Source organism: Nicotiana tomentosiformis, chromosome 8 (assembly GCF_000390325.3).
Source record: "Nicotiana tomentosiformis chromosome 8, ASM39032v3, whole genome shotgun sequence".
Lineage (NCBI taxonomy): Eukaryota > Viridiplantae > Streptophyta > Magnoliopsida > Solanales > Solanaceae > Nicotiana > Nicotiana tomentosiformis.
This window is the reverse complement of record NC_090819.1, coordinates 12,363,671-12,415,617: the sequence shown is the minus strand read 5'-3', so window position 1 is coordinate 12,415,617 and position 51,947 is coordinate 12,363,671. Positions and strand designations below refer to the sequence as shown.

Below are 51,947 nucleotides of genomic sequence, written 5' to 3'. Positions count from 1 at the left end.
CCGCGGGGCTGGCCGTTCCACACTTCCAGCCTCCAGCGCCACTTTGATGCCCAACGCAGGCCCGAAGGCGTTGCGCCGTCCATACGAGTTCCCAAACTCGTGTGGATACCTTTGACACTCCTTTGAGTCATCTAGGCAGGCCCTTGGGGTTCGCCCCCAAGGCAGCTCGTTCTATACGGCTCGGTGGCATCACGTATGGGGAGGCAGGTCGGAGCTTTCATCACCTATACCCCCCTTATATATGCTTAAAATTAAAAAGCCCAAGTTGCCCGAGTAGACTGTTCTACGTCAGACCATCAGAAGGACCTTTTCTCACCAGTTCTTGGCCGAAATCACAACTCCAAATTATGAGTTGTGACACTTAGCTGACACTAAAGTCTTTTCTTTTAAAATTTATTTGATTTTTAGTATTTAAATGTGCATAATTTATTTTTACTTAAAGTCTACTAAATTATGTAAATTAATAATTAAATACTATATTCGCAAAATATTAGAGAGATTATTTTATTTACATGATGCAGTAAAATTGCTTATTTGACGAAGCAATCTTAAAGTTAGCGGCGGAAACAAGTGACGATTGGGGTTGTGATATGGTGGATAGTGGTGATCGTGATAGGTGTACAAGTTTAGTGGTGGTAGTGAATGGTGGTAGACAATAATAAATAGAGTAATAGTAAAAGTTCACCTTAACAAGAATCTTTAAGGAATCGTTTGGTCAATTGTATAGTATAACTAAATTCAAAAGCTGAACCAATTTTGGTGAAGCAGAAAAAAATGGTTTATTTTCAAAAGCACTTTTTTTGAAAAATACCTTTGAGAAAAATACACTTAGAAACAGTTTTTAAAATTTTAGTCAAACACTAATTGATGTTCATAAATGCTTCTCAAATTAATTAACCAAACACAAACTGTTTCTCACCAAAAGTACTTTTGAGAAAAACACATTTTTGAGAAAAAAACACTTCTCAAAATAAGCTGATTTTTGCAGCTTGGTCAAATGGGCTATAACTTTGCTCATAAATTCTTGGGAAAGGGGCCAAATATAACCCTCTACTTCCGAATATTGTCTACATTTAATCTTCATTATACTATCCGGGCAAATTTACCCCTACCATCAGTAAAATTTTAAAAATTACCCCTTGAACTATTAGGTAATTCAAAATCTCCCAATTTTCTTTTATTTAAATCACTTGTTATTTTTCTTGCTCCACTATTTTCAGAAATTACTATGATGTGAATGCTAAAGGTACTAGACTATACAAATTATCCATAAAAAATTTTAATTACCATTGCACTCACTTCTCTTCTTGTGATAATGCGTTTGGAATTGGTTTAAAACTTTATTTATTTTTCAACCATATACACACCGTAAAATTAAGTGGGTCTATATAATGTGTATTGTATGTAGCTACTTATCATGTATGTATATGTATATTTGAATATATTTTTATTATTTTTTGGTAAGTATAGAGTTTGATCGACTAACTTAAGAGTACACGGTGCGTAGGCATTTGATTAAAGCAAAGTTGAATTCGACAATGTAAATTCTCCGAGGAACTTCAACTCTATCTCTAATACTTACAAAGTCTCCATAACTTTGGTACAACGAATTCATTAATGTTGGGGAGTTGTAAATACTTTTGGAATTTAAACAAGCTATCTAATTTAGATCCTTCAATTTAATATACTTTATTTACTAACCATTGTATTATTTTAATATATTTTTTCTCTTATTTTTTTCAATGGAAAGAGCATATAAATGCCAACTATTTTGAAAATAGTGGATCAAGAAGAAGAATAAGTGACTTGATTAAAATATTTTGGGAGATTCTGGGTCACCTGACGGATTGAAAGGTAATTTTTAAAAGTTTGTTGATGGTAGATAAATTTGGTCGGATAGTATAACGGAAGGGATAAATTTGACCGAATAATATAACGGAGGTTAGATGTAAATAATATTCGAAAATAAAGGGGTAAAATTGGGATAAGGGTCAAATATACTCTTATACTATCAAAAATAGTCTACATTTACCTTGCGTTATACTATTGGTACAAAAATATCCCGACGCTATCCAATAGTTCAAATATACCCCTCATTTGTCAGGGCTATCCAAGGTAGAGTTCAATGCGATATTATGGCTATTAAAACAAATAAATCAAAGACAAGTCAGCAAAAGATCCAAAAAAAAAAAAGTCCAAATCTTCATCTTGACACGAAGCTTACTAAAAAGGACCACATTTTTATTTAGACAATCCCATTGAAATCATGGCAGAAGGATTTCTGTTTTAGCGTATGAGATTGAAGAGTTGGTTTTTTTTTTTTGGGTCTTTTGTTGACTTGTCTTTGATTTATTTGTTTTTAATAGCCACGTCATCGCATTAAACTCCATCTTGGACATCCTTAATAGAAGAGGGGTGCATTTGAACTATTGGTTAACGTCAGAGTATTTTTGTACTGATAGTATAACGGAGGGTAAATGTACACTATTTTGGACAGTACATCGACAGTACAATTTTAGACCTTTTCTTAATCGAAAAAATGTCTAAAATTGCCCCTTTACTATACTATATTGTTTACTTATGCCACCCGTTATATTATTTATCCATTTTTGCCCTTACTGTTAGTGAACTTATAATATTTGCCCCTATACCTAACGGATCTATATTGTGATAGCTGAATCACTCCATTTTTTTCATGACATCTACCAAATGCCACCTCACCATTTTTTCCATGTCATCTACCAAAGCTAAAACTCAAAAATATCAACAATTGTAACAAATAAAAACTAAAACCTAAGTATAAACAACTCTCGAAACCCGGTAGATATAAGTCACAAGCTCTAAAGAGAAATACTAAATATCATTATACATCAGAGTCTAATGAGGATAAGGAAATAACATAATAAAGATAGATGGGGGACTCCGAGATCTGCGGACGCTGGCAGATGTACTTTAAAGTCTCCATGTACAGACTAGCTCACTAATACCTGGTCTGGTAGGCAGTACCTGTATCTGCACAAAAAGATATGCAGAAGCGTAGTATGAGTACATCATAACGGTACCCAATAAGTGCCAAGCCTAACATCGGTAGAGTAGTGACGAGGTCAAGTCAGGGCCCTACTGAAAATAATAAGAAATAAGGCAGAAGATAAAGTAATATAATGAAATGACAGAGAAGTGAAGTAATGAGAATTTACGGAATGGTAATAACACGAAATCAAAGAAGATAAATACAACATGAAAGGAAAGCAAAAGTCTTACAAGTTAAGGAAAGACAACAACAATCAATGTAGCAAATAGAGAAAATCAACAGGGGCACTCCTGAGGTACTGCTTCGTAGTCTCAAAAGTAAATATCTCACAATCTTTCCTTATATCACCGCGTGAGCCTTTATATTTTATTTTGAAAATTATTTTTCCCTTAATAGCATTTCATGTTTTAGCTGACCTTATCACACCGCATGACTTCTAATAATTCCCCTACTAGCCACGCGTATCAAGTCCACCTTATCTCACCGGATGCGTTTCAACACCCAAATCTTATACCACCGCATGCGTTTTAACACCCATACCTTATACCACCGCATGCGTATCAATAATCACAAGGGCACGATAGAAACCTCGTGCAACAACCAAACAATCATCTCAACAATAATCACAGAAACCAAAACATAACAACTGAAACAACGATATTTCAAGGATAGCAATTTCAAGTAAAGAATCCCACAATTAAATAAGGAATATGAAATCAAGAAAGCAGATAATTCGACTAAGCATGTAGTACAAGTTGCAAATAAGAGATAAGACAAGTATACAGGTAAAATTAGGCTAAACGCGATGACTCTACATGCTAAAGTAACTCAGTTAAGGCATAAAAGGAACTACTTAGATAAAACCGGAATTTCAACATGTAGCAGTGTACGCACTCGTCACCTCGCGTACACGGCCCTCATATATTACAAATTGTCACAACAATACCAAATTCCATGGGAGAGTGATTTCTCCCACACAAAGTTAGACAAGTCACTTACCTCAAACCTCGCTCAATCAATCAATAAGAAAGCCTTTTCCTCGATTTTCCAACTCCGATCGACTCAAATCTGGCCAAAATAATTTCATACTATAAATATAACTATAGAAAACTAATTTAAATAATAAAATTATGACTTTAGCAAAGAATTGAAAAATCGCTCCAAAGAGTCGGCCCGGGTACATATCTCTTAACCCGACCAAAATCATAAAACTCAGATACCCATTCGATATCGAGTCCAACCATACAAGAATTACTCAAATTCGACCTCAAATCACCTTTCAAATCCCCAATTTTTAGCCTAAGAAGTTTTTCCAAATTTTCCCCCAAATTTCCAACTAAAACACTAATTAAATGATAAAAATAACGATAGATTCGTGGGAACTAATCAAAAACTAGTCAAGAATCCTTACCCAAATTCTTCCTCCGAAAATCCCTCAAAAATTTGCCTCAATCCGAGCTCTCTAAGTCCAAAATGGATAATAAAATCAAACCTTAAAAAATCACTTTTTTCTGCCCAGCGAATCCGCTTCTGCGGCCTTTTTGTCGCTTCTGCGAGGCCTGGGGCTGCTTATCAGGTGGATTGGGCAGTTATTTACTCTTAACGGTTTGGCTTATCGGTTATCAGCTTTTAAATGTATTAATCCACTAGCCACCCGATAAGATATCGGGCGGATTGGTATCGGTTTAGCTCTTATCGGGCGATTTATCGGATTGTTTGCTGACCGCTGTGACTCAAAATAAAATTCCTATGCTCAGCAGACTACATTCCAGTCTATAGAATATGGCACCTAAGAAGAGAGCTAAATAGAAGAAATATAGAGCTACATTCCAGCGTATTTCCCAGTAGAATCATCTCTGGGGATGAGCCTATTAACAACTTATAACTATCAGAAGAAATAGAAGAGAACACTGGGTATAACACATGACATCAAAATTATCTAATAGTAACTAACTGGAATAGTAAATTATAACTAAATGTCTAATAATAAATTAGTAATAGATAGAGTATTGGAAGTGGAAGAAGGGTTTTTGATTATTTAATATATATATATATATATATATATATATATATATATATATATATATATATATATAACGGGTTAACGGATTATCCGTTAAGAAAATTGAATAATCCGCCCCCAAACCGATAAGCCGTTAATAAAAAAAATTTAATCCGTTCCCCGTCCGTTAAACCGATACCAATAAGCCATTAAGCTTCGGTTTCGGTTCGGTTTTCGGTTTTCGGTTTCGGTTCGGTTTTGAACACCCCTAGCGACGCCGCATCTGCGGAAAACCATCGCATGTGTGGATCCCACTTAAGCTCAGAAGTTTTGCTTATGCGGACCATGGCTTGCACTTGCGAGCCCGCTTCTACGGAGAAGGAGACCGCACATGCGGTCGTGTCCAAAGCCACTCCTCCAATTTCCGCTAATGCGGAGGAAATGGCCGCGTCTGTGGAGGCGCACCTGCGCCCAGGTGTCCGCACATGCGAGCCCAGCTCCTGGGGGCTCCCTTTCGCTTCTGCGCTTCAACCTCCGCACCCGCGATTTCGCACCCGCGGTCGAACCCTCCATAGTTGCGATGACACCAATAGGCATGGGACTTCAACAATGAAGCTAAGTCCAAAATTCGTCCGAATTCGATCCGAATCACATCCGGGGCCTCTGGGACCCCGTCCGAAAATATCAACAAGTCCTAAAATATCATACGAACTTAATCGAGCCTTCAAATCACATAAAACAATGCTAAAACCACGAACTGCACATCGATTCAAGCCTAATGAACCTTTGAACTTCTAACTTCCACATCCGATGCCGAAACATATCAAATCAAGTCCGATTGACCTCAAAATTTACACGCAAGTCATAATTGATATTACGGACCTACTTCAATTTCCGGAATCGGAATCCGACTCCGATATCAAAAAGTCCACTCCCGGTCAAACCTTCCAAAATCTTTCTACTTTTCAACTTTCGCCAATAAAACTCCGAAATGACATACAGACCTCCAAATCAACACACGGATAAGCCCCTAAGACCAAAATCATCATACGAAACTATTGGAACCAACGAAACTCCGTTCCGGAGTCGTCTTCACACAAGTCCAACTACGGTCAACTCCTACAATTTTAACTTTTAATTTAGGGACTATGTGTCCCATTCCACTACGAAACTCTCCCGAATCCGACACCAAGCATCCTGACAAGTAAAGTAACCACAAAATGAGACAGTGAGTGAAATAAATAGGGGGTCGGGGCTAATACTCTTAAAACGACCGGCCTGATCGTTATTGTCACGACCCAAAATCCCGCCACAGGCGTCGTAATGGCACCTAGTCTCTAAGACTAGGTAAGCCGATTTCAATTACATTTTGAAGCCATTTTTTTTTTGAATTAAATAGGTAATCAAAACTGACATCGGAAACAAGTATGAATACATCTACCACCCAAGACTGGTAGTATTGAGTCACGAACTCTAACTGAATACATGAAATGATCACGAGGACCTAATATACAATACTGTTTGATTACAAATTAACAGTACAATGAAATAAAAAGACTTCAAGGGACCGCGACGACTAAGGAGCTCTACCTTGAATCCTTACGATCCCGCTTTAACTCTGCTCAAGTGTGATATCTCCAATACCCGGCTCTGCACAAAAATATACAGAAGTGTAGTATGAGTACACCACGGTCGGTACCTAGTAAGTATCAAGACTAACCTCAATGGAGTAGAGACGAGGTACAATCAAGACATTCACTAGTCTAATAACCTGTGCAATATAGTATACAAAATAATAGAAAACAAAGATCATCAAGGCAACATCAAACAACTAATGATATGCACAGTAAGACAATAAGATCACCATTTAATATCGCTCAACAATTAATAAATATAATTATACCCAGTTAAATCAAGTTCTTCAATTAAATATCTTTCACATATAATTCTTACGAATAAAACTCCTTTTCAAATATAATTTTCTCAAATAATTATTTTTCAAATATAATTATTTCAATAAATCTTTTCAAATATAATTTTCTCAAATAAATATCTTTCAAATACAATACTTTCTAAGAAAAAATTCTTCCAAATAAATATTTTGAATATAATTCTTTCAATTAAAAAGTCACTATGTGACACCTCATTTCATAATCATGAAAATACGGGTCTCAGTCCATTTTTATATTTTCACGGCACCTCGTGCCCATAATTAAATCATCATATTTTCCATGCGCCTCGTGCCCTCATTTCATATCACAACTGCACGGACAATTCACGTGCCAATTATCATTATCATTTTATCACAGCACCTCGTGCCCACATTTCATATCACAACTGCACGGACAATTCACGTATCTTCATTATTTACTCACGGCACCTCGTGCCCATATTTTATTTTATAATCCGTCTGGCAATGGCCACAGGCTCTCAATTCCAATATAAATCAGATTGTTATCAATTTACCAACAACAAGACAAATTGCACAAGGTATAAAAATAAACACAAGAAAATCATAACATCACATGAAATATATCAACATCACAACCCCACATCATCACATATCGCCCTTGACAATCGCCACCATTATCGCTCCTATTGCCACCCTTATCACTCCTATAGCCACCCTTATCGCTCCGCCCATACAATATCAATAGCCACCCTTATCGCTCCTATTGCCACCATTATCGCTCCTATAACTACCTTTATCGCTCCGCCCAGATAATATTCCAACAAACACAATAACAGTGAAATGCCACCCTTATACCCACATAATATCAACGGTGAAATGCCACCCTTATCTCCCCAAAATAATAACTCACACAACACAATAATTTACACGGGAAATTAACACGAAAATATAATAAAATCAATTCATATCACAATTTGCCCAATGGCCACAACCAAATTTCAAAGATATAACAAAATTAATTAATTTCACAACAAATAGCCCAAGGCTCCACACAATGTATATAACATCCCAAAACAATCAATAGAGATAGAAATTATTCAACATAAAGCAAAACCTTCATTAATGCAAATTGAGATAATTATATTAACACTTATTCTTAAGCTCGCTTAAATTAATTATTTGCAAAAGAAAATTCATATTGGAATTAGTTTTCAAGAAATATTAAACCAACAATACTCACGAAATTTCATAAATATTTCAAGTAACAATCACATCAAATTATCATATAAAAATAAATTCAACAATAAGGATTTAGGCATGGCAAACAGATGATTTAATAATTTTTTATAATTTCCCAATTTACTATACAATAATGCCTAAGACTTTAATTCAATGAATTTTGCACGTATAAGCCCGAGTACGTACTCGTCATCTCGCGTACACGACTTTTCACATTTCACAAATGGCACATAAGACTCAATGCATAAGGGGTAATTCGCCCACTCGAGGTTAAGCAAGACACTTACCTTTTTGAAGTTAGGCCGATATTCCTAAATAGCCTTCTTGCTTTAATTGACCTTCGGACATCTCAAGTTTATCCAAATTAATTGTATAACTTCATTAAAATTCATCGAAAATAATTCCAGATAATAATACGCCGACTTAAAAATTTATTCTAAAAAGTCAACAAAAGTCAACGCGGAGTCCGTCCTTCAGAACCCGACATAATTTTTATGAAATCCGAACACCCATTCCGTTACGAGTTCAACCATACCAATTTTATCGAATTCCAATAACAACTCGACTTCCAAATCTTAAATTTTCGTTTTTGGAAGATTTTACAAAAATCTTGATTTTCCTCCATTAAATCCGAATTAAATGATGGATTCAAAGACATAATCATGGAAATTAATAAAAACTAGATAAGAATCACTTACCTCAAATACCAACGCAAGAATCTCTCCAAAAATCGCCTTCTACCGAGCTCCCAATTAGATTTTGAGTTATGAACTCAAACCCCCATTTTTGGGACCTTTAATTTTGCCTAGATAGGCCTTCTGCACGTTCGCGACATATGTCTCGCGTTCGCGAAGGCCAAAAACTCGCTGCCTCAAATTCTTCTCCGTGTTCGCGTTACCAGCGTCGCATTAGCGAAGGCCTGCCATGCATATCATCGCGTTCGCGTTCGCGATGCACTCAAGTCCTACTGCTTCGCGTTCACGATTGAAGCTTCGCGTTCACGATTGAAGCTTCGCGTTCGCGAAGGCTGATGACTCCAGGCCCAGTTCCCTCCTTCCTTCTATGCGTTCGCGACTGGGCCCTCACGTTCATGTAGGTTCTTCAGGCATACCTTCGCGTTCGCGAAGGCCAAATCCCAGCAGCCTCAAAACTCCTATTCGCGTTCGCGTGACTCTCTTCGCGTTCGCGAATAAGGAAGTCAAATACCAGATACAACAGTTCCGAAAATAACCCGAAATGATCCGAAACAACCTCGAAATACACTCGAGGCCCCCGAGACCTCAACCAAATACACCAACAAGTCCTAAAACATCATACGAACTTTGCACACAAGTCAAAACTTTGAACGACGAATCACATCAAACAACATCAAAACGATGAATCGTACCCCAAATCAAAATCTATGAACTTTGAACTTCCAAATTCTATAACTTGTGCCGAAACACATCAAAACAATCCGAAATGACTTCAAATTTTGCACACAAGTCATAATTGACATTATGGACCTACTCCAACTTCCGAAATTGGATTCTGACCCCGATATCAAAAAGTCCACTTCCGGTCCAATTTTTCAAAAATTCAACTTTCGCCATTTCAAGCTTAAATTGGCTATAGACCTCAGATTCACAGTCCAGACACGCTCCTAAGTCCAAAATCACCCAAAGGAGCTAACAGAACCGACGAAACTCCATTCCGGAGTCGTCTTCACACAATTCCGACTACGGTCAAAATTCTAAGACTTAAGCTTCCGTCTTAGGGACTAAGTGTCCCAAATCACTCCGAATTATCCATAAATCAACCTAGACCACACACGCGGGTCATAATACATATTGCGAGGCTGTTCGAGACCTTAAGTCACCGAATGAGGCGTAAATTCTTAAAACGACAAGTCAGGTCGTTACAGTTACACCCCCCACCCTAAATAGAAATATTATTAATAGTACTTTCTTTTCATGTTATAGATATAGTATGTTTTTTCATTTCAACAAATAAGTATTTTCTTTTCACGATATAATTTTTTTTTTTTTTAACAAAAAAAATACTTTTTTTTATGATGTAGAAGAAAAAAAATTCTTTCATTTCAACAAAATGATGTAGTAAAAATATCTTCTTTCATTTCAACAAAATACAAAATGATGTAGTAAAAAGTATTTTTTTATTGCAACAAAAAGAGTATTTTCTTTTTATAATGTAAAAAAAGTATTTTCTTTCATTTCAACAAAATGAGTACTTTATTTTTGTGTTGTAGAATAGTACTTTCTTTTTCAACAAAAAAAAATATTTTTTTTAGTTATGGAGCACAAATTTCAACGTTATTTTTGCATAAAAAAAGTAAAGCAACACATTAGTTACTTTGGGTTTGTGTGAATTTTTAGAAAAATATATTAAATTCTTGAAAAAATAGAGTCATAAAAATATTGGGTATTTGCGGGAGCACAAAAAATATAGGGACTTGGGAGAATGGTATTTGAGGAGAGTAGCATAAAAAATTATTTTTCTAAAAAATATTTTCTATTCTCTAACAATAACAACAACAACAACCCAGTATAATTCCACTAGTGGAGTCTGGGGAGGATAGTGTGTACACAAACCTTACTCCTACCCTTGGGTAGAGGCTGTTTCCGATAGACCCTCGGCTCGCTCCCTCCAAGAACTCCCCACCTTGCTCTTGGGGTAACTCGAACTCACAACCTCTTGGTTGGAAATGGAGAGTGCTCGCCACTAGAGCAACCCACTCTATTTTCTATTTTCTATTCTCTAACCAAAACAAAAAAATATTTTTCGAAAAAAGGTTTTCACTCATCAATGAAAATAAGTGATAAAACAATTCATTTTACATTAAAATATTTTATAGGAAAATATTTTAGATGCAAAACATTTTCCATAGTACCAAACACAGCCAAAAGAAGCCCATCTTTTTTCAACTACCAAGTGAGAACCAACTACCAACGCCTTGGAATGGTGAAGCGGAAAGGAGATAATTTCAGTTACTTGCCACTAGATCAACCCACTCTATTTTCTATTTTCTATTCTCTAACCAAAATAAAAAAATATTTTTCGAAAAAAAGTTTTCACTCATCAATGAAAATAAGTGATAAAACAACTCATTTTATATTAAAATATTTTATAGGAAAATATTTTAGATGCAAAACATTTTTCATAGTACCAACACAGCCAAAAGAAGCCCATCTTTTTTCAACTACCGAGTGAGAACCAACTACCAACGCCTTGGAACGGTGAAGCGGAAAGGAGATAATTTCAGTTACTTGCCACTAGATCAACCCACTCTATTTTTTATTTTCTATTCTCTAACCAAATAAAAAAATATTTTTCGAAAATGATTTTCACTCATCAATGAAAATAAGTGATAAAACAGCTCATTTTACATTAAAATATTTTATAGGAAAACATTTTAGATGCAAAACATTTTCCATAGTACCAAACACAGCCAAAAGAAGGCCATCTCTTTTCAACTACCGAGTGAGAACCAACTACCAACGCCTTGGAACGGTGAAGTCCTTTCCGCCGAGAAAATCGAATCCAACTTTTCCGGCACCGGAAATACATTCAAACGCCGGAAAATGAATTCCCGTTTCACAACACTCTTTTTCCGATCACTCAAATCCGGTCACCGGCATAGCCACCACCACTACTTTCTCTTACCTCAATTCTTCTCTTCCTCCGCCCCAACGCCTACCTCTACTTCTCCACCTCTAACCCTAGAAGGCTTACGCCATCGGTTAGCCGCCGAGTCACCGACGCTAGGCGACTTTATAAGGCTGCAATCGGAAAACGAGTATTCCGTTGAGGTAGGTACGAAGAAGAAGCCGCTGCCGAAGCCGAAATGGATGAAAGAAGCCATCCCTGGTGGAGAGAAGTACACGCAGATTAAGAAGAAATTGAGGGAATTGAAACTGCACACTGTTTGTGAAGAAGCGAAATGCCCTAATTTGGGAGAGTGTTGGTCAGGTGGTGAAACTGGTACTGCTACCGCCACTATTATGATTCTCGGTGATACTTGCACCCGAGGTTGCAGGTGATGCTTATTACTATACTTTTATACTTTCTCCATTCCAATTTTTGTGATATAGTTTAACTCAACACGGAGTGTAAGAATAAAGGAATAGTTTTGAATCTTGTGGTTTAAACATGCCATAACATTTTTGTGGCTACATGTCTTTTCAAACTAGTGATGTTTAGAGCAGACTAATAAGGAAATAGCGTCACATAAACTGGTACGGGGGAGTATATGAATGCATTGGATAGGAATGCCCTTTTCCCTTGCCCATTGGGACTTAGGAGTTGGATTGAACCGAAATGTGCTTGATTAGATCCAAATGGGTATAGCAAACTTATTTAGTTAACCCCGACTAGTTTAGGATTACAACATGGTGGAGTGTTGATTGATAAATTTGATTAATTTTAGCATTAAAAATCTTTTACTTACTTGTTCTTTTGTGTAAGGAGAGAATAGCCTGTTATATAGTTGGTCAAATTTGGCAAACGTAGAGCCATATAAACATCATATACACATAATTTTTACACCATCTTGGTGTTTATTATTTAAAAGGAAAGATTTGATTGATTTTCTTTTGGGAGTTGGTGTGGGGGGGGGGGGGGGGTAGCACGAAGACTTCTGAATTTTTTTTTTGATGAAGTAAGAGATATTATAAAAAGCATCAAGAAGATGCAAAAGAGCACTGTCCAGGTGCTAATACAAAAGTTGATATGTTAGCTCTGTACAGATGGTCCTATGCTAGTGTTAGGGAGCTAACAAAATCCAAAAATAATTCGGGGGAGCTAATAGAGGAGAGGTTACTCCAGCTATATAACAAAACTATACAATTAGCCTTCAAGGAGTAATTTGGAGTTGCTAAACCCTCAAAACATCTTCTGTTCCTTTTTGTCCAAATAGCTCAAAATATACGTCCAGGAATCATTTTCTAGATCTTGCTGATGGACTTACCAACTTTCCATAAACTCCAGCTACTATAAGCATCTTTAATACTCTCTGGCATCATCCAGTTGAGTCCTAAAACTGAAAAGAATTCCAGATGTCTGTAGCAACTGGACAATGCAAAAATAGATGTCTGTTTGTTTCAAAATCTTGCTGGGATATATATCATCTATTAACTATGGGGAATACTCCTTTTGCAAAGATTATCTTGAGTGAGGCACGCTTCCTTCAATGTAGTCCAGCTATGACATATAACTTTGGTTTGTTTTCCAGATGAGCTTCCAAGGCCAATTGTCCACCATTTCATTTTGGCTAATATTGTGTAGGTATCCTGCTTTCACTGTGTATATTCCTTTAGTACTTGCTCCCCATGTGAGTATATTTGGACATGTGAGAGGAGTCGGTGAAGGTGTTAGTGGTTGTTGGTAATGATAAGGTGTTTACGCTCTTTTGTGAAACTTTTCTTGCTTTTGGTGCTTTCTGCAACTTATATTAAGGAATTTATCGTAGAGTTTATAACTAGTTAGGTCTTAGGCAAATAGATCGGGGTCCTCTGAACTTGATGACTTTATTCAGTGCACACCTAAACTTTATGTTTGGCCTAATTACCACCTAAACAAAGGAAAGGAAGAATTAGAATAAAAGCTTAAATTGTTTGATTCAAGTATAGATCACGTAAAAATTTATTCATAACAAAAAATCACATGTGCTAAAGTTTTAAAAATTCATAACAAGAAATCTCATGTACTAAAGTTTTAGTTTTAATGATTTTAATATCCAAAGAACTTTACTTTTGGTCCCTCAACTAACAATATTTCACAAAGTTAAGAAAAATGAACTTGAAGCTAAAATAAAGAGTAAAGGTATCAAAATAATTTCTAATACATTCACGTGATTAACTTGTAATTCAATTAATGGGTTAGTAGCACTTTTAGTCCCTCGGTTATTGATAAAGTTTAGTTTTTGTCCTTGTGATATTTGATTAAACATATATAACCTTCAATTAATTTACTGTGGTGGGCATGTAAAGAGGACAAATATAGATGCCCTGGTTAGGATGTGCGAGAGTTTGATTATAGTGGGTCTGAGGAAGGGTACATGCAGGTAAGCCAAAAAAGCACTAGGGAGAGTTGATTAGGCAGAACATGCCATTGCTTTAGCTTACTGAGGACATGACCCTTGATAAGAAAGTATGAAGGTCGAGTATTAGGGTTGAAGGTTGACAAGTAGTCGAGAGTTTTTCTGGTCTTTCCGGTAGTACTAGTATTATTCTTGTATTTTTTTTCTTGGATCTTTATTAATTACACATTATGCCTTTTGCTTTTGTTTTCCTATTACCTTGTTGTTGCTATTGTTTGTTACTTCTTTTTTACTATTTCTTGAGCCGAGTATTCATCAAAAACAATTTTAGTTACAGTTGTAAAAATATTTAAAATATAACATACTTCCTCAATAAAGGGATCTGACATATATATTTCAATTAGTTGAAGGTTAAATGTACTTAGTTGATTATCCCAAGAACCAAAATAAAAATTTACCCATAACTAAGGGACGAAATGTGCTATTATTCCCATTTAATTCACGAAAATATGTTACTGTATGGATCAAAAGCTCAAAACTGTACTCCATCCAATCAACAATAAGCGATCAATTTACTTTTTTTATTTTGGTCCAAAATAAGTATCCATTTATATAATCAAGAAAAAATTCAATTTATTTTTTCAAAATTACCCTTATATACGTATCCCTAAAAAGTTTTTTACTCCTCACATTAAATTACGCTGCAACATATAATTAAATGGTAGTTTAGTTACACAAACTATTTTTGTCTAAAATTTAATATTTCTTTAATAAATGTGCCCAAAAGAAATTGATCACGAGCATTAATTACATGTTATATATGCTTGTTTGTCAAACGTTGAGAAAATCAAAGTTAGAAGATGACAAAAGTTAAGGGACAAGCAAAAATTTATCTCTTAATTAAAATATTAACAAATGAGCATCCCAATCAATAACTTTATTTTGAAGTAAGTGAGCGAGTTTAAGGTTATTGTGACAGGCGCAACGAGTGTGGATTATTACTACTCCCTTTCTTTCAAATTATATGATGGTAATTTTTATATACAAATAATATTTTTTATATTTAGAGGTGATTCAATTTTATTTTTTTTATTTTATCCGTGATGAGATAATTTTATAAATATATGATACTCATAACTTATTTTTGCCATAAATTTTGATATTTTAAAACTCCTTACCTTCTCAAAGTAAAACACATTAAATATAAAAAAGTATATAATTTTAACCATTCTAAAATATATATATATATTATAGTAGCTAACAAATGTCTTTAATTTCAGTCGACTGATTAATTTCTTATTTTGCGCTAAAATATGTGACAGAGGGAGTAAGATTGTTCTCTCATATTTCCTTGTCATCTCTGAAACCTGCAAAAAAATCAGAAATTGACTCGACTCTCCTGCTGCTGCTTTTCTGATTCTCTTCGTCACCTTTGCTATTATTTTTTCGTTTGCCCATTTTTTAAAAAATGTATATTTTTAAAAATAATTGTAATTTATAAGTATAATTGAGTTATTTTTATGTTAAAAAACTAATTTTATAATTCAAGTGCAGTAAACTAAAAGTTGAACAATCACCCATAAAATTACCTTAATTTTTCATTATCTCTCCTTCCAATTTGTTTGACATTTTTTAACTAACAGATCCTTAATTCTGACATATTAAATTAAATATAAAAAATAATCGTACAATCGGCTTCAATTTTAACAAACCATAACAATTCCTATAAGAAATTAAGAATATCTCATTAAACGTAAAATGTAAATATAAGTATTATGATGTAGATCATTATCATTAAAATAGATTAAGAAAAGCTATATCAAACAAATTAAGATCGGCGAAGGGCCAAATATACCCTTGTATTTTTGAAAATGGTCTAAAAATACCCCTCATTATCCTATTGGGCTATATATATATCCTTCCTGTCATACTTTGGAATAAATATACCCTTATTTTGGATGGAGTGCCACGTGTCAGCACAAGATAAAAGCGACCAATTTCTTTTTTTTACCCGATCCGTTTTAAAAAATTCACCACCCGACCCGTTTTAAAATTCAGTTTTTTTAAAGCATATATTTTGCAAAAACTAAAAAAAAATTGTAAAAACGGAAAAAAAATTGTAAAAAATATATTTTTAAGTCTTTTCAGTTTTTTTAAAGTATTATTTTTGTAAAAACTAAAAATTTTGTTTTTTTTAAAAATGCTTTAAAAACTAAAAAATATATATTCTGTAAAAACTGAAAAAAAAGGGATTTCCAAAATATATATTTTTAAGTTTTTTTAAAATAATCTTTTTGTAAAAACTGAAAAAAATATTTTTTTAAAAAACTGAAAAAAAAAGACTCTCCTAAAGGAGTGCACTACATAAGCATTAGTTTTAAAAAAATAAAAATATTTTGCAAAATCTTTTTTTTTCTAGTTTTTACAAAAAAAATACTTTAAAAAACTGAAAAATATATATTTTGAAAATTCTTTTTTTTTTTCCAGTTTTTACAGAATATATATTTTTCAGTTTTTAAAGTATTTTTTTCATTTTTTTTTCAGTTTTTACAAAAAACATACTTTAAAAAAATTGAAAAGACTTAAAAATATATATTTTGCAAATTCCTTTTTTTTTCTTCAGTTTTTATAAAAAAAAAAATTCAGTTTTTACAAAATATATGCTTTAAAAAAATTGAATTTTAAAACGGGTCGGGTGTTGGTTTTTATAAAACGGATCGGGTAAAAAAAGAAATGAGTCATTTTCATGTGGTGCTGACACGTGACACTCAATCCAAAATAAGGGTATATTTGTTCTAAAGTATGACGGGAAGGGTATATATAGCCCAATAGTATAACGAGGGATATTTTTAGATTATTTTTGAAAATACAGGAATATATTTGGCTCTTTGCCGAATTAAGATTGATGTAATATGTGAAGTTAAGATAAATTTTTAATGACGAATATATAAAAGGAAATAATAGGAAAAAAGAATTAGAAAAGAGGGGGTGGTCTCCGATAAACCAGACTAATTAATATTCCAAGGTATAACCGCAATTTTCGTGCTCGTTGGTTCCCTGAGAGAAAGAAGGACCACTGAAACAACTGCAAAAGTTACGCTAATTTCTCTATTGTCTAATTGTCTTTGTCGGTTTTTAGCCGCAGTTAATCGAATCTCTAAGTCTTCTTATTTCATGGCTGAGATTCTCATACTGTGCCTGCCTTACACGGTTTATGTGATTTCTAACATTAGGATTAGGTGGGCAGAAATAATCTCTTATGATTGGAGACAACATGGGCTGTTCGAGACCTTAAGTCACCGAATGAGGCGTAAATTCTTAAAACGACAAGTCAGGTCGTTACAGTTACACCCCCCACCCTAAATAGAAATATTATTAATAGTACTTTCTTTTCATGTTATAGATATAGTATGTTTTTTCATTTCAACAAATAAGTATTTTCTTTTCACGATATAATTTTTTTTTTTTTTAACAAAAAAAATACTTTTTTTTATGATGTAGAAGAAAAAAAATTCTTTCATTTCAACAAAATGATGTAGTAAAAATATCTTCTTTCATTTCAACAAAATACAAAATGATGTAGTAAAAAGTATTTTTTTATTGCAACAAAAAGAGTATTTTCTTTTTATAATGTAAAAAAAGTATTTTCTTTCATTTCAACAAAATGAGTACTTTATTTTTGTGTTGTAGAATAGTACTTTCTTTTTCAACAAAAAAAAATATTTTTTTTAGTTATGGAGCACAAATTTCAACGTTATTTTTGCATAAAAAAAGTAAAGCAACACATTAGTTACTTTGGGTTTGTGTGAATTTTTAGAAAAATATATTAAATTCTTGAAAAAATAGAGTCATAAAAATATTGGGTATTTGCGGGAGCACAAAAAATATAGGGACTTGGGAGAATGGTATTTGAGGAGAGTAGCATAAAAAATTATTTTTCTAAAAAATATTTTCTATTCTCTAACAATAACAACAACAACAACCCAGTATAATTCCACTAGTGGAGTCTGGGGAGGATAGTGTGTACACAAACCTTACCCCTACCCTTGGGTAGAGGCTGTTTCCGATAGACCCTCGGCTCGCTCCCTCCAAGAACTCCCCACCTTGCTCTTGGGGTAACTCGAACTCACAACCTCTTGGTTGGAAATGGAGAGTGCTCGCCACTAGAGCAACCCACTCTATTTTCTATTTTCTATTCTCTAACCAAAACAAAAAAATATTTTTCGAAAAAAGGTTTTCACTCATCAATGAAAATAAGTGATAAAACAATTCATTTTACATTAAAATATTTTATAGGAAAATATTTTAGATGCAAAACATTTTCCATAGTACCAAACACAGCCAAAAGAAGCCCATCTTTTTTCAACTACCAAGTGAGAACCAACTACCAACGCCTTGGAATGGTGAAGCGGAAAGGAGATAATTTCAGTTACTTGCCACTAGATCAACCCACTCTATTTTCTATTTTCTATTCTCTAACCAAAATAAAAAAATATTTTTCGAAAAAAAGTTTTCACTCATCAATGAAAATAAGTGATAAAACAACTCATTTTATATTAAAATATTTTATAGGAAAATATTTTAGATGCAAAACATTTTCCATAGTACCAACACAGCCAAAAGAAGCCCATCTTTTTTCAACTACCGAGTGAGAACCAACTACCAACGCCTTGGAACGGTGAAGCGGAAAGGAGATAATTTCAGTTACTTGCCACTAGATCAACCCACTCTATTTTTTATTTTCTATTCTCTAACCAAATAAAAAAATATTTTTCGAAAATGATTTTCACTCATCAATGAAAATAAGTGATAAAACAGCTCATTTTACATTAAAATATTTTATAGGAAAACATTTTAGATGCAAAACATTTTCCATAGTACCAAACACAGCCAAAAGAAGGCCATCTCTTTTCAACTACCGAGTGAGAACCAACTACCAACGCCTTGGAACGGTGAAGTCCTTTCCGCCGAGAAAATCGAATCCAACTTTTCCGGCACCGGAAATACATTCAAACGCCGGAAAATGAATTCCCGTTTCACAACACTCTTTTTCCGATCACTCAAATCCGGTCACCGGCATAGCCACCACCACTACTTTCTCTTACCTCAATTCTTCTCTTCCTCCGCCCCAACGCCTACCTCTACTTCTCCACCTCTAACCCTAGAAGGCTTACGCCATCGGTTAGCCGCCGAGTCACCGACGCTAGGCGACTTTATAAGGCTGCAATCGGAAAACGAGTATTCCGTTGAGGTAGGTACGAAGAAGAAGCCGCTGCCGAAGCCGAAATGGATGAAAGAAGCCATCCCTGGTGGAGAGAAGTACACGCAGATTAAGAAGAAATTGAGGGAATTGAAACTGCACACTGTTTGTGAAGAAGCGAAATGCCCTAATTTGGGAGAGTGTTGGTCAGGTGGTGAAACTGGTACTGCTACCGCCACTATTATGATTCTCGGTGATACTTGCACCCGAGGTTGCAGGTGATGCTTATTACTATACTTTTATACTTTCTCCATTCCAATTTTTGTGATATAGTTTAACTCAACACGGAGTGTAAGAATAAAGGAATAGTTTTGAATCTTGTGGTTTAAACATGCCATAACATTTTTGTGGCTACATGTCTTTTCAAACTAGTGATGTTTAGAGCAGACTAATAAGGAAATAGCGTCACATAAACTGGTACGGGGGAGTATATGAATGCATTGGATAGGAATGCCCTTTTCCCTTGCCCATTGGGACTTAGGAGTTGGATTGAACCGAAATGTGCTTGATTAGATCCAAATGGGTATAGCAAACTTATTTAGTTAACCCCGACTAGTTTAGGATTACAACATGGTGGAGTGTTGATTGATAAATTTGATTAATTTTAGCATTAAAAATCTTTTACTTACTTGTTCTTTTGTGTAAGGAGAGAATAGCCTGTTATATAGTTGGTCAAATTTGGCAAACGTAGAGCCATATAAACATCATATACACATAATTTTTACACCATCTTGGTGTTTATTATTTAAAAGGAAAGATTTGATTGATTTTCTTTTGGGAGTTGGTGTGGGGGGGGGGGGGGTAGCACGAAGACTTCTGAATTTTTTTTTTGATGAAGTAAGAGATATTATAAAAAGCATCAAGAAGATGCAAAAGAGCACTGTCCAGGTGCTAATACAAAAGTTGATATGTTAGCTCTGTACAGATGGTCCTATGCTAGTGTTAGGGAGCTAACAAAATCCAAAAATAATTCGGGGGAGCTAATAGAGGAGAGGTTACTCCAGCTATATAACAAAACTATACAATTAGCCTTCAAGGAGTAATTTGGAGTTGCTAAACCCTCAAAACATCTTCTGTTCCTTTTTGTCCAAATAGCTCAAAATATACGTCCAGGAATCATTTTCTAGATCTTGCTGATGGACTTACCAACTTTCCATAAACTCCAGCTACTATAAGCATCTTTAATACTCTCTGGCATCATCCAGTTGAGTCCTAAAACTGAAAAGAATTCCAGATGTCTGTAGCAACTGGACAATGCAAAAATAGATGTCTGTTTGTTTCAAAATCTTGCTGGGATATATATCATCTATTAACTATGGGGAATACTCCTTTTGCAAAGATTATCTTGAGTGAGGCACGCTTCCTTCAATGTAGTCCAGCTATGACATATAACTTTGGTTTGTTTTCCAGATGAGCTTCCAAGGCCAATTGTCCACCATTTCATTTTGGCTAATATTGTGTAGGTATCCTGCTTTCACTGTGTATATTCCTTTAGTACTTGCTCCCCATGTGAGTATATTTGGACATGTGAGAGGAGTCGGTGAAGGTGTTAGTGGTTGTTGGTAATGATAAGGTGTTTACGCTCTTTTGTGAAACTTTTCTTGCTTTTGGTGCTTTCTGCAACTTATATTAAGGAATTTATCGTAGAGTTTATAACTAGTTAGGTCTTAGGCAAATAGATCGGGGTCCTCTGAACTTGATGACTTTATTCAGTGCACACCTAAACTTTATGTTTGGCCTAATTACCCCCTTGAACTTAGCAATTTGATAGCCTCGAAACCCACCCACCCCCAGGATGTTGATGTTATTGCAAAGTGCGTGAATACACTCTCTTTTAGGAAAAATATTAAGAAAGACGCATTGTATTTAGATCATCTTTTCCTTTCCTAGTCCACCAGTTCGTAGTTTATATAATCCGTTGAGGATTCGAGGAGGTTAGAGGAGACCTCTTTATGTAGCCTAGTTTGGATTTTGAGAGAAATAAGTTGCAATATATGAGAACGATCCTTTTAATGATCTCTGCTTCTTTAACAGATTCTGCAATGTGAAGACATCACGCACTCCACCCCCTCCGGACCCAAATGAACCTTCTAATGTAGCCGAGGCCATTGCTTCGTGGGGTCTGGATTATGTTGTTATTACTAGTGTTGACCGTGATGATCTACCAGATCAAGGAAGCGGTCATTTTGCTGAGACAGTGCAGAAGTTGAAAACCCTGAAGCCAAATATGCTCATAGAAGCACTTGGTATGAGTTCCATGCTTTTATGTTTTTTAAACTTGATTTTATGGAAGTGGAGTTTGTATGCTTGTCGTTTTTATTTTAATTTGATGGTTTTTAAGAAGTTTGTGACCAACCAAATAACTGCTTTTAGGTTGATAGAAAGACAACTGATCTGGTACCTGATGGATAAGGTCTGGGAAATCCCAATGATGCCCTTTTAAGCATCTGGATAGGCTGATTTGTCGTGGCTAAGAATCTATTGATAGAGGAGCTTAACAATAGGAACCATGACACTTCGTTGAAACCCACATGTTTGATATGTGTCTGAGATTTTTGACATCTCGTTTTGTCTTAGACATGTGAAATATGATCAAAACTAATACTTCATTTTGATGCATTCTCTTTGACTGCCAAGTTACACTTAGAGAAGTGTTTTGCCTTGTTTTAACTTTTTCAAATTCTGAAGGAGGTCTAAGGCTCCATTTCAGTGTCATAAAATGTTCTTCTGGGATAGTAAAATAAAGGAAGAAAATATTTAGACACGTGTTAGTTTAAATGAAAAATGAAAATATATGAACTAAGAAGCTGTGGGTGGTTACAACTTCTCTTCAAAGTCCTATAGCTTTTAAAGCATTTGATTTTCAGTAGTATTTTCTGGCAGGAAATTTCTTAAGTGTGTATTCTCCGGACCCCACCTGAGGGAATGTAGTGGGTTTGTTGTTGTTGTTGTTGTGTTCTCCAACTTTGCCATTGGCGGAACACATAAAAAATTTGGCAAAAAATACCTTTGTCTAGTTCTATTCCTTTTCCAGATCAATGTCAATTGGGTAATCTAACTACAAAATCAACTTGCCACCGGTCATGCATGAATTTGACATTTAAGTTCGGACTAGCAATTTTCGTCCAACTGCTCTTTTCCGTTTCCATTCTGGAAGTTTTTTTTTTTAAAAGAAAAAGGCAACAGTGAAAGTAACGTATTAGCCATCTGAACTTGTTACTTTGTCTACGTAATTAACATGATAGAAGTTATCGTTACATTTTCAAGCTTCTCAAAAATCTATTTCCAAGAATTTTCCTTTTCCTTCTGATAACCCAGATTCTATTTATTTTTTTGACCTTACCATGCTGGAAGTCGTGGTATTGATGTTGTTCTTATCCTGCAGTTCCAGACTTTCGAGGAGACCCTAGCTGTGTTGAGAAAGTTGCAAAATCTGGATTAGATGTTTTTGCTCACAACATTGAAACAGTTGAAGAGCTTCAGCGTGTAGTACGAGATCATCGTGCTAACTTCAAGCAATCTATGGATGTTCTGATGATGGCAAAGGACTGTGCCCCTGCTGGTACATTGACGAAGACGTCCGTAATGTTGGGTTGTGGGGAAACACCTGACCAAGTTGTTAAAACAATGGAGAAGGTGCGAGCAGCAGGGGTTGATGTAATGACATTTGGTCAGTACATGAGACCAACAAAGCGTCACATGCCTGTATCAGAATACGTAACTCCTGAGGCCTTTGAGAACTATCGTGTACTCGGCATGGAAATGGTTTGTTTATGACCTTTTTTATTTCGTACATAGGTCCTACATGCCTTGTTTTTTGGTAGGATTAATTATCTCCCTTGAGGTTTTGTCCTAATTACATAGGCCTACCTATGGTTTTTCAAATCAATTAAATTTCACCTTTTTCTAAAAAAGTTTGTGTGTAACAAAAAGTTAGTCTCATTTTATAATTGGTCAATTTGGCCTGATCGGAATAAACACTGTGAAAGCTTATTACTTGCACTTGGGACAATGACACAGCCAGTGAGGTTCTAACCAGTGTTTTAAAAGGCGTTTTCGGGGCGAGCCCTGGGGCGAGGCGCACCAAAAAACGCCCCGGGGTGATGGTGTAGGGCGAAAGTCTCAAGAGGTGTACGCCCAGCAATTCGGGGCGTACGCCCGGGCGTTCGGGGCGTACGCTCGGGCGTTTAAGGCGAGTTTTTTTAGTGAGGTAAGCCCCAGAGATTTTCTCAAATTAAAACAAAGTTTGTTGAATAAGTCGTTCATATAATACCCAAAATTTCAAAATTCAGCTTGGTAAGTACTCAAAAGTTTTAAAAAGGAACTGAAATGTATTAAATTTAAAAGTCAAGACCTTTTTTATTGATTGAAGCCCCAATTCATGGTTTTTTCCAATTCTTTATCTTGTCCGCTAGTCTGCTAATATCTCCCAAAAGCAATGAATATTCAATTTTATTTTTACAAATACAAAGAGAAACATTCTCTTTCGTATCAGCAAGTTCAAAGTTCAAATTGAAGGTTAGTCATCCATTTTGTTCCTCCATGTAGAAAACATTATTTTTTTCTACTCAAGTTACTTGAGCTTCTAAGTACCGTACAATAAATTGTTTTGACTAGTTTTTTGTGGGGATGAAGCGCGCGCGCGCGCACACACACACACATATATATATATATATATATATTTCACATATTTATAGTTTTCTTTATTTTTTATGCAATTTTACCTGTTTATAAAATATTTATTGTAATTATATTATTTTATAAAATATGAAAAATTAAATACCTATGGGGCTTATGCCCCCCGTGCCTCGGGACTTACGCCTCGCTGAGTCATATGTAAAACGCCTCGGCTTACGCCCACGCCTTTTAAAACACTGGTTCTAACCAAGGCGTGTCTTTTGAAAAATATTCCCAAAAAAACTCTGATAGCTTTTCTCTTTATTATCGTACCTATTTTCTGCAATACCGAATGGGACTAAATCTAGAACTGCTAGATTTTCTGGTAACATGATTGAACTTGAAGCTTAAGAGGAAGTGTTTGTTTGCTTTACTGGCATTATTTGTGTTTAGCTAATATATTTTCCTGAATTGCTGGCAGGGATTTCGATATGTGGCGTCTGGCCCCATGGTTAGGTCCTCATACAAGGCAGGTGAATTCTATATTAAATCCATGATAGAATCAGATCGTGCAGCATCTTCGGTGTAAGCTTCTGGTCTTCAAATCGTGTCTTTTCATACCACAGGGTTGAATGTCCACACAAGTTTTTTTGCGAATAAAAAGAAGGTTTGTCATTTAACTCTTATTCCTCTATGGCATCTTTCCATAAGAGAGTGGAGAGCAAGAGAAAGATATAGGTTTTGCAAGTCTGGTTAGCTTTAGCTTTTGCCCCATATATACCCTCATTTATGAAGTAAGTATAAGTTGTAGTTGTATATCTACCTTACTGTAAATCTGTTCCATCTGTCACTATTCTCAAGTTCTTTGTTGAAATCAATAGGGAAAAGAAAATCTATACAACGGCTTCATGCCGTCCTGTGGGCATTCACAGTGTTGGATACTCTAGACTTATAATTAAAATGAGCATCAGAGTCTAACAAGAATAAGCAAGCTACTACACAATCTCTATTTACACTGGGGTTGTACTTTTTCACTTTTGTAGATAAACGAGACTATCTGGCGGTGGGAAAGAGAGTTAAACTTAAATTTCAAACTTTGGAAAAAAAAATCATATACTATTGACAGGCCAACTTGCATGTCTGTGAGAAAGAAAATGAATTCGTGTCTATGAAGAGATTATTGAGATTGTAATCCCTATGGAGGTCTTTGGAAAAGGAAATTATTGTTGGGATGTGCAGCTTCTGTTCCCTCTTTTGGGATGAATTTTGGGCAGTGAGCTCACTATTTTTTTTCCAATAACAAAGAACTTATGTTTCTATAAAATTCTCCTGCATATCGATGGAGACCCAAGAGCAAGACGCACTCTCCGGACTCTCCCTCCGGTCCACTTTAAGTGATTTTTTAACCTTTTTTGTGGTAAAAAATATTTTAGTTCTTCATATATCAGGAAGGAATTAACTTCTAGGAGTAATTTATTATATTTTTAATGAGCAAATTAAGATTAATATGGTCAATTTTATTATTAATTAATGCTAAAAGATAAATTTTTTAATGTGTTAAAAGAACCAAAAAATAATGTCACTTTAATATAGAAAACATCATATCATAATTTAAAACATATGATAAATAGAGTAACAAATTTGACTTTGAAAGTTGTGAGAAAGAGAGTGGTGTCAACGTCTCAAAATGGAAAGTGTTACGAAAATTCGGATGGGTGAAGCTTCAGAGTCAATCCAATATACCAAAGGGACCTAAAATCAGAAACAGAAGATTAACTTCCCAACTAGTAGATGATTCCTATTCCAACGAAAAAGAGACGTAAAATAGATTCTTCCAAAATATCAAAAGCTACGAGCTGTAGCTGAGTCAAAAGTAGGGACAGAGGACGCAAAAAAAAGGAAAACAAAAACGATAATATTGTGTAGGAGGCACACTTATGCATATCAATGTACAGAAGTTAAACTCTTTAATATAAAAGGAACAAGAAAAGAAGAGGTGGAGTTGGAACATACCCTGGAGTAATGAAGAAAGCCAGTAGGCAAATCACATTACACTATGTAAATACAATGACAAGTTCCTCAAGGGGAAAAAAGGCCCTTAAGTTTTCATCTCACTATGAGTGGGACATTTCTACCAATATCTACTTTTACAGGTTCAGGATAATGATATCCATAGATTTCAGTTTCATATCTGTATTGTCAATTGAGAATATGGCCAATAGAAGTTAAGGCTGGACTTGAAGACGCGTCGTCGTCTTGATGACGGGGTTGAGAAATACACTCTGGAGGACAAGGTGGAGGTGCAGGATGTGCAATGAAGGTAGGAACTTCTTCTCCGGGCATCAGTACTGAGACTCCGTTCGCGTAAAAAGTCATCTGAAGCAATAACAAAGAAAATCAGAAAAGCAGCTCCGCGTAGTTGAGAAACATTTAAAACAAATGAACTTAACTTATATACGCCGACAATGTAAAGAATTTAATACTTTAAGTGTGGTTTACCCTTGTTGACGGCTACTTGCAATGTCTGGAAGTTAAAATGAAGGAATGAAACCAAAAGAGCATATATATTCATATGTTAAGTGTTTAGTTCTCTCCACCCTCTTTTTGCTGATAAAGTGGTTCAATCCACCATTAAGCATTTGTAAAACATGATTCTAGCAATCAATTAACTAAACATCTAAAGCATAGAATGTAGCTTTACGAATAATCTCGTGAATATTACTAGACAAGTGTTGCTTAGCTAAAAAGAAACAGTTAACAAGTATCTCATAATGTAGCCAGCTATAGAATTTTCAGATATTCCCACTCATACTCCATCTAGAATGTGAATTTTTAAACCAATTCAATAATCTGCTCCATTATTCTCCAAAAATAAAAAAAATAAAATAATAATAAGACAATGTTGAACCCCTTATGCCCTTTTAAAGGCATGGAAAAAGTCTGCATACACTCTACCCTCCCGTAACCCAGCATTAACGAAAGGAACGAAAGTAGCAATCAGTGACATACTATTCATCTCCCCATTTACTATTCTCCATTAAAATATTATTATTTTTATTATTTAATCTTTTTATATATACTTAATTATGTTTATATAATATATTTACCTAATTAATTTTTCATCTTAACTTTGACGTATAATTTTGAAAAATTAATTATCGTGCATCTATTTTTTTTTAACGTAAAGTTGGTAGTTAATTTTATTATGAGTTATAATTGTATGAAAAAGATATAACCATCACAAAAAATGAAAGGCACAAATATAAAATATTTAATGTTGCTAAAATTGAAATACATTTAAATTGAAAATATATTAAAATGAATTTTATTGTTATGTAATATGTATTTAATTAATCTTGTATCGCAATGATTTCACTTTTATTTGTATTATTAGTTAATCTATAATAATTGCTTACAAATTATATTATTTAAAATTTTATGGAATTGATGTAATGGAAATTACAAATTAATGAAAATAAAAGATGGAATTTGTTTAATGAAAATTAAAAAATAAAATTGAAATGAAAGATATTAATATAATATAGAAGAGAGAGAAGAATATAAAAAAGAATATTCTCTTTTGAGGGAAAAATTGGGGAATGATTGGAGTAAAGTTGTCCCAAAATGGGAGCAAAGGTCGGAGATGCCCCGAGATTTTAGGTTTAAATCTCAACGGAGGCAAAAATACTAGGTGAGTTATTTTCATCCGTCAAAGCATTGATGGAAGGTAGCAGGTATCTCGGAATATTAGTTGCGGAAAATTAGTTGAGGTGCGTCAAATTGGCCCAATTATTAAAAGAGAAAGAACAAAAAAAAAAGGTTATATCTCGAAAAATTAGTTGAGGTGCGTCAAATTGGCCCAATTATTAAAAGAGAAAGAACAAAAAAAAGGTCATATCTCGAAAAATTAGTTGAGGTGCGTCAAACGACCCAATTATTAAAAGAGAGAGAACAAAAAAAAGGTCATATGTCATTCTGGTCTCTAAAGTCAAAATTATGGTAGGATGTCATATAAGCTATAGCTTCATCTCTCCTTACCACATAATTATTTTTGGCTAGATACTGGGACAAGCTGACCAAAAAATTGTAAATCAGTCAATTAAAAAAAACATGTTTTGAATGGCTCCTTGTATAAAATAGCATATCCTGGGCATTAATGTCTTCTATTATGCATAAAACTGGGACATACAACATGGGTTTCAATCACAAAAGTCTTTTTAACTTGAATAGTACCATGCAAAACCACAATGGGGCCATGATAGCAACCTCTTGTCCAATATAATTTTGGACATTGTATTTTTTTTTGATAACTGAGAAATTCCCGAGGATAAATGGCGCTCGATTCAAAATTCGATGGATAATAGGCTCACCCTTTTATCGTTATTCACTTAAATACCAGACGTTTAACTGTGACAAAGTTTGAACTCGTGACGCACGCCTAACCACATTGCAGATGCTGCGTATTTTACCACTAGACCATTTACCTAGGGACAATTATATTTCATGATGCTGAAAAGAAGCATTTTACACAACAATTTTTTTGTAATTTAACCATATGCTATTCGAAATCTACCGAGGATTTAGGAGGCAAAGCACTTCCTACACAACAAATTGTTACTTACACAGAGAAAATCACCGAATTAAAAACTATCTTTAACCGGAATAATATTATCACTTTTTCTTTTTGGTCTGAGGCATAAATTTTTCAACGACATGATTATCACGAATCATCAACAGTCACTAAGGTCTACCAAATGATAATTATGAATAGAATCCCAGTCAAATAATCCAGCTATATACTATAATAGCCATAATTATGTGAAAAAACAATAATGGCATTAAGGAAAAAAGCAATTAACTGTCACAGAAAAGTTAGTTAGCCTACTCATTATGGTCCTTAAAACATACTAGAAACCTAGAATAACCACGTATATTTCCATTCGTAATACTTACTTTTAATTTCTATGTCCAAAAAAATATTAAATGTATAATAGAAAAGTATAGTCACACCTCTATGTAACAGTATCCCTAGTTTTTCTCGAAACCGATTTTTATATTATGTTACACTCCCTCCGTTTCAATTTTGATGATACACTTTACTTATTAGTTAGTTCAAAAAAGAATGATACATTTCTACGATTGGAAATAATTCAACTTTAAACTCTTTATTTTACTCATTTCACCCTTAATGAGAAGCTTTTATAACCACACAAATGACATGGTCTCACAAAGCTTTTACCCCATTAGACTTCTAAGATCACACGTTTCAAAAGTCTTTTTTTTTTCTTAACCTCCGTGTCGAGTTAAACTAACTCATCTAAATTGAAACCAAGGAAATAATATATCTCATCCATAATAGCACTTCAATATAATAACAAAAAAATATCGGAACAACCGAAATTGTTATAAAGATGTTTGATAGTAATTGACATGTTATGATCACATAGCACTGTTCCTTCTACTAAGCAAAGTACAAGCGCTGAAGCAACGATTAAAAGATACACAAATGACAAATTGCTCCATAAAGCACTATAAAAAAATATTTTTTTATATATATGAGTTGTTTTATACACTCACAAGTAAGCAATACACTTATGAGAGGTAACTATAAGTTAATATTTGTGATAAACGGTAATAATAACCTGGTAAAATATAGTTAACATATTATCACCATGTTAAACTGCACTGAAGGAGTAAAAAATATATTTACACATGCATGTGAATACATTATTATTATTTTTTTTTACAACGGTAGCATCCGATATTTGCTATCTCCTATCAGCATAGTTGTATAAATTATTTGACTTATATAAAATTACATTAAATTGGAATTTAACACTAATAATGTATTTTAATTTGTAACAACTAACAAGTAAAATGTAATATTTTCGAGGCTGTTAATCCTTATTTTTATAAAGGATTGCATATAGTACTTATATTTTAAATGATCTAATAATTTCACGATAACTATAAATAAAATCAAATAAAATTATTTGTTTAAATAAGTCAGATAACATATCGAGAAAATAACACTGTATAAACGCTCTCAAAATAATAGTCTGATTTTTTATTTTTTTTTGTATATATATACATTCTCTATGTTATATTTAAAAATTATATTTTTGATATAATTTCGATACGGGCTAAAAGTGAAAATATAATACAATTTTGGAAGAGAGAAAGAGAGAACATACCTCGGGAGATGGGTAATCAAGCTTCCTTTGAACCCTCATTTGAGCAACAAGATCAGTACTACTCCGGCCACCGGAAGAGGAAGATCTTCGCCGGAGAAACCTCTCAAAAATAGCCATAACTAAGAACATAGAAATAAGAATAGCAGTTGCAACAAAACCAAATGACACAGCATTTACAGAGTTGTCAAAGCTTCTCCAATGATTACTATCTTCTCCTCCTTCTACACCACCACTTACCGCTGGTGCCACACTTGAAATTGGTGGTGTACTACTACCACTAATTATATGTCTTCCCATTTGAGTAAAAACAAACTACTCTGTTTTTGTCTCATCACCAATTAACCAATAACTAACCAGTTTGTTGTTGCACTCAATGTGTTTGAGTTTTTGCCTAACTGAAAACTGCCAGATTGGGAGAAAAAAGAGAGAATTGAACAAGGGAGGCTACTATTCAAGAAACAGAGAAAGACCCAATTTTTCTTTCATACACAAGACTCTACACTTTACTTGGTTGATGAAATTGGAGAGAGAGAGAGAGAGAGAGAGAGAGATTTTGTGTGTGTGTGTGTGATGATGATGATGGATTCGAGGTGGGTAACTTTCAAAGATTTACGCTAATACTATAATAAAAGTTGGTTTAGTTTACTACTAAGCTTCTTGAAATGGACAAACAGAGGGTGGAGGGAGAAGAAAAAGTGTAGAGCTTTGGGATGGGCAAATGGAGGAGGAGAAAAAGGAATACTACTAGAAAATCAAGGTAAACTAGAGTTTGTTTAAGATAATAATGCTCTTTAATTGGAAGCTAACTATGGTTAGTGGAGAATACAGTGTATTTCAAATACACATAAGAAAGTAGCCATGTGACAAAAATAAAAAAAGTTACAATTATAGACTCGTTCAGAATTTGATGATCACGGGTGCCATGGTTATTAATGCAATTAAACTAGTAAAGGAGGTTGAATTCAAATATATATTTAATCAGTTCGATCGATTTTGAACTAATTCGCTCCGATTCGGTGTAAAATACTTATATATATGGAGTTTTCGGGTGTCGTGCGATCCCGAATGACCTACATAGATCCGCCCCTAGTTACACTAATACTTTCTGGTACGAGTTTAAGTTATACACAATGTTAATACTTTTAAAATTTTTATATCAGCATGCCATCTTTACTATAAAATTTTATGAGGAAAAGACCAAAACAATACATCATATTTGGTTTTAGAATCAAAGTCATACATATTCTTTCACATAGAGCACTAATAGTACATTTACTTTAATAAAGTGGTGCACTTTTAGTCATAACACTGAAAAAAGTCCAAAAACATATATTATCTTTGGCTTTAGACTCAAAGTCATACATATTCTTCTACATGGAGTACTAATAGTCCATTTACTTTAACAAAGTGGTGCACTTTTAGTCATAACACTAAACACATTTTAATTTTTAACAGAAATCTAAGATCTGACAAAATATTTGTCCCTTTATTTTCTTATTACCGAAAGAAATAAAGATGACAGATTTATCTAGATAGCAAATAGTAAATATACATAGAATTTATTTACTAATTATCTATTTACTATACGTAAAATATACATTTTACTAAGAAATGTTAAACACCGTTAATTTTTATTTGCAATAATTTTTATCTAGATAACCTCAAATGTTATCTAGATTTTTTATTATATATACATAAAATAAAAATAAATATTATGTTTACTATACGCTGACTCCCATAAAATAAAAAAATCTAATAAATATATATTACGTATATTTATTTTAGTAATAAAATTTATTTTACTCTCCGCAATGATTTTACGTATATTTATTTTATGTCAACGTATAGTAAATATTATGTATATAATAAAAAATATACGAAGGTTATCTAGATAAAAATCATTGCAAATAAAAATTAATGGTGTTTAACATTTCTTAGTAAAATGTATATTTTACGTATAGTAAATAAATTCTATGTATATTTACTATTTGCTATCCAGATAAATCTGTCATCTTTATTTCTTTCGGTAAACAAGAAAATAAAGGGACAAATATTTTATTAGATCTTAGATTTCTGTTAAAAATTAAAATATGTTTAGTGTTACGACTAAAAGTGCACCACTTTGTTAAAGTAAATGGAGTATTAGTACTCCATGTGGAAGAATATGTATGACTTTGAATCTAAAGCTAAAGATAATGTATGTTTTTGGATTTTTTTCAGTGTTATGACTAAAAGTGAACCATTTTATTAAAGTAAATGTACTATTAGTGCTCAATGTAAAAGAATATGTATGACTTTGATTCTAAAGCCAAAAAATGATGTATTGTTTTGGTCTTTTCCTCAAAATTTTATATTTTGACAAGGCTTACTTGTAGATCTTTGGATGACCTCATGGTATAATTGTTTTCCACATCGACGTAATTTGAACTCATTCCATATTCATCCAAAAAGTTTTTCAAGAAAAAGTACACTATAAACTAATAATTACCTGTTGTAACAGGTAATTAACATACTTTATTTTTTATATTACAAAATCTCAGTTTTTTATAGAGAAGTTATATTTCTTCTAGGTGACTTGATAGTGTAAATTTATTTTATAGACTTATATAAGTTAAACTTTTGTCAAAAGACATCGTGAGAAAGTGGGTAAGCCATGTCACAAAATTTAAAAGTTAGAATTGATACTTTTTATTTTAGTTAAAACGAGAGTAGGAGATATTCAATTACACAAAAGTGGTCGCAAAATGTTAAACATTGCAATATGTTGTGATTCGAAATGTGACTTTCTTCTCAATTTCGAACTATTTGGTTTTATATCATATAGTACTAACATTATATACATTGTTTAAAATTTGTATTAAATAAAGGAACAAAATTAGAAACTCAGATATTCAAAGATTAGGCTCAAAATAAACTATTTCGTGTATATGTTAGTACTCCACGTGTTAATTTTATATGCTACTTTTTAATTCCTTTTCTTTTTAAAATTTTCTCAAAAAGCAAAAGAATATTTTTGTACTAAATATTTACTTTAACTTCATATTTTATGTATAATGATATGCATGTGTAGTCGCATAATGTCATGTAATGTTTAAGATTGCAAATTTTATAAATATTTTCTGCACGTGCCTTTATCTTTTCTTTTACTTGTTAAACTTCGTATTCAATTAAACGTCGCCTTATAAAATAAACAAATATAACAATTTTTCTGCACAAGTGGTACCAATTCGTCAGGTTTCCCCTTAGGAGTTTTAATATCAGCTTTTGGGTATTTTATTTTAGATTCAATTCAATACTCTCCACCATCTTAAAGGAAGCTTACTCTGCCTATATGATTGTTCATAACTTAAAACTTTTAACTTTATTCGTGCTAAACAAAGGAAAGGAAGAATTAGAATAAAAGCTTAAATTGTTTGATTCAAGTATAGATCACGTAAAAATTTATTCATAACAAAAAATCACATGTGCTAAAGTTTTAAAAATTCATAACAAGAAATCTCATGTACTAAAGTTTTAGTTTTAATGATTTTAATATCCAAAGAACTTTACTTTTGGTCCCTCAACTAACAATATTTCACAAAGTTAAGAAAAATGAACTTGAAGCTAAAATAAAGAGTAAAGGTATCAAAATAATTTCTAATACATTCACGTGATTAACTTGTAATTCAATTAATGGGTTAGTAGCACTTTTAGTCCCTCGGTTATTGATAAAGTTTAGTTTTTGTCCTTGTGATATTTGATTAAACATATATAACCTTCAATTAATTTACTGTGGTGGGCATGTAAAGAGGACAAATATAGATGCCCTGGTTAGGATGTGCGAGAGTTTGATTATAGTGGGTCTGAGGAAGGGTACATGCAGGTAAGCCAAAAAAGCACTAGGGAGAGTTGATTAGGCAGAACATGCCATTGCTTTAGCTTACTGAGGACATGACCCTTGATAAGAAAGTATGAAGGTCGAGTATTAGGGTTGAAGGTTGACAAGTAGTCGAGAGTTTTTCTGGTCTTTCCGGTAGTACTAGTATTATTCTTGTATTTTTTTTCTTGGATCTTTATTAATTACACATTATGCCTTTTGCTTTTGTTTTCCTATTACCTTGTTGTTGCTATTGTTTGTTACTTCTTTTTTACTATTTCTTGAGCCGAGTATTCATCAAAAACAATTTTAGTTACAGTTGTAAAAATATTTAAAATATAACATACTTCCTCAATAAAGGGATCTGACATATATATTTCAATTAGTTGAAGGTTAAATGTACTTAGTTGATTATCCCAAGAACCAAAATAAAAATTTACCCATAACTAAGGGACGAAATGTGCTATTATTCCCATTTAATTCACGAAAATATGTTACTGTATGGATCAAAAGCTCAAAACTGTACTCCATCCAATCAACAATAAGCGATCAATTTACTTTTTTTATTTTGGTCCAAAATAAGTATCCATTTATATAATCAAGAAAAAATTCAATTTATTTTTTCAAAATTACCCTTATATACGTATCCCTAAAAAGTTTTTTACTCCTCACATTAAATTACGCTGCAACATATAATTAAATGGTAGTTTAGTTACACAAACTATTTTTGTCTAAAATTTAATATTTCTTTAATAAATGTGCCCAAAAGAAATTGATCACGAGCATTAATTACATGTTATATATGCTTGTTTGTCAAACGTTGAGAAAATCAAAGTTAGAAGATGACAAAAGTTAAGGGACAAGCAAAAATTTATCTCTTAATTAAAATATTAACAAATGAGCATCCCAATCAATAACTTTATTTTGAAGTAAGTGAGCGAGTTTAAGGTTATTGTGACAGGCGCAACGAGTGTGGATTATTACTACTCCCTTTCTTTCAAATTATATGATGGTAATTTTTATATACAAATAATATTTTTTATATTTAGAGGTGATTCAATTTTATTTTTTTTATTTTATCCGTGATGAGATAATTTTATAAATATATGATACTCATAACTTATTTTTGCCATAAATTTTGATATTTTAAAACTCCTTACCTTCTCAAAGTAAAACACATTAAATATAAAAAAGTATATAATTTTAACCATTCTAAAATATATATATATATTATAGTAGCTAACAAATGTCTTTAATTTCAGTCGACTGATTAATTTCTTATTTTGCGCTAAAATATGTGACAGAGGGAGTAAGATTGTTCTCTCATATTTCCTTGTCATCTCTGAAACCTGCAAAAAAATCAGAAATTGACTCGACTCTCCTGCTGCTGCTTTTCTGATTCTCTTCGTCACCTTTGCTATTATTTTTTCGTTTGCCCATTTTTTAAAAAATGTATATTTTTAAAAATAATTGTAATTTATAAGTATAATTGAGTTATTTTTATGTTAAAAAACTAATTTTATAATTCAAGTGCAGTAAACTAAAAGTTGAACAATCACCCATAAAATTACCTTAATTTTTCATTATCTCTCCTTCCAATTTGTTTGACATTTTTTAACTAACAGATCCTTAATTCTGACATATTAAATTAAATATAAAAAATAATCGTACAATCGGCTTCAATTTTAACAAACCATAACAATTCCTATAAGAAATTAAGAATATCTCATTAAACGTAAAATGTAAATATAAGTATTATGATGTAGATCATTATCATTAAAATAGATTAAGAAAAGCTATATCAAACAAATTAAGATCGGCGAAGGGCCAAATATACCCTTGTATTTTTGAAAATGGTCTAAAAATACCCCTCATTATCCTATTGGGCTATATATATATCCTTCCTGTCATACTTTGGAATAAATATACCCTTATTTTGGATGGAGTGCCACGTGTCAGCACAAGATAAAAGCGACCAATTTCTTTTTTTTACCCGATCCGTTTTAAAAAATTCACCACCCGACCCGTTTTAAAATTCAGTTTTTTTAAAGCATATATTTTGCAAAAACTAAAAAAAAATTGTAAAAACGGAAAAAAAATTGTAAAAAATATATTTTTAAGTCTTTTCAGTTTTTTTAAAGTATTATTTTTGTAAAAACTAAAAATTTTGTTTTTTTTAAAAATGCTTTAAAAACTAAAAAATATATATTCTGTAAAAACTGAAAAAAAAGGGATTTCCAAAATATATATTTTTAAGTTTTTTTAAAATAATCTTTTTGTAAAAACTGAAAAAAATATTTTTTTAAAAAACTGAAAAAAAAAGACTCTCCTAAAGGAGTGCACTACATAAGCATTAGTTTTAAAAAAATAAAAATATTTTGCAAAATCTTTTTTTTTCTAGTTTTTACAAAAAAAATACTTTAAAAAACTGAAAAATATATATTTTGAAAATTCTTTTTTTTTTTCCAGTTTTTACAGAATATATATTTTTCAGTTTTTAAAGTATTTTTTTCATTTTTTTTTCAGTTTTTACAAAAAACATACTTTAAAAAAATTAAAAAGACTTAAAAATATATATTTTGCAAATTCCTTTTTTTTTCTTCAGTTTTTATAAAAAAAAAAATTCAGTTTTTACAAAATATATGCTTTAAAAAAATTGAATTTTAAAACGGGTCGGGTGTTGGTTTTTATAAAACGGATCGGGTAAAAAAAGAAATGAGTCATTTTCATGTGGTGCTGACACGTGACACTCAATCCAAAATAAGGGTATATTTGTTCTAAAGTATGACGGGAAGGGTATATATAGCCCAATAGTATAACGAGGGATATTTTTAGATTATTTTTGAAAATACAGGAATATATTTGGCTCTTTGCCGAATTAAGATTGATGTAATATGTGAAGTTAAGATAAATTTTTAATGACGAATATATAAAAGGAAATAATAGGAAAAAAGAATTAGAAAAGAGGGGGTGGTCTCCGATAAACCAGACTAATTAATATTCCAAGGTATAACCGCAATTTTCGTGCTCGTTGGTTCCCTGAGAGAAAGAAGGACCACTGAAACAACTGCAAAAGTTACGCTAATTTCTCTATTGTCTAATTGTCTTTGTCGGTTTTTAGCCGCAGTTAATCGAATCTCTAAGTCTTCTTATTTCATGGCTGAGATTCTCATACTGTGCCTGCCTTACACGGTTTATGTGATTTCTAACATTAGGATTAGGTGGGCAGAAATAATCTCTTATGATTGGAGACAACATGGACTTATTAGTTCAATATTGTAATCTATTTAAGTTATTAGATTTTTAATTAATAATTTATATATGTTTGATGAAGTTTTTAGATATATACAAGGTTTGAACCAAAGCTACTGGTTCAGTCGAAGCCGTAAGGAGTATGTTAGCTTCCCCCTATTCATGATCACTTAAATTTAAATAAAAGTAAAATAATCTTACCAAATTCATAATGGACATTCTTCATAATAGCCGTAAAAAGGAACTAAAGATCACTTTGAACAACAACTAGAAGACAAAAATGAACTTTATTGCTTTGATATGCGTGCTAACAGTGATTTAAAATGAAAAGATCCCCCCTTTATATAGTAGGAGAGTTTCAATCCTACTACAAGTCTAAATAAGGTAAAAATCTTCTCTTTTCGGTAAGTGTTGATCCGTAGTTGATATCGGATAGGATTTGGACCGTAATATTCAGTTGAGGGTGAATATTACGGCTCCCTACTCGTCGTGCTTAACCGTTTCTCTTTTCCCTTAGTCCCGAAACTTCATTCCGACCAGATCTGATGTTCAGCCGTGTCCGTTCCTGGATGCACCGTTCGTCCTCCCCTGGCTTCGAGACGAGGAACTCTTCGGCTTTACTTGAGGTTGCGTCAGATCATGCTTCCCTCACGTTTCTTTACTGAAAAATCAGGGGTAACATTTTCCCCGATTTTATACGTACACAGATAGTCCCCTAACTTTTCGAAGAACAGATTTATCGAAGCGACGAGAAGTGATTAATTGACCCCAGTTCCTTCCTCTATACACAGCAATCGGTTCGATGGGTCAGTGAAACGTCCCATCAATCGCCTCGTTCTGACTTCGGACACGTGTCAGCTACCAGTTGAATGTCCTTGAATGCGAAACGTCACGCATTAATTACCTTCCCCCTATAAAAGCTTCGGTTCATTTTTCACTTTTTTACTTTCCGATCTCAAACCTTCTTAAGTTACCCCCGAACTTTTTACTTGCTCATAATCCCTTTAAATCTTCATACGTTGTTCTTCATATCTTCATATCTTCATCTCCCCATCTTCAAATCTTCATACTTTGTTCTTGAATCTTCAAGTTTAACCTTCAAACCTTCATTCTCATCTTCAAACCTTCATACCTTCATCTTCATACACTCATATTCCTAGAACTCGATGATGAAAACTTCGAAGTCTGTGCCTCAAAAGGCCGGCCCTTCAACTTCTAACCTGGCCACAAATGCCGAGGTGGTCGTATCCGAAGCGGCCCTAGATCCGCCCCTAAAGAATTTCATCCCCGGAGGATGCTCTATAGAGAACAACTTCAAGATCGAAAAAGCCTCCAAGCAAAGGGACCGAGGTGAGGAGGTACATATGCTCCAACACCGAGGACACGCTCCCGACGGTTCGGGAGGAATGCAAGTGTGAGGGCAAGGAAGTGGTCATTCCAGGCCCCGATGAGGACATCACCACACATGTGGAGGGGTATTTAAGTATTTATACATACCCCTTTATGCTTGGCTCGGTGGATCCAATAGTCCTCGATTTCTGCAAGAGGTATGAGGTCTACCTCGGACAGATTCACCCGTCCTTCTGGGGGGTTGTGATCCTCCTTCCTCACTTTATAAATAACACGGAGGAGCCTCAACTTACTATCAACCACCTGTTTCGCCTCTACAATCCCCGAATCTTTTGAGGAGGATTAATCAAGCTCGTTCGTCGGGCAAAGAAAGCTCCATTCTCGAGCATGGATGAAGACAGGAATCAAGGCTGGCAGGGGAGATTTGTTCGAGTAAAGACCGAGGATCTCATTCTCCCCGAGTTCCTATCGTTCCCTGATAAGTGGAACCTAACACGTAAGTTCCTCTTCTTTTGAGTATTTAGAATACTTTTTGAGTTTTGTTCTTCTTTCTCTCACCTGGTTCTACTGTCGTGCAGCGGTTGCTCGAGTCTCCAATGTAGTTCCCCGCTTTAAAGAGTGGAGTAGGTCGATGGGATCTCCAAACAGTCATCATACTTCGAGCGCAAATCTCGTAAACTCTCAAAGGGCAAGTCGGAGGCCCATTCCTATGGTGAGTGTTCTCCCCCCGATCAAGTTTCCTTTTCTATTAAATTTTCATCTTTATTAAGTCCCTCACTTCCTTCCACAGGTCTGCCCAAGACCACTGAGCTCCGTGCAGTGGACGAGGACGAGGCTCCGTCCTCACCTGCTAAACCCTCCGCTTCGGGACAGCCTGAGGGAACTGTGAAAAAGGAGGAGAAAAAGAGAAGAAAGAGGGGGTCTTCCGGTTCCTCGGACGCGGGTGCCGAGGCCAAGAAGAAAAGGGTCGCGGTCAGGGCCCGAAAGAGTAACAAGAAGAGTACCCCGACCATGGTGCCGGACCCCAAATCCCTTTACTGGCTTAGGGACTACCCCGAAGATTGCGACTTCGAGTTCGTCGCCCATGGGCCGACCGTTGATGTAGAAGAGCGGGCAACATTGGGGGGAAGTGACCGGGAGGTCGAACCCTCTTTGGATCGGGAGCCCGAAGGAAAGCCAGCGTCTACGGCCTCTCGAAAAGCTACTCCCTCCTCGAGAGAAGCTGTCGGTGTTATTGACATCCCGGAGTCGCCGTCTCACACAGATTCTTTATTAGATGAGGGCACGAGGCTCAGGCCATCAAAGAGACACTGACCGAGACATCACGAGCCGCATACAAGGCCCTCAACCTATTCTTTGATGGCATGTAATCGGTGCGTTGGAGGACTACTCCGGGTTCGATTACCTGGAGATCCGGAAAAAAGATGTGCTACCGGAGTCAGGCGGGTCGAGCTCGAGCCCAAAGCTGGTGAAGCAGTTCCTCGCCCCGAGCGTAGTTGTCGACAGTAAAAGAATGGTCATGTTTATGATCTCTTGGATACCCGAGTGCTGTCCGAACCGGTTGGTGTTGCCAGCTATCTTCGCTGCTGACCGAAGAGGATCAAGCGAAGATGAACGAGGTGGATGCACCGAGCCTTTTCAATGAGGCACAACATGCACTGAACATGGTATGCTTTTCTTTCTTTGTATCTTTTGAAAGGTTCATTTAACCTTCGCATATTCTTATGATCTCACCCACTTTGTTTCTCAGGCCTCGGTTCTTCATCACAAGAACTTCCATCTGTCTCAGATGGAAGTGAGCCAGTTTGAGTTCGAGCTCAAGGAATAGGTCTAGCAGAAGGACGTGTACAAAGCTCTTAGCAAGCACAGAGACGAGTCCCTCAAGGACCTCTCCATCCTCCAGGTCGAGCTGGAAAAAGCTCAAAAGGAGGCCTCATCGGTGAAACGGGAACATGCCGTTCTGGTCGAGAAGGTGATGAATATGAGATAAATAACGAGAGGTTAAGCGCAGTAGCTAACACCGCAACCTCGCAGGTCTAAGAGAAGATAGACCTGGTCGACCAGCTCCAGGCCGAGATGAATGAGCTCAAAGCCTCGGCCTAGGCGTTGAGGAGAAAGATGGATCTCCTGGCCTCGAAAAAGTAGGTTACTAAAGAGGAGTTGGCATCAGCCAAGGACCAACTCAGTGTGATGAAGGATAAAGCCGGGATCCCTCGGTCGGGAGTATACCGCATTGAAGTCCAAGTTGGAGGAGACTTCAAACGAGTCCACCGAGGTCTAGGATATGCTGGCCCAATACAAGAACGACGTGGAGATAGCCGAGGCCCACTTAATAACAAAGGCCGAGTATGTAAAGTGGCTATCCCGGAGGGAGACCCTCGAGGAGATTCACGCTCGGGGGTTTGATCTATCTACCGAGATTGAAGAGGCTCGAGGCTGAGGCCAAAGAGATATACTAGCCCGAGGGTTCAGGCAGTGAATCGGGATCCAGTGAAGACTATGCGGAGATGCCTTAGTTTATTTTTTGTTTTCTTTTGTACATTTATTTTTGTTTATTTTGAGGCCGTTTTTTCGTGCCTTTGTAAATACTTTTGGCATATATAGAAAATTTTCCCTTCGGCTATCCTGTGTCTTTTACTTTTTAGCATCCATTTGAAACTCTTTGTTTGAAAAATATCATTAATGCCTTAGCATAAAATTGGACATAGTTTATAGTGTTCGTTCCCCCAGAGTCCGAACGAGGCCTGGTTTCGATAACAACTCAGAGTCACTTTGGCTTTGGAATATCTGATAAAAAATGAAGTCTTTAAAATGCTTGAATGTTTTAATCGGACACGATGATGTTTTGACGAGGGTGGCCTTTTTCATAGGTTTTAATCGTATGTAAGGACCTTACTTTCTGCGTACGGACTTGGACATCTCCGATCCGTTTTAAGTTGGCCATAGCCTTTCCTATTCGGGCCCTACCTAATAGGATCGGTGCCTCCGAGGTTCGATAGCCCGAGCTGTCCGATCTTATTATCGGACAGCAGTCTCCGACTTGGGAAGGCCCGCGGGCTCTAGGATTTTGAACCCATTATTTGTTCTAAATAACTTAACGAATATATCGCTAGTACAAATGTGAACTGATGAAATATAGAGGGCAAATTTCTTTTCATTACTTTATATGTAGAGTACATGATCAAAGTCACAAAAGCTTTCTGCCATGGCAAGAATGAGCTACACGGGCACAGTTCATTTGACCGTTTGACCCTTATAATAAATTCTAATATTCAAGCCTTGGATTTTAACATCAAATAAGAAAATTCCTTCTAAGGATCCCGACTTAGGGCGTGATGGCTCCCCAGTATTCGAGATAGAGCTCGTGAGGGCTCAAATACTATCGATCCGGTATGGGTGGTCAGCAATCCCGGCCTTAGATCGGTATTCAAAACTAAGATAACATGTTTTACTATTGCCTCGTTAAAAACCTTGCCGTAAAATCCACTTCGAAAAAAATCGGTCCAAGGGAAAAAGAGTGCAACACGTGCTTTTAGACCTAATAATCACATATAACCTCGATCGAAAACCTACACGGGTTAGTCCAAAGCATAAAAAGTTCCAAAGGAATTTGTGTTCGTACCTTAGCAGTAGTATCGTTTTAAGTGTGCCACATTCCAGTTATTCGGTAACTGTACACCGTTCCCCGACTCAAGCTTATATGAACCTTTCCCGGTTATACCGGCAACTCGGCACAGTCCTTCCCAGTTCGGGCCTAGTTTCCCGTCGTTTGTGTTCTTGGTATGTTGCGTAACTTTCCTTAATACCAAGTCCTCGACTTGAAAATATCGAAGGTTAGCCCTTCGGTTGTAGTATCTCCCCACTCGCTATTTTTGGGCTGCTAACTAGACAAGGGAAGCTTCTCACCTTTCATTTGATAAGTCCAAGATCATGGTCATGGCCTCATATTTGATGTCTCGGTAGCGTATTGGAACCTTAGGCTTGGTTCCTCTACTTCGATCGGGATCAAAGCTTCTGCACCGTAGACTAAAGTGAACGGGGTCGCACCAGTTCTTGACTTCGAAGTCGTTCGATATGCCCACAAGACCTCGAGTTGAATTTATTTCCACTTTCCCTTCGAATTGGTCAATCTCTTCTTCATGTTTTGGAGTATAGTTTTGTTTGTTGATTTCACATGACAGTTCCCACTAGGGTGGTAAGGTGTTGACAAGATCTTTTTAATTTTGTGGTCTTCAAGAAACTTATTTACCTTGCCTCTGATGAACTGCTTCTCGTTGTCACAAACGATCTCGGCTGGTATCCCAAATCGGCATATTATATGATCCCAAATGAAGTCGATGACCTCTTTCTCCCGAACTTTTTCGAATGCCTGTGCTTCGACCTACTTGGAGAAGTAATCAGTCATGAGTAGTATGTATTGGGCTTTACCGGGTGCCTATGGCAATGGACCGACGATGTCCATCCCCCATTTCATAAATGACCATGGCGATAAGACCAGGTGAAGCATTTCCCCCGATTGATAAATCACCGGGGTGTACCTTTGGCATTCGTTACATTTCGAATGAAGTCTGTCGCATCCTTCTTTATCTCGTTCCAGTAATAACCAGCTCTGATTAATTTCCAAACCAAAGATTCCGCTCCTGAATGGTTTCCACAAGTACCCTCGTGCACTTCCCTCATGCCCTCATGGCGTAATCGGTCTCACCCAGACCTAAGCACCTAGCTAGTGTCCCGAAAAAGGATCTCCTGTATAATATTCCCTTGACCAAGCCCTTGATTCCTTCGGATACGATGGCAATTTTCCTTTCTCAAGATAGTCTATGTATTTGTTCCTCTAGTCCCAAGTCAAGCTCGTCGAGTTTACCTCATCATGACCTTCTTCTACCACCGAGTTCATCAATTATACTACTGCTCCGGAGTCGAATTCATCGGAGTCGACTAACGACCGTAAATTGGCCAACACATCAGCCTCGTTATTTTGATCTCAAGGTACGTGCTGTAGAGTCCATTCCTTGAATTAGTGTAATGTCACCTAAAACTTATCCAAGTATTTCCGCATCCATTCCTCTTTTACTTCAAACGTGTCGTTGACTTGGTTGACGACAAGGAGGGAGTCATATTTGGCCTTGATCACCTCGGCTGCCAGGCTCTTAGCAAGTTCTAGACCTGCAACCATAGCCTCATATTCGGCTTCGTTGTTAGTCAATTTTACAATTCTAATAGATTGCCTTATTACGTTACCCATAGGCAGTTTTAATACGATGCCCAGCCCGGACCTCTTTGCATTGGAAGAACCATCCGTGAACAGCCCGGACCCCTTTGCTCACGGGAGGTAAATGGTTCAAATAGATGGTAAATTCAAAAAAATGGGTAAGGCTTGTAATATGGTTACTAAAGAAATAGGAATATAGGCTCAACGGGGTTAACTAAGATACATAACAATTAGGTGGGCAAAAACTTATAACTGACTCAATAAAGAAATGCCTATATCACTTCCAAGACTGAATAAAACTACTATTTTACTTTTCAAACACACGGGGTAAGTTCTAGACATCAAATGCAATGCACATAATTACACAAAACCTCTCACACACATTCCACATAACTCACTCAAGATTGGATTATCAAGACACTCTCGTCAAAGCAATTAAGCAAAGTTAAGATCATACAGTTTAAGGTACTTATACAAGAGTCAAAAACTAAGCCTAAGCGTCATAACTAAAGTACTCACTATTCTCAAGGTATTATAAAGTCTAGAGATATTGCCTTCAATTCAAACCATAGCACAAGGTTTCCTACTCCTAATAAAAATAAAAACTAACTACACTCGATTCAAACAAAACCCTTGGAAAAGAACCGTGGTACAAAAACAAACCAAGGGGTAATTATTACACTACCTAACAAAAGAAAATCTTTTTGCCTTTTTTCCTTTGACTTTACTCCCTCAAAAAACCTGTCGAATGATTTTTTTCAAAATTTTATGGTTTTTTTTCAAATTATTTTCTATCTCTAACTACTACAACTAACAAAACGGAAAAACTAAAACTAATATACATACATACATACAACATATCCCCCACACCACACTTTAAGTAGTGTCATGTCCCCATGACACATAATTAAAAAGCATAAGGTAAAGGAAATTTCCCTAAATTTTCTTCTTTTCCAAGAACTTATGAACTCCACCCCAAATTCTGAAATCATTCCCCATTTTCGTTTCTTGGGATTTTTTATGGAGCTCATTAAGCCCAATTTTTCTGAGGATACCTGCAAGACCCACTCTTTTCTTTCTTTCTTTCTTCTCCTCATCTTGAGCAGTGAATTGCTGTAGATCTCTAAAAATAAAATCCACATGATCAAGGTTAGAATAAGAAAATAAAGAAGAAATGTCAAGTGAATACTCCTCTAGTATGTCCAAGACCATTTGCTTCTCATTCTCTTCTACCAAATGTTGCAAATGTGGAAAGGTGGATGGGTTTTGAACTTTTTTTTCTGTTGCTTCACACTCAACCACAACCTTATTTTCGATCATTTCAGTTGAATCAGAGTCCTCTTATATCGTGGAAATCTCCCTCTGTAGACGCTCATCCTGTCGGGTAGGCTTATTCTCGTAGGGTATCTCGTCCATGTATTTACTATCAAAATGCAATGAGCTTTCTGAAAGTATATTAACTAGTGTACTCACTCGCGTTGTTAGGTTCTTAGTGGCTTCATCATTTTGCATAAACCTTTCTTCAACACTATTCATGAACCTATGCATAAGCGCTTCTAAACTACCATTCTCCTCTTGAGGTGGTTGTCTCACTTCTCTTTCATTTCAGCGATAATAAGGATATTCATCCCAACCAGAGTCAGGATTGTGCCCATATGAATTTTCATACCTGTACGGACTAGAAACATAGTGAGATTGTTCAAAATAGGGATCATAGGAAGAATACATACCTGCTTGACAGTCAACCCATAGATGATTTCCATCGCATTTAAAACATATACCAGACCGCTGATAATGTTCAGCTGCTAACTCTTTAACCATTTCTTAGGCTGGTTGTACTCTATCTTCATAGAATTTAGCGTTCAATATCTAGAGTATCTTCTCCAACTTGTTAGGTACTACAAAAATAATCTTGAAAAGAAGTTAACTAATAAATAAAATAAAATAAAAAAGGAAAAAAAAGAAAAAAACTAAAACATAATTCCTGAATTAGCACCAAAAACTACTTTGAACACTATTGATTGTGAATCCCCGGCAACGACGCCAAAATTTGATGAGCTCGAAACAAGTGAAGTGCAATAAATTAGAGTGCAATATTCGACTAAAATACGGGATTATAGCCTACCATCAATACCCCACACTTAAACCATTGCTCATCCTCGAGCAATCAAATTACACTTCACATAGACGTGACCTTTTTCAACAACTCTCATAACTCATCACACGAGGAATATTTAAAACAGATTAAGTACAATACCGTAACATCCTAGCTTCAAGATTTGATTCAAAAGCACCACGTATTTTTCACAACCCACTCACTTACTCTAACACATAGGTCAACGACATTACCTTTCCTTTGTGAATCAAGTGCCCTCACACAACAATAGAGAGTAGTTTCACACACAATAAAATTTAAGAATGATTAGGAACTCAAGATCGACAGAAATCGCTCACTCTCAGAAACAACATTCATATGCCACAAAAGACGTACCATAGGCTTGCCCGTAGTGTACTACTCAACTAATCAAGCTCATTCAATCAAGGATCAAGTAAGACTTTAATTGGTTGTAATGTAGGTTGCGGGACGGGTAGGATAAATTTTGACATAAGAGTGACTAATACTCCCTAAGCATTTCAATACATACAATTTACCTTACAAAACCCCACACTTATGTCAAACCATAACTCCACCTTCACATCAATATATATTAACTCCATACTTCTTTAAGCATAAATACATCAAGAGTTACCACTATCAAGGAATATTTTTCACAACAACACAACTATTCTTTCTTTTTCTTTTCTTATTCAATTCAAGTGGCTTTTACTTTTTTAAAACAATGCACTTTTCTCCTTAATTCAATAGTTTCACTCAAAAGCCAGACCAACCACCCACACTTCAACTTTTACAAAGTTCATAACAAATTCAATTGCTCACGGGAGGTAAATGGTTCAAATAGATGGTAAATTCAAAAAAATGGGTAAGGCTTGTAATATGGTTGCTAAAGAAATAGGAATATAGGCTCAACGGGGTTAACTAAGATACATAACAATTATGTGGGCAAAAACTTATAACTGACTCAATAAAGAAATGCCTATATCACTTCCAAGACTGAATAAAACTACTATTTTACTTTTCAAACACACGGGGTAAGTTCTAGACATCAAATGCAACGCACATAATTACACAAAACCTCTCACACACATTCCACATAACTCACTCAAGATTGGATTATCAAGACACTCTCGTCAAAGCAATTAAGCAAAGTTAAGATCATACAGTTTAAGGTACTTATACAAGAGTCAAAAACTAAGCCTAAGCGTCATAACTAAAGTACTCACTATTCTCAAGGTATTATAAAGTCTAGAGATATTGCCTTCAATTCAAACCATAGCACAAGGTTTCCTACTCCTAATAAAAATAAAAACTAACTACACTCGGTTCAAACAAAACCCTTGGAAAAGAACCGTGGTACAAAAACAAACCAAGGGGTAATTATTACACTACCTAACAAAAAAAAATATTTTTGCCTTTTTTCCTTTGACTTTACTCCCTCAAAAAACCTGTCGAATGATTTTTTTCAAAATTTTATGGTTTTTTTTCAAATTATTTTCTATCTCTAACTACTACAACTAACAAAACGGAAAAACTAAAACTAATATACATACATACATACAACATATCCCCCACACCACACTTTAAGTAGTGTCATGTCCCCATGACACATAATTAAAAAGCATAAGGTAAAGGAAATTTCCCTAAATTTTCTTCTTTTCCAAGAACTTATGAACTCCACCCCAAATTCTGAAATCATTCCCCATTTTCGTTTCTTGGGATTTTTTGTGGAGCTCATTAAGCCCAATTTTTCTGAGGATACCTGCAAGACCCACTCTTTTCTTTCTTTCTTTCTTCTCCTCATCTTGAGCAGTGAATTGCTGTAGATCTCTAAAAATAAAATCCACATGATCAAGGTTAGAATAAGAAAACAAAGAAGAAATGTCAAGTGAATACTCCTCTAGTATGTCCAAGACCATTTGCTTCTCATTCTCTTCTACCAAATGTTGCAAATGTGGAAAGGTGGATGGGTTTTGAACTTTTTTTTCTGTTACTTCACACTCAACCACAACCTTATTTTCGATCATTTCAGTTGAATCAGAGTCCTCTTATATCGTGGAAATCTCCCTCTGTAGACGCTCATCCTGTCGGGTAGGCTTATTCTCGTAGGGTATCTCGTCCATGTATTTACTATCAAAATGCAATGAGCTTTCTGAAAGTATATTAACTAGTGTACTCACTCGCGTTGTTAGGTTCTTAGTGGCTTCATCATTTTGCATAAACCTTTCTTCAACACTATTCATGAACCTATGCATAAGCGCTTCTAAACTACCATTCTCCTCTTGAGGTGGTTGTCTCACTTCTCTTTCATTTCAGCGATAATAAGGATATTCATCCCAACCAGAGTCAGGATTGTGCCCATATGAATTTTCATACCTGTACGGACTAGAAACATAGTGAGATTGTTCAAAATAGGGATCATAGGAAGAATACATACCTGCTTGACAGTCAACCCATAGATGATTTCCATCGCATTTAAAACATATACCAGACCGCTGATAATGTTCAGCTGCTAACTCTTTAACAATTTCTTAGGCTGGTTGTACTCTATCTTCACAGAATTTAGCGTTCAATATCTAGAGTATCTTCTCCAACTTGTTAGGTACTACAAAAATAATCTTGAAAAGAAGTTAACTAATAAATAAAATAAAATAAAAAAGGAAAAAAAAGAAAAAAACTAAAACATAATTCCTGAATTAGCACCAAAAACTACTTTGAACACTATTGATTGTGAATCCCCGGCAACGACGCCAAAATTTGATGAGCTCGAAACAAGTGAAGTGCAATAAATTAGAGTGCAATAAGCGACTAAAATACGGGATTATAGCCTACCATCAATACCCCACACTTAAACCATTGCTCATCCTCGAGCAATCAAATTACACTTCACATAGACGTGACCTTTTTCAACAACTCTCATAACTCATCACACGAGGAATATTTAAAACAGATTAAGTACAATACCGTAACATCCTAGCTTCAAGATTTGATTCAAAAGCACCACGTATTTTTCACAACCCACTCACTTACTCTAACACATAGGTCAACGACATTACCTTTCCTTTGTGAATCAAGTACCCTCACACAACAATAGAGAGTAGTTTCACACACAATAAAATTTAAGAATGATTAGGAACTCAAGATCGACAGAAATCGCTCACTCTCAGAAACAACATTCATATGCCACAAAAGACGTACCATAGGCTTACCTGTAGTGTACTACTCAACTAATCAAGCTCATTCAATCAAGGATCAAGTAAGACTTTAATTGGTTGTAATGTAGGTTACGGGACGGGTAGGATAAATTTTGACATAAGAGTGACTAATACTCCCTAAGCATTTCAATACATACAATTTACCTTACAAAACCCCACACTTATGTCAAACCATAACTCCACTTTCACATCAATATATATTAACTCCATACTTCTTTAAGCATTAATACATCAAGAGTTACCACTATCAAGGAATATTTTTCACAACAACACAACTATTCTTTCTTTTTCTTTTCTTATTCAATTCAAGTGGCTTTTACTTTTTTAAAACAATGCACTTTTCTCCTTAATTCAATAGTTCCATTCAAAAGCCAGACCAACCACCCACACTTCAACTTTTACAAAGTTCATAACAAATTCAATTGCTCACGGGAGGTAAATGGTTCAAATAGATGGTAAATTCAAAAAAATGGGTAAGGCTTGTAATATGGTTGCTAAAGAAATAGGAATATAGGCTCAACGGGGTTAACTAAGATACATAACAATTAGGTGGGCAAAAACTTATAACTGACTCAATAAAGAAATGCCTATATCACTTCCAAGACTGAATAAAACTACTATTTTACTTTTCAAACACACGGGGCAAGTTCTAGACATCAAATGCAACGCACATAATAACACAAAACCTCTCACACACATTCCACATAACTCACTCAAGATTGGATAATCAAGACACTCTCGTCAAAGCAATTAAGCAAAGTTAAGATCATACAGTTTAAGGTACTTATACAAGAGTCAAAAACTAAGCCTAAGCGTCATAACTAAAGTACTCACTATTCTCAAGGTATTATAAAGTCTAGAGATATTGCCTTCAATTCAAACCATAGCACAAGGTTTCCTACTCCTAATAAAAACAAAAACTAACTACACTCGGTTCAAACAAAACCCTTGGAAAAGAACCGTGGTACAAAAACAAACCAAGGGGTAATTATTACACTACCTAACAAAAGAAAATCTTTTTTCCTTTTTTCCTTTGACTTTACTCCCTCAAAAAACCCGTCGAATGATTTTTTTCAAAATTTTATGGTTTGTTTTCAAATTATTTTCTATCTCTAACTACTACAACTAACAAAACGGAAAAACTAAAACTAATATACATACATACATACAACATATCCCCCACACTACACTTTAAGTAGTGTCATGTCCCCATGACACATAATTAAAAAGCATAAGGTAAAGGAAATTTCCCTAAATTTTCTTCTTTTCCAAGAACTTATGAACTCCACCCCTAATTCTGAATTCATTCCCCATTTTCATTTCTTGGGATTTTTTGTGGAGCTCATTAAGCCCAATTTTTCTGAGGATACATGCAAGACCCACTCTTTTCTTTCTTTCTTTCTTCTCCTCATCTTGAGCGGTGAATTGCTGTAGATCTCTAAAAATAAAATCCACATGATCAAGGTTAGAATAAGAAAACAAAGAAGAAAGGTCAAGTGAATACTCCTCTAGTATGTCCAAGACCATTTGCTTCTCATTCTCTTCTACCAAATATTGCAAATGTGGAAAGGTGGATGGGTTTTGAACTTTTTTTTCTGTTGCTTCACACTAAACCACAACCTTATTTTCAATCATTTCAGTTGAATCAGAGTCCTCTTATATCGTGGAAATCTCCCTCTGTAGACGCTCATCCTGTCGGGTAGGCTTATTCTCGTAGGGTATCTCGTCCATGTATTTACTATCAAAATGCAATGAGCTTTCTGAAAGTATATTAACTAGTGTACTCACTCGCGTTGTTAGGTTCTTAGTGGCTTCATCATTTTGCATAAACCTTTCTTCAACACTATTCATGAACCTATGCATAAGCGCTTCTAAACTACCATTCTCCTCTTGAGGTGGTTGTCTCACTTCTCTTTCATTCCAGCGATAATAAGGATATTCATCCCAACCAGAGTCAGGATTATGCCCATATGAATTTTCATACCTGTACGGACTAGAAACATAGTGAGATTGTTCAAAATAGGGATCATAGGAAGAATACATACCTGCTTGACAGTCAACCCATAGATGATTTCCATCGCATTTAAAACATATACCAGACCGCTGATAATGTTCAGCTGCTAACTCTTTAACCATTTCTTAGGCTGGTTGTACTCTATCTTCATAGAATTTAGCGTTCAATATCTTGAGTATCTTCTCCAACTTGTTAGGTACTACAAAAATAATCTTGAAAAGAAGTTAACTAATAAATAAAATAAAATAAAAAAGAAAAAAAAAGAAAAAAACTAAAACATAATTCCTGAATTAGCACCAAAAACTACTTTGAACACTATTGATTGTGAATCCCCGGCAACGACGCCAAAATTTGATGAGCTCGAAACAAGTGAAGTGCAATGAATTAGAGTGCAATAAGCGACTAAAATACGGGATTATAGCCTACCATCAATACCCCACACTTAAACCATTGCTCATCCTCTAGCAATCAAATTACACTTCACATAGACGTGACCTTTTTCAACAACTCTCATAACTCATCACACGAGGAATATTTAAAACAGATTAAGTACAATACCGTAACATCCTAGCTTCAAGATTTGATTCAAAAGCATCACGTATTTTTCACAACCCACTCACTTACTCTAATACATAGGTTA

General features: G+C 34.9%; 2 protein-coding genes and 1 long non-coding RNA gene across 3 annotated transcripts; 2 read left to right on the top strand and 1 right to left on the bottom strand.

Annotated features, from left to right (window-relative positions):
• Nucleotides 1-11,379: 11,379 nt before the first annotated feature.
• LOC138896774 (uncharacterized) lies at nucleotides 11,380-14,473 on the top strand. Its single transcript, XR_011410203.1, has 2 exons — nucleotides 11,380-12,220; nucleotides 13,415-14,473. It is a non-coding gene; the product is annotated as an uncharacterized lncRNA (long non-coding RNA).
• A 4,613-nt stretch (nucleotides 14,474-19,086) lies between these two features.
• Nucleotides 19,087-25,023, top strand: LOC104085037 (lipoyl synthase 2, mitochondrial-like). Its single transcript, XM_070182089.1, has 4 exons — nucleotides 19,087-19,699; nucleotides 21,516-21,727; nucleotides 22,867-23,246; nucleotides 24,580-25,023. Exons 1-4 carry the CDS (start codon nucleotides 19,245-19,247, stop codon nucleotides 24,685-24,687), a joined length of 1,155 nt encoding a protein of 384 aa, XP_070038190.1. The 5' UTR covers nucleotides 19,087-19,244; the 3' UTR covers nucleotides 24,688-25,023.
• A 1,098-nt stretch (nucleotides 25,024-26,121) lies between these two features.
• LOC104085036 (uncharacterized) lies at nucleotides 26,122-31,082 on the bottom strand. Its single transcript, XM_009588997.4, has 2 exons — nucleotides 30,293-31,082; nucleotides 26,122-26,474 (listed from the first exon to the last, which is right to left on the bottom strand). The coding sequence occupies exons 1-2, from the start codon at nucleotides 30,587-30,589 to the stop codon at nucleotides 26,298-26,300; spliced, it is 474 nt and encodes a 157-aa protein (XP_009587292.1). The 5' UTR covers nucleotides 30,590-31,082; the 3' UTR covers nucleotides 26,122-26,297.
• Between the last annotated feature and the right edge of the window lie 20,865 nt (nucleotides 31,083-51,947).

Bases quoted from the DNA above. Each gene is read 5' to 3' on its own strand.
- LOC104085037 (XM_070182089.1), top strand. From the start codon at position 19,245: ATGAATTCCCGTTTCACAACACTCTTTTTCCGATCACTCAAATCCGGT. The intron at 19,700-21,515 runs GTGATGCTTATT...CTTCTTTAACAG, and splicing joins ACTTGCACCCGAGGTTGCAG to ATTCTGCAATGTGAAGACAT. The intron at 21,728-22,866 runs GTATGAGTTCCA...CTTATCCTGCAG, and splicing joins TATGCTCATAGAAGCACTTG to TTCCAGACTTTCGAGGAGAC.
- LOC104085036 (XM_009588997.4), bottom strand. From the start codon at position 30,589: ATGGGAAGACATATAATTAGTGGTAGTAGTACACCACCAATTTCAAGT. The intron at 26,475-30,292 runs GTATGTTCTCTC...TTATTGCTTCAG, and splicing joins TTGATTACCCATCTCCCGAG to ATGACTTTTTACGCGAACGG.